We start from the raw sequence: 72089 nt of genomic DNA, 5'->3' as shown, positions 1-72089 counted from the left end.
TGACTTATTTTCAGGTTTCTCTACCGATTTTATTTTTTTATTCTAATTATTGGTTTTATAACAGATGTCTTGAATCCAATTGGCAAGTAATACTTTCTATAGTTGATGGTAGAAATTTTCATTAGTTTTTAAGCATTGGTTTTCTGCTGATTTGCAATACAGGGACAGGAACACTGGTATCTGGGATGAAGTTTCAATTTCTGTTACTGGAGTGAGTCCTTATTTTTGGTTTTCTTCATATATTAATCTTCGATATATCACCAGTGTTAAATAGAAACAAGAAAGTGTGCTTTGAATGATTTTCATGGTTCTGTTTTTTATGTTGTATTTAGTTTTATTTTTGCATAAAAGCAGGTGAAGTTATTTCCTTTATGAATAAGCCCAGTGTTGATTGCGTTATGTGGATGCATGGACATTTAGGTTCACTTGATTTATTTTTTCTTCATGAAGTTGATATAATCTATTTCGCTCCTATAATTAAGTGATCTAGGATTTATAAAGTATTCTGGAATGTGGTACATATGAACTCTCTGAAATTGTGTTTTCTACTCTTGTTTGGTCTGCAGCCAGTTAAAATAAGTGATCCACACTTAGTCTCGTCATTTTTCGATGACTACAGAAGAGTGTACCTGCATTCTACTGTTGAGTTGGAAAACAAAAGTTCATGGACCGCAGAGTGCACATTGACACTCCAAGTGACAACTGAGCTAGAGAAAGATGTCTTATTGGTTGAAAATGTCCAAACTGAGGAGCTTTCAATTCCTCCTGGTACAACTAAACAGCATACACTTTTGCCGGTGAGTGTGCCTACCTTAGGGCCTTCATTTTCTAATCCTTGAATTCTTTCTTTCTGGAAACAGGAAGTTATGTGACACACACAAGCACACAATGATTGCTGCTACTATCTTGGTTCTTTTGTTAAAATGTTCTCAGACTAATTAATTTCATGGAATGCTATGCCACAGGCCTTCTTTTACAAACCAAATTTATGGTGGCCAAATGGAATGGGCAAGCAGTCCCTATACAATGTTGTTATAACAGTTGATGTTAAGGGCTTTGGAGAGTCTGATTCCTGGAGTCATCATTTTGGATTTCGCAAGATTGAGAGCGTAATAGACAATGCCACTGGTGGGAGGTAAATGACCTTTTTCAAAATTTGCATTCTCATCCATCAAATGAAATACAAAACTTAGATGTTCTCACTTCCCAGACTGTTCAAGGTAAATGGGCAGCCCATTTTTATACGTGGTGGCAACTGGATTTTGTCAGATGGGCTATTGCGACTTTCAAAGGAACGATATATGGCAGACATCAAGTTTCATGCTGATATGAACTTTAACATGATGCGCTGTTGGGGTGGTGGCTTAGCGGAGAGGCCAGAATTCTATCACTACTGCGACATCTATGGCCTGTTGGTAAGCAGATAAATTTGTTCATTGTGTGTTTTCATGAAAAAGAATAAAACACTAGACTAGTTTAGGGGGAAAAAGCTAATAAAATGTTTTCTTGTAAATTCTAGAAATTGTATGGAGTGCATGTCTGAGAAGTTCCATTTTCATATTGTCAAGTATGTTGCACATAAGTGGATATCTTTAAAATAAAATTCTAAGATATATACTCAAAAGTATTCAGCAAACACAATTTCCGTAAAATCATAATCTATAGTCAGAGGGGTCCACATGATCCTAAACTAACAATCGGTCATGTTTCAGAATTTTCATCACTGGAAGTTGATTCAGTATTAAATTGAAGCATCAAATAGTTATGATTTGTAGCTATTAATAACTTTTAACTTCGAACATAGATAGAAAAATGAAGCTTATATGCAATAAGACATTAAATCATATTCCAGGTTGCTATTTCAGAAATTACATTTAAATTCTATTAATTTCTAAAGGGAACCAAGGATGCTATTGAGTGGAACTTTGTTCTTTAACTGAAATAATAAATAATTGAAGCTATGGTTGTATGTCTGGTTGTACAAATTAATGAATTTTGAGCTAAGCTCTTAACTATATTGAACAAAATGAAGTTGGAGCTGATTTGATTTCAGTAGTTTGTTGAAAGGGACTGAATATACAAGCAAGTTCAAACCAAAGAAAAAAAAGAATTCAATCTATAGGATTTATCAACTTGCCAAATTGAATTAAATCAGATTTGTTTGAGTTTTTTACCAGAAAATGTGTTGGATCATAGATGACAAGCAAGCAGAAAAACTGTGAACAATGGCAGATAAATACTTGTAATTATTAGGGGAGAACAAAGGCCACTTTGCAGATCATGAAAGTCTCCTCATGAAGATTATGAATCATATTACAGCTTCTTACATTACATTTAAACTTCTGCAACTTTTAAGCTGTCTTTACTTTCTGTAATTATAAAAGGAAATACATTATTCATTTCATATAAAGGTGAGCTGTTTGGGAAACCCCAGCTCAATCAGAACTAAGGTCTGGTGCTTCCATTGGTTCAATTTGGCTCTATTTTGTCAGGTTGGTTTATGACATACACAAGTGGTTGGCCAGTCCCTGTATCATCAGTCAATTTGATTTAGCTGCTGTTAGATGCAAACCAAACAATTATTGGGGCCTGATATAACCCAAAAGTCTAAGTCAATAGAATGAGAGACCTAGACTTATAAATTCTAGTCCATATTTACCAAATTAACTTAAGTGGGACTATTAATTAGTCTAATAGTTGTCACAGGATTGAAATAAAATTCTGCTGGAAATTGTTTCAAGTATCAAAATATTTGCAGAGAAGACAATCTCTGGCAACTTTGCTTAGGCCTTTGTGGTGCCTAAGCTCACTTGCCAAACTTTCTCCAAAATAGTGTTTAAATTCCTCGGAAGATCAGATATGAGCATTAGGTTTCATAAAGGTCCAAAGATCAAGTGATGAGATTGCCTTGAGTTTCCATTGTTGAATTAAAGCTTTAAGATTTAATCCAAGTCGAATAAAATTTGATTTGAAAGAAACATTCTTGTCGTAGGGATTGTTCTCATGAAGATGATAAAGTGAAAATTTTATTGAAGGATTTGAATGTTGATCATGCGAGTTAGGGAGATGAACATCACCTCAATCAAGGACAAAGTAAAAAATTGTTAATCACGGCATCCAAAAAACTATGTTTATATTAAACAAAACAGCGGTGCTATGTGTTTGTCATCTGTGATTGAGAATCCTGGACTGAAAATCAAACCTTCATTCACTATGCTCCAAATACATATATATACTTTAGCCCTCTCAAAGCATCTGGCAATTGCACTACGATCATTTAAAAAATTCCAAATTCATTGTGCATGTATAATAAGAACTGTGAGAATAGGAGAAATAATTTTGATATCAATTAAGAAAAGAGGACAAGAGTATATATAGAGAAATATTAGGGTTTGTGTATGGGCCCAATATGGCCCATTAACCAATCTAAGCTCTAACACTCCTCCTCAAGCTGGAGCATATATATCGAACATGCCTAGCTTGTTACATAGATTACTAAAAACTTTAACACTTAAACCCTTGGTGAAGATATCCATCAGTTGCTCAGATGACTGGGTATATGGCGTAGAGATGACTCCCTTTAATACCATATCACGAACGTAGTGACAATCAACCTCTACATACTTGGTATGCTCATGGAATGTTGGATTGTTTGCAATGAAGATGGCAGCTTGATGATCACATAACATCTGCATAGATATCGTGATGGAGAATCCTAACTCAGATAGAAGAGACTGCACCCAAACCATCTCATAAGCTGTCTGTGCCATTGATCTATACTCTGCTTCGGCACTCGATCTTGAAACCACATTCTGCTTCTTACTTCGCCAAGTAACCAAGTTTCCACCAACATATGTACAAAAACCTGACGTAGACTTTCTGTCACCTCTATCTCCAGCATAACCTGAGTCAGAATAGGCTGCAATGTCTAGGTGACTATGATTCTTGTAGAGAAGACCTTTACCGGAAGCTCCTTTAACATATGCAAGCACCCTCAGAGCACCCTGCCCGTGAACTTCTCGTGGCTCATGCATAAACAGACTCAAGAGTCCAACTGCGTAAGATATATCAGGACGAGTAACTGTTAGATAAATGAGCTTGCCAATCAAACGTCTGTATTAACCTGAATCTTTGAGAGTTGGGGATGATGCATCCCAGAAGGGTGGTGACTGTTCAATAGGTGTACTCTCTGGTTTACAACCCAATAAACCAGTCTCCTCAAGTAAGTCCAATATATAATTCCGCTGTGAAAGCATCATCTTTCCTTTGGCATATGCAAACTCAATACCAAGGAAGTATCTGGGTTATCCCATGTCTCGTGTAACGAAATGCTTCATTAAATGCTCTTTAGTTCTCTGAATGCCCTAATAATCGCTACCCATCAACAAGATGTCATCGACATATATCGCAAGTACAACACATCCAGATGAAGTGTTCTTATAGAACAAGGAGTGATCCACATTGCACCTACGAAAACCATCTGCAACTGCAATTACGCTAAACTTTTCAAACCATGCACGAGGACTCTGTTTCAGACCATAGATCGCTTTCTTGAGCTGGCAAACTACATTCTCCCCCTGAGCAACATACCCTGGAGGTTGCTCCATAAACACTGTCTCAACTAAGTCTCCATAGAGAAAGGCATTCTTTACATCGAGTTGACAGAGTGCCCATGATTGATTCATAGCGACTGACAGTAGAATGCGAATGGAATTCAGACGAGCAAACGGTGAAAAAGTCTCAGCATAATCAACACCATTAGTCTGAGTAAAACCACGGGCCACCAACCGTGCTTTGTTGCGATTAACTGTACCATCAACTTTGTGCTTAATAAAGAAGACCCATCGGCAAGTGATGACGCTGGTATTAGCAGGGCGAAGCACGAGCTCCCATGTACCACGAGATCTCAAGGCTTCCATTTCCTCATCCATTGCCTTCTGCCATTGTGGAAGCAGACATGCATCCTGGTAGTTCCTGGGGATCGACTTAGCAGACAAGGAAAGAGTAAATGTGCGGAAGGACGGGTGAAGATTATCATAAGAAACAAAAAGTGAGATGGGATGTTTGGTACAAGAACGAATACCTTTGCGAAAGACAATGGGAAGATCAAGAGACGGGTCTGCATCATCCGGGGAGACAATCGGAGGAGGCGAATCTGGCGGTGGTACATGTTGGCGGCGATGATAAACTTGTTCAAAACAGCCATCATTTGGATCTACTAGAGGAGGCGTCACACTAGGCACAGGACAGGTGGAGTAACCGAAACAGGAATAGGGAGAACAATATCAGACGACGTAGTCAACAAATCGTGAGAACCCGAGTCAACAAAAAAAGATTGAGACTCAAAAAACGTGATATCCATAGACACATAGTACTTCCGACTAGTCGGGTGGTACAAACGATATCCATGTTGGGTGCGGGAAAATCCGACAAAGACACATTTAAGCGCACGCGGGCACAACTTATCCAAACCAGGAGTTAAATCCTGAACAAAACCAACACAACCAAAAGCACAAGGAGACAGGCGAAACAACTCAGTATCAGGTAGAGGACGACGTAGAGGGACCTCTCCCCCTAGGGGTGCAGAAGGCATACGATTAATAAGATATACTGCAGTTAAGATAGCATCAGACCACAAATACCTAGGGACATTACGCTCCACTAAGAGAGTGCGTGTAACATCTAAGATGCGACGATGCTTTCATTCAGCAACCTCATTTTGCTGAGAAGTGTGTGGACAGGTGGTTTGATGAATAATCCCAAAGGACGCACATAAAGAATTTACAGCAGAAGATACAAATTCTAAAGCATTATCAGTACGAAGACATTTGATAACAGTGAAAAACTGATTTTGTACTTCCAAAATAAATGTTTTAAGGACATCAACAATAGATCGACGGTCTTTTAACAAATATACCCATGACACTCGGGAAAAATCATCAACAAACACAACATAGTAATGATGACTGGAAATAGACGCGACTCTAGAAGGTCCCCAAACATCACAATGAACTAGATCAAATGACGACTGGCTAGACACTAGAGTAGAACGTTTAAAGGTAGCGCGATGATGCTTACCCAACTGACACAACTCACATTGAAATGACTTGACCCGAATCCAAGGCAAAGCCTGCTGAAGACGACTAAGAGAAGGATGACCCAATCTACTGTGCCATATGAGTGATGACTCAATGTCCGAAATAGAAGCCGCCAAACCACAAGGAATATCATCACGCATCAACGTATACACACCGTCACCACGATTACGCTCTAAACCAATCTTCTTCCCTGTCCGCAGATCCTGAAAAGTGCAGTGAAAAAAGAAAAAAGTAACACTACAATTCAACTATTTAGTGATCGCAGAAACATATAGCAAATTGACAGGAAAATCAGGTACAAAAAGAACATCAGTTAGTTTAAGTTGAGACGAAGTCTGCACAACTCCTTCTCCGGACACTAAGCAAGATCGTCCATCGGTAATTACCACAGAACGAAAAACAGATGGAGAAAGATTTTGAAAAAAAAGATTTTGTACCTGTCATGTGAGAGGAGGCCCCGGAGTCAATAATCCAGGAACTGTCCCTGGAAGCAAGAAAGGCATTACCTAAGGAAATAGGTAAAAAGACTATGGCATGAGAAATTGTGCCTTGTAGCTGCTGGAATCGTGCAAAATCAGCCCGAGAGATAGTGATGAACTGTTCAGCACCAGAAGTAGGTGACGGATCTGCCAACTCTGTACTAGTATTGACCATTACCGGACGACCATGTTTATCCCAACAACGATTCTCAGTGTGGCCCGTCCGTCGACAAAAGGTGCACACATACCTACCCCGAGAATCACCACAACCGGCTCCTCGACCACCACGAGAGGAGCCGTTACCATACCCACGAGACGAAGACATGACGACGAAGAGACAAATCTTTCAGCAACAAGACAAGGGCATCACTGGTGAGGGCTGACGACGAGAGATGAGCGGTGGCTAGTGGTAGAGGTGGCGGCGGAGAGTTGAAGGCTAGGGTTTAGAGTGGCGGTGGCGACGGCGGCAACTGAGGCGACGGCGGCTAGGGTTTTGGGTGGCCACTAGGGTCTAACCCAGTGCTCTGGTACCATGTGAGAATAGGAGAAATAATTTTGATATCAATTAAGAAAAGAGTACAAGAGTATATATAAAGAAATATTAGGGTTTGTGTATGAGCCCAATGTGGCCCAATAACCAATCTAAGCTCTAACACTAGGATTATTTTCAGATAAATGAATTTTCTAGTGCAAGACGAATGTGTTTAAAATTTCTTCTGTATTATAATGTTATAATTTGTAATCCATTTTTTCATTGTGTATTTGCAAACTCGACCTTCTGATATATTTTTCTAAATAATTTTGTTTACACTTCTTCCTTGCATTCTCTCTGAAGTTACCTTCTAAATTGTTTTGCTATTTCTGTCAGTATATATTTAAAATCATTATACTGTGACCAACTTTGTAGCATCTTTTGCTATCCATCTCTGAAGATATTTGAATCCTTCATATATAAATATTTCGTATCATATAGGTGTGGCAAGAGTTTTGGATTACAGGAGACTGTGATGGCCGAGGTATACCAGTTTCAAATCCTAATGGGCCTTTGGATCATGATCTCTTCTTGCTCTGCGCAAGAGACACTGTTAAGCTTCTTCGGAACCATGCAAGTCTTGCCCTTTGGGTGGGTGGCAATGAGCAAGTCCCACCCAAGGACATTAACACTGCTCTAAAGAATGACTTACAGCTCCATCCTCTTTTCAGGACTGAAATACCCGAGTCAGAAGAAGATTTACTCTTGAAATCAGATCAAGACCCGAGTCAATATCTTGATGGGACTCGTGTGTATGTCCAGGGGTCTATGTGGGATGGATTTGCTAATGGAAAAGGTGACTTTACCGATGGTCCATATGAAATCCAAAATCCCGAAGATTTCTTCAAAGATGATTACTACAAATATGGATTCAACCCTGAGGTTGGATCTGTAGGGATGCCTGTTGCGGCAACCATTCATGCTACCATGCCACCTGAAGGATGGGCTATACCACTGTTCAAGAAACTTGCTAGTGGATTCATAGAAGAGGTTCCTAACCCAATTTGGGATTATCATAAATACATACCTTACTCGAAGCCAGGGAAGGTCCATGATCAAATAGAAATGTATGGACACCCAAAGAATCTTGATGACTTTTGCGAGAAGGTCAACTCAATGTGGCACTATTTACTCGTCAACCTTTTTTCTTGATGAGCTTATGGCAATTTCTTTACACTTTCTGTTATGTTTTCAGGCTCAACTTGTTAATTATTTCCAATACAGAGCTCTCCTGGAGGGTTGGACCTCTCGGATGTGGACTAAATATACAGGTGTATTAATCTGGAAGACGCAGAACCCATGGACTGGCCTTCGAGGTCAATTTTATGATCACCTTCATGACCAAACTGCCGGTTTCTATGGTTGTCGCAGTGCTGCAGAACCTGTTCATGTCCAGCTCAATCTGATCTCGTACTTTGTTGAGGTAAATCTAATGATTATCAACAGCCAATTCATTTTTTTCTCGTAGTGCATAAATTAAAAAAGAAAACAATATATTAACAGGTTGTAAACACTACATCAGACGAGCTCACAGATGTAGCAGTAGAAATGTCGGTGTGGGATCTGGATGGATCATGTCCATACTACAAGGTTACCGACAAAATCTCGGTACCCCAGAAGAAAGTACTTCCGATCATTGAAATGAAATATCCAAAATCCAAGGATGCAAAGCCAGTCTATTTTCTTCTCCTTAAGCTTTTCAAATTGTCGGACAATACTGTTCTGTCCAGGAACTTCTACTGGCTGTATCTATCTGGCAATGATTACCAGCTGCTGGAGCCATATAGAAAGAAGAAGATTCCACTCAAGATTACTTCTCAAGCTCTCGTATCAGGTTCTTCCTACAAGATAGAAATGCATGTTCAGAACACCTCGAAGAGCTCACATTCCACTAATAATGGTTTCAAGAGAATGGAGTCCGAGAAATACATTGTTGATTATGACATAAATTTATCCAATTCTAATGAGAAAGCTAATCCAGAAACTGATCAAACCAGTGGGTTGAATAAAATTTGCAGATGTCTATTCTCCAGATCAAGTAATTCTCCAAAAGTGCTTTTGACGGAGGGAGCTGACTCCGGCGTTGCTTTCTTCCTTCATTTTTCAGTTCACGCTGTGAAAAAAGCTGCAGAAAATGAGGTTGACGATAGAATCTTGCCTGTGCATTACTCTGATAATTATTTCTCACTTGTACCAGGTGAAACATTACCTATCACCATCTTTTTCAAGGCACCGGAGGGTGTCACACCGCGTGTTGTTCTCAATGGATGGAATTACGATGAGGAACATTCGGTTTTATGAGGCCTAAGAACAACATTGTGCATTTCTGAGATGACAACATATGTATGGCTTATGAATACTGGTTATCTTCATTGTGCGTAATGTTGAAGAGATTCTTCGGCTTAGAGTATTGAGTTATTCTTGTTTGTATGATGAAAATGTTTTCTGTTTATATTTTCTTATATTTTTAATAGCATTGTAAAAGTCGGATCATAATAAGGCTGGAAACTCGCCCAGGTTTCGCGTATTATCAATAATTTATATTGTTTAATTGTCAACTATTATGTATATTGCCATGTTTTACCCATTTGACACACTTACTAACTTTTGGCTACAATCTTAGTAATTTATTAATATCAGTCAGGTTTTTACTTGCGACCTCTCTTAGGATTTTATTTTACTTGTTATATGTTTTAATGTTTTAATTTGTTTAATATAACATCTTTTTTTGTAATGCATACTACCATAAAAGTGAGAATTCCTTAGATTTTCAACTAATAAATTTATAATTTTTTCATTGGAGTCAGTTATTTAATTTTCAAGATAAATTCATGATTTATTTATGAGAATTAATTAATTAAATATATATATAAATGACTAGATATATAAAATACAAGATAAAAGTCAACAAAATAAATACTTAATAATATTTTTTGTTTTCTCTATCAAGCTAATAAGTGGAAGCCAGCAACGCTTCAACCTATTGGGACTTGAGTCTTTTATGCGTTTTTTTTTCGAGGGAAAGGAGCTCTTAGAGCTATTTTATTGATAAAAAAAAAAGGAAAGAAGTACAAAGAGTTCAAGTTATAGACCAATGGCCAAGAAAGAAAAAAAAACAATACATAAGACACAAAACAGAAAACAAAAACAAAACAAAACAAAACAAAACAAAACAAAACTAAGAGTACAAACTCCAATATGTCTAAGGCCTTTCGTTATCCACTTGGGCAAGTCCTTGCCTTGGTGGAATAAAGAGATTTCATGATGATTTAAACCATGCAAAGTAAGGGAAGAAGCTGCACGGTTCCAACCTTTGGGAATTGCAATCAGTCGTGGGCCTCCTATGTTGACAATGAGTTCTGTGATGACATTAACCTACATGTTCAGTCGCCAGACATCCAAGAAGAAACCTTGCTTGACAGCCTTGACTATCGCCTCATTTGTTGTTAATAGTGTCTTGACAATTGTCCCCCAGTTTAAGCAGCTTTGTAATGCATAACATATGGCCATCGCATCTACTTCCTAAATAGAGACAGCATGGCACCTGCAACTCCCGGCACTGATTAGTGTTGAATGATAATCAATTACTATAAACCCACAACCTGCCAAAGAAACCTCATCGTTGAAAATAGCAGCTGTAATCAAAATCGGGCTATCAGCAAAAGAAAGATTATTGCTAATAAAATTCTTGTCAATATAAACAAAGGAAGAGTTAAGATACTCCCTGGCATGCCTAATTGCTTGCGCCGAAACTAACTCAGTGTTCAATTGGATGCTGCTAAAATTTTTTTTGCATCTTGCTTTCCATAGGAACCATACCATTGCAGCAATAACCGACTGAGTAAAGAGATCATTACTAGAGTATTCTTGATGGAGCTAGTTACTTGAAAAGATTCCGTTAGGAAGATGGATTGGTTTCCTAAGTGTTGTGCTAATCAGGTTCCAAATCTCTTAGACCTTCACACAATTTTGAAATAAGTGCTCTGCAGATTCGGCATGAAGATTGCAGAGGCAATAAAGAGCTTGAGGCCCCAAATTCAATCTGTACAGATACTCCTGTGTGTTTAACTGCATTGTGAAACATTAGCCACAATAAGTATTTAGCCCTAGGTGCTACTTTGACCTCCATATATTGGACCAACCCTGGCAATGATCTTGCACAGATCTAAGCTAATTAAAATGAGAATAGATCATAGTAGATAATTTGGTTCCCTTAGACTTAGGGAACCAAACCCAATTGGTACCTTGCTCATACTGAAATTTACGATGACAGAAGATATTATTGTTCAGATAGGGGCCAAACATCAAATGAAGACTATTGATGTTCAAGCTGTTGTCACAAATCAACTTTTCAAATTTAAAATTATCATGTGCAACGTCCATGTTTAAATAAGTTGGTTTGTGAGAGAGAGGAATCTCAAAATACCATGGATCATTCCAGAACAAGATTAAAGCAGGGTTAATAGTGTTGATCCAAAGAAAAGGTCTAATATGCTTGCCATTTCGATGTAAACCCCTATAAAACCAGGAGCAAATAGCAAGAACACAGTCTGCCCAAACATTAAAGTTACCATATTTGAATTCATTATTGGAACCCACCACACACTAGAATTGTTAAGCATTCGAAAAATATTCTTGGCCATCAGAGAAATTTTAGAGAAACCAAGGTCACGAATTGATAAACCCCCCTCAAATCAATTAAGAGTTATCTCATTCCAGCCCACAGAGTAGATGCCCTTTCTATTACAACCCTTAGAAAAAAAGAAAGCCTTGGCAGCTTTATTTAACCGATCAAGAATTGAATCAGGAACAGGATAGGCAGACAAGTAATATAAAGGGGTAGACATAATAGATGAGTTGATGAGAATAGTTTTCTCGGCTGGGGAAATTCTGGATTTCTTCCAAAAAGAGACTGACTTCTCAATCTTATTTACCAAAGGTGAGAAATAAGAGAGTGCCAATTTTTTTGGAGAGATCAGAATTCCCAGATAATTAAAAGGGAAAGAGCCAACCTTATACCCCTAGAATACTGGAGATGCTATTCCTAAGTCTAGAGTTGAAACAAGTAGGGAAGATGATTTCAGATTTTGAATTATTCACTTTTTGACCAGTTAACCTACCATAAATTGAAAGACACAGCTTAATATTCCTAGATATTTTCCTAGAGGCCTGAGTAATGAGAATAAGGTCGTCAGCATACATCAAATGGTTAAAGTTTATGCTAAGACCAGAATTGAAACCTGGAATCATTTTTAGCAAAATTGAGCATAGATGTTAGGTTCTAAGAAACTAGGATGAAGAGATATGGGGAAATTGGATCACCCTGTTTAAGGCCCCTATTTGTGGAGAACCAATTGGTAGGTGATTTATTAATCATAAGAGAAAACGACACAGTGTTGATGCAAACTTTGATTCAGTTAATCCATCGGCCTAGGAAATTCATTTTGGTCAGGGTTACAAGAATTGCAGTCCAGCATAAGGAATTATATGCTTCCTCGATATCTAACTTAATCAACATCCTAGGGGGGATTTATTATCACCATCAATTGAATGAGCCACTTCCTGAAGAGTTATGATATTATCAAAAGGGGTCTGGCCACTAACAAACCCACATTGTTCCTTTCCAATCAGATTAGGAAGAATACTTTTCAACCTATTAGCAAGTATTTTCGATATGATTTTGTAGCACACATTGCAAAGAGATATGGGCCGAAAATTTGAGGCACATTTAGGGTTGGGTTTTTTAGGAATCAAAGTGATAAATGTACTACCCCAAGCATTAGGCATAAGAGAGTGATCGAAGAAGTATTGAATGGCAGTAAAAAGAATATCTCCAATTTCATTCTAGTAGAAATGATAAAATTTTACGTTGAAACCATCAGGGCCAGGACTCTTACTAGTTGGGAGAGAGAACATAGCATTGTGGACTTCTTTTATGGAGATATCGCTTGTTAATTGTTCACCTTCACTAAAAGAGACTTGAGGAAGATCATCAGGAAGAGCATGAACTATCTCCTGAAAGTTATCGTTAGTCTGTTCTTTCCAAAGATCAGAAAAATAGTTTATGAAAACCTGGCTAATGCTATCATGATTAGTGAACACATTACCATTAGAGTCCATAATGTGAGTAATAGAATTGTAGTGATTACGGAACCGAACCGAATTATGAAAAAAGAGGAGTTATTATCACCAATGTGCACCCAGATGAGTCTAGCCCATTGCGCCCATTTAGTACTATTTTGCCTCTGCAAAGCTGAGAGTTTGTTATACAAAAGAGAAAGCGATTGTGGAGAAAAATCATTCACATCACTCGATCCATCCTTGGTTTCAGCATCTAGAATGGAAATCTCCAGCTTATCGATGACGGATTCTAAAAGGTATAAGCCTTTGGATTTCCATTCTATCAGCTTGGACCTAGTACGAGCAATAATATGGGAGCCCTATGCATAGGGTTAGAGTGAGGTTTAAAGGACCAAGCTTCCCTAACCACCGAATGGCAGTCCAAGTATTCCAACCAAAAGTTTTCAACCCGAAAAATTTTCTTTTTATTTAAATCATGAGGGGAAATCATAAGAAGCAAAGGTGAATGATCAGAGAGAAAGCACGGGAGATGCTTAACCAAACAAGTATCAAAACTATTCAACCAAATCGAATTAGCAATACAACGGTCCAGACGAGCCCACCATCTAGCTAAACCGCTCTGGTTATTGTACCAGGTGAACTGAGGACCTATATAGTTAATATCAAACAAATTATTAGAAGAGATAAAATCCGAAAAAATTCTGGCCTTACAGCTGTAATAATAGTGAGAACCACCTCTGTGTTCATCCTAAGAAATAACAACATTAAAATCTCCCATAATAATCCATGGTAAATTGAGATAGTTCAAACCTGAGAGCTCTCTCCAAAGGATGCATTTCCCTTGCAGGTGATTAGAATTATAAACCGTGGAAATAATCCAAGTTTTAGCAGTACTTGTAGTAATTACAAGGTGGAAGACATGTTTAGATTTCACCAATGGAGTAACATACCCAATGCTAGGGCTCCAGATAGTGATTATTCCTCCTAAGTAACCCTCCGCTACGATCGCCGCCCAGTTCCATTTGGACTTTAATTTAGAACAGAACCTCTCCAGTCTATCATCATTTGTTTTGGTTTCAACTAGACAAAAGATCATTGGTTTAAACTTCTTTATTAAATAAAAACTCTGGAAATAGTATCTATGCTAGAAACTCCCCTGCAATTCCAACAAATGATTTTAGTAATTTCTTTGAACATCATGGCAACCAAACTCAAATAAAGGACGCACTCCAAAACTAAAAGCGACAAGGCAGCAAAGAACTGAATCAAAACTATTAACAGGCAAAAGATAGAGGGAAACAAAACTCAAGGGTTAATCCCCTCCACTTCCACTCTCCCTTTCTTATGAAGGGTCGGCTACGACTGAATGCTTTTTCTGGATAAAGCCTTTTTCCTAAAGTTACTCTGATACTGATCAAGTATCATTAGATCATCCGTTCGGCGGAGTGAGTTATACTTTAAACAAACTCACAAGAGCCCTAACATATGGCTTGCCCACTTTGTAATGAAATTATTTAGAAAAAAAAAACTAATAAGTAGAAGTGTTGTTTTTACATTGAAGTATTTTCTCACTTATTTTCTCCTACCATAACTTTTTTTCAAAACTATAAGCGTCCATTTGGTTAGAGGGAATGGGAATATGGGGATGGGGATGGGGATGGGGATGAGGATGAGGATGAGGATGGGGATAGGAATAGGGAAAGAGGATTGGGGATGGGAATAAAAGTAAAGTTTGGTTGTAGGGAATGGGGATAGAAATATGAGAGGGTATAGGGGAAAATTTTAGTAAAATTACTTTTGTACCCTTGAATATTTTAATTAAATAATGTATCTTAATTGTAAAAGAAACAATTATTAAATGATTCCAATTTCTATAAATAATATTTAAATGAGTTATTGATGTATTTATTTTTTTTATAAAATTTTAAATTTATACATTTTAATTGACAAATACAATTTAATTACTTTTAATTAAAATAAACAAATGTCCAAATTTAATTATTTTTAAATCACCAAAATTTTAAGAAATCTAATATTTCATAAATAAATACAAACCATAACGAGATTTTTAATTTCCATCCAAAATATTATTCAAAAATTAAAAAAATCAACATAACAAGATTTTAAATTTCCATCCAAAACATTATTCATAAAATTTTTTAAAAAAATTAACATGCTTCTCCTCATTTTAAAAATCACAAGAACATTCCTAACAAATTTTGAGACATTATGCACCAATAAAAAAAAACACATTATAGGATTGCTCCCAATTAAGAAAAACATAAAATCCACATGAAAGTAGACATATTACATGAAAGTTCAAAGTTTGAGTTTGACATAATATGATGGATCCATTACATAGCCAAGCATTAAAACAAGAAACATAACACCATTACATATAATTTATACAGCATTAAAACAAGGAACATAACACCATTAATATGCATAGTTCATAAAATAGGCGGTATATATCCCAATCTTGCTAGAAGTACATGACAAACTGATAGTTTCATGCTGCCTGGTAGCTCAATAAATGTTTTGAGTTCATCTTCATGTTTTGGCAAAACCTGCAAGATTAACATCACTTCATGAATAGAGAGACCTTCAACCAATGGAAGTATTTGAGGTAGCAATTTCCTCCTTTCTTCATGTTCTTCACGATTAGCATCTTTTTAGCAGCTGCTTCGGCCTAAACCAAGTAACCAAAAAAACAATCAAACTTAATGGCATTCAAATTCCTTCCTTCAACTAATGAATGCTTGCTTTTTTAAAGTGTTCAGGTATGAAGCTCTTTCTGAACATCAATGAGAAGCAACTGGCCTCCTACTGGCAAGAAATATCTCATTGTTTTAGGCTTTTACACAGAATAAATGGGAGGAAATCATAGAGTTGTTCAACTTTGCATGATTGATGTTTGGTTCTGTGGTTATTTCTTGTTCTTTGTACCTCATATATATTGGTCATTTTACCTAAAGTTTGCATTATTCTTCTATGGGGATAACATTGGGTAAGTTTGAGGTGTCCCAAATTGTTCTAAATTATCCAACTTTCACTGGTATTACTGGAAACTTTTAAATATGAATATTTTTAAATGTCATATAATTTTTATAATTTTTTTAAAAGTATTAACAATAAATTAATTGGACTATTTCCTAGACCTAATATAAGTATATAACTCGAATGAAGAATGTGTGTGTGTGTGTGTGTGTGTTTGAATTACTATTAATCAAGAGAATCTTCATAATAATTTAAATTAAATTAAACAATAATTTTTATTTGTTAACTGAGAATCTTCATTTTTAAGCATGGGTAAAGTTTGTCATTCATCCTTGAGCATAATGCCCATTTTATTAAACATAATTATAATACATTCTTTTAATCATCCCGTGATATTAAAAAAAAAAGTGTATTAAAATTCACACAAGTCATATAACAGAATGGATTAAAATGGGATGCAGCAGGTCAACAAAATAACTTAAAATACACTATATTTTGATAACCGAGATTTAGAATAGTAACTGCATCACTAAAAACATAAAAAGATAAAACACAACAAACTTTAAGAAAATCACATCCATACGTCACAAAGTAAAGTCAAACAAAAATGCAAAGCATCTCTGTAGCACATTTATAAGTGTTTCCTCTTATCTTACACTGCTACAGAATTAAAATTGTCCAAACATAAACATGTAAAAACATCATCAGAGAGTGAGGCATGCCCACATGAACTCAGAATAATAATATTAATTGCATAAAAAATGAGAACAACAAGCTTGATATAAATAATTAAACCATACTAATTAAAAAAAATACCACAAGTAAATACTTTCAGAAAGAGTTGCAGATATATGAAGCTACACATAATGTATGGGTCTACTCAAGTAGTTATAATCATCTATATAAAAATTTTAAAATTTGATTTAAGTGCTCATAATAAAAATAGAAATATGTAAAAATAAAAAAATAAAAAAAGCTTCACTAGGGGATCTTTAAAGAGTTTCACAAAAAATTATATACTAAGTCTACAACAATGATAAACACAATTCATAATTATACAAAATAAGAAATTAAAAAGAAGGCATATATAATAGTAAAAAAAAATCAGAGCTTCAAAGAATTTCACCAAATTTTATCTTAAGAAAATAAACATAATTCATAATTATCCAAAATAAGAAATAAAACTAAATCCAATCTTATTGAGAAAAATCCTCTTGACCAAAGATCCAGCCTTTTTAGTGATTATCCCTTTCAATCTCGCTTTCTCTCTAAATTATTCTTAAAAACATAATTAAAAAAAAAACTATTAGCCAGAATCCTAACTAACCAGGAAGACTTGATCCTCAATGGTGGCGACTATGGCGGCAACGGTAGTGATGGTAGCGACAATGGTAGCCGCAGGTGGCGACAGCGGCAGCAATAAGGTGGAGACGATTATAGTGGAGGTAGGGTTCAGAAGCAAGGTCAATGGGAGAGAGGAATTCATAAATATATAGCATGTCATTTTGCAATTTGGAGAGAATACAAATGTCATTAGCATATCCAAGCATGCTTAATCCCCCCAAAATGAGGGGGATGAGCATGAAGGGGTTGAGGGGTATACAATCCCCCCTCGATCCCTTCCCATGTCCCTTGGTGCATGCCCAAACATGGGCATGCGCATGCCACAAGGATTGATCCCCAATCCTTGGGGATCAATTCTTGTATCCAAACGGGCCCTAAATATTATGTCAATGGAGCTTTAGTCTATTGGTATTGGATCCCCTACATGTAGATAGAAACCAATAGTCAACTCCCATGTCATGCAAGGTGAAGACACATAAAGCTTGCATACATCCCTAATGTCCACTTTGTCAAATATATATATATATATATATATATATGAGGCCATGTTTCTTGGGATATCCCCAAAAAATGTTTTCTTGAGAAGTCCCGAGCTCTATTGAATCAATACCCAACGTGCATCCAACACACAATTTCGGATGCCTCCTAGGGATTCCCCTCATCCAACACCACAGCCCTCTTAGAACACTCATAGATGACTTATCTGTCGGGGTTGCCTGCGCTGAAACAGTGAAGAAATTTGCGGAAGTATCACTGTAGTAATTTAGTGTAGTAGTTACTATTTATGTATACGGCTCGATGCGACCTCATGACTTAGTGAAAACTTTCTGGAAAATTCATACCAACCCCCATATGGCCGTATGGTGTATGGCTTAGTTCAACCTCTCCGGAATTTGTATACTAACCTCTATACGGACCGTATGGTATGACTCCAAAACAACTCCGAATGGTTTTCATACATGCTCAAGACCCTCCTAAGTCAAATGCAACCCTCAAGGATGCGATTACACCCCTTTTTTGTGATCTAGAAATAGGTAAAGATGACAAAGATGATGAAAAATGCAAACATACAATACAAGACACTAATTTTAGCGTGAAAATCCTTCAAATCGAGGAAAAACCACGAGACTCCTTAGAGTCTCTTATAATGCTTCCACTATGTCAATTAATGGAGTTTACAAGGATCTCTCTAGCTAACTAGAGGTATACAAGCTCAAAGACATGAGAGTTCAACAAGAGAGTATACCAACATACACATTCATCTTCATCTTCACACAAGATGGAAACAAAGACTCCAAGAAGAGATAAAATGGGAATCAACCCAAAAGATTAGGTGTCTTACTAGCAAGGATGCCCTTCTCACAAATGTGATGAAGTCCGGCGCCGATCGTTGGGGATCTTCTTGCCTTGTATGCCCTAATCACCTTCTCCTTCTCCTTGAGCCCTATCTTTTCACTCTCTCTCTCTCTCTCTCTTCTTCTTCTTCTTCTTCTTCTTCTTCTTCTTCTTTTTCCAATTTCTTTCTCACTGTCTTACCCTAGCCTCCTTCCTCCCATCTCTCTTCTCATCCCAAGAATAAGAGTTTTACTCAAAAAGGGCATTCATATAAAATGACACTTTTGCCCTTGGCATTCCATTAATTGACATAGCTTCATTTTTTTTCTTTTTTTTTTCAACATCATGGGCTCCAAGCCCATCTAATCCATCCAACCCACAAATGGGCTGGACTCAACATTATCTTATATATAGACACACACATATATTGTAAGGAACCCCATTTATAATGTAGTATTTTTGTCACCAAAAATAAAAAGGAAGTATAATTTCATTTTTCACTTCTCATAGGAAACTGAAGACGTAAAGGAGACAAGCCGAGCCTGGCCATATTTAAGCTTGCCTCACCATTATTTTAACTGAGCCACTTCATTAATTAAGCTTAGACTTGGCTAGTCACCATTTTAATCAAGCCCAAGACGAGCTCAAACATACTTTGAGCTTTGTTTGTCAAACATAGACTCAGCTCGTTAAGAAATTCTAAGGTTTTGGTTCGACTAGTTAGCTCGATAAAGCTTAGTTATTATTATTGTTGTTATTGTTGTTGTTGTTGTTGATGATGATGTTGATTCAATAAAGTGTTGTTTAATGAATCATTATAATGCCGAGCTCAATTTGATTCAAACTCAATAATCATTTAAGGTAAAAAAATTTATAATTCAAGCCAAGCATTTAAACATATATTAAAAGGTTATGTAATATTTTTGTGACACATTATTATTAATAATTCCATAAATGAACATGTTAGCAATACTATAAATGATTCTATTAATAATTCTTATAAATGATTTTTGTAAATGAGTTTATTGATAATGTTATTAATGAGCCTCTTAATGATTCTCATAAATTAGCATTTAATGATACTATAAACAAGTTGGCCACGAGGCTCAATGAGTCAAGTTTGGTAGCATTCAAGATTGACTCGTTTATCTTATGAGCTTAGCAATCGACTCATTACTTTAATAAACAAGCCAATCCAAGCTTTTAAGCTTTTAACAACCACATTTGTTCATTTACAGACTTTAGTAAACCGGGCTTCCCACGTCCACACTTCTTGAGCTTGGAAAACATTCAAGCTTGACTCGTTTATCTTATGAGCTTAGCAATTGACTCATTTATTTTAATAAATAAGCCAATCCAAGCTTTCGAGCTTTTAACGACCGCATTAGTTCATTTACAGACTTTAGTAAATCGGGCTTCCCATGTCCACACTTCTTGAGCTTCGAAAACAAGACTCCCTCATGTCCACGCTTCTTGAGCTTGGGAAGTGATCATACCTTAACACCTTGCTTGGATGGAGTGTAATGAAGGTTCATAAGGTAAGGTAAGATAAGGGAAGGTAAAGGTTGAACAAGAAGGTTATGCAACTTTTTTTAAGGTTTGTGCTAATATTATCAAAATATCTTTTAAATCTTAAATATTATATAATGAAGTTTATGCTTGATGTCACTTGTGCTTCAATGTTGGGTATCCTAAATTAAGAAACATAAAATAATATTACCAAAATAAAATGCTTACCCTTTGGAAAAAAGTATTACTTGCTTAATTCAAAAAAGTAATAAATTAAAACAAAAAACAAAAAACACTGGTCATTGTTGTCCATAATAAATCAAAATACACATACACTATGTTTTATCAAAATAAAACAAAATTCACATTGTTTCATCAAAATATTCAGAGTACACATTATTTCATCAAGTTAAAACAAAATACACTTAAAGCAAAGTACATATTGCTTCATCAAATTGAAGCAAAAAATGCTTAGCATTTGGGGATGAACCATTGTTTTGTCAATATGCATCCATCAACTACTACAAAAACTACAAAAATGATGTTATGATTTAAATAAATATGTCTCAAAATTATTCAATGTTGGCAAGGAAGAAGATGTTAACCTTCCACTTTAAATTTGTGGCTCTTGATCATGGCCCATCAACCTTAGTAATATAGACTTATGATGCTCATTCGGGCATCTAATGAAACCTTCCAACACCTTGGGATTCTAAAATTGTCTTTTATGCTATTGTTAGGAAATTGATTAATCAGCATTGACCACACGTATGGCTGAACCTAATTGTCAAAAATATCCATATGAAGTTTTGTTTAGGAGTTTGTAGAAGCTTTTGAAGGATACTGCCACTTTTTGTGTAATGATGCATTTTATTTGTGCTCCAGATATCATTTTTGTGATGATTTATTTGGAGAGAATCTATATTTTATGAAATCTTTGCAGGTAACTAGCATTCATTTATTTCTAAGATCTCCATTGGGTTCCATGCAACCAAATTGATTGCTTATTACCTTATAATTTATGGGGTTTTCCAAAAAAAAAAAAATGTATTTACTTATGGGATGATTCTGATTGAGTGAATTACATATAGATATCAACAATAATTAGGTTTGTTCACATGCCAGATGTCAAAATTGATATAATACAGATCTGATAAAACTTCAAAATTTTTGTGCACAACTGGTCATGTTCAAGTGGTGAATTCCATGTTTGGATTTATACCTCGACATGGTGTGTTACATTGGACTTATGAAGACCTTAACCTTTAATTGATCTTGAAACCTTCCTTTACAAAAATGATCTCCAGCCATCAGAAATCACTGTACAAGCAAGACAAGGATTCAACACAAGAGCAAACTATTATCCAAATAAAACATTAAACAAACTATTCTCCTAAATGATTCAGCACAAGATGCTATAATTCTTAACAGTACAAATGAGATTAGCTAAGTTACAAACAAGACAAACTACTAATTCAAGAACAAATTGCAGAAATTATTACCTAAATCTGAAAACCAAGTTGATTTGCAACCCTAAAAGCTGAAATTATCACCTTCAAAAGCTTGATATACTACTCCAAAACCAAATTGAAAACCAAACAAAAAATCAAGAAAGAAATAGAGATTCATCAAAGAAGAGAAAAACCAAAACATGAACAATAAAACAAGGAAAAATTTACTCATTGGAGGTTTAACGAATCTCAAATGAGACATTCCGACAGATCACTGGAGAAGGGAGGAAGAGAGAAAGCTCTCAAGGTAAGGGTTTGGTTTTTCTATCATTCATTTCCATCATGTAATAAAAGAGTATGTTAGGTTATTACAATATTACAATAAAGGCATTTTTATCTAAAAAATATTAACTTTTCTCAATTCTCCAATTTAGAGAGCTGAGAAGTGGGGATAAAATGGGGTGTTTTTAACCCTCCATTTACCTCTCAACCCCTTACCCCTCTCTATCAATGACCAAAAAATCTATTAGTAGCAGGATCCTGATTAGAACCCTTCGCAAGTGATGAGAGTTATAATAATCATAGGTGATGGCACATTTCTGGAATTATAAGTAGTGATTGTGTACGAGTGGTTTCACCATATGTGTGATGACCCCACCTCACTTATTTCACTAAGACTTGTCTATATCATTGCCTTTCTTAACAGCCCCTCCCTCTACCCCTCAGCCTAAACTAGAGTTCAAAGAACCCTCACCTCCTTTCCCCCCTCTCAACCCTTCTCCCCAAGCAAAGCTTTTAGGCATCTCCTTGGGACCTTGAATAGAAACTCATTCATCCTTAAACCCTAGAGCTTTGCTTCTGAGATTCGATCATCGCATAGCTATGGCATCGGCGTTGATGAGAACGAGGGCATTGAGGTCGGCCCTCAGCCGAGCATACGCGTCCCTCGCCATTGGCTCCGACCTCGTCTCCGCCGCCCCTGGAGTTGCCCTCCAGAAGGCTCGGTCCTGGGATGAAGGCGTCTCTTCCAAGTTCTCCACCACTCCTCTCAAGGACATCTTCAAGGTTTCACCTTTTCACCTTCTAGACATTGCTTCCTGTTTCGTAACTATTGGTTGTTGTTGGAGTTCATGTCCTTGCTTTCTTTTGCAGGGGAAGAAGGTTGTTATCTTTGGATTGCCTGTGAGTTCCTCTTTCTTGATTTCCTATTTGTATGTATTTTTTTTAATGTTGTTTGTTGATTCATTTGATTTCACTGGTGAAGCAGTGTTTTTGGTTCTTCTTTAATTAGCGTTTTATTCTTTTAATTTGTTGTGATTGGTGTTTTCTGGTTTCTTGGATCATTTGATTGATGAAACCCTTGTTCAGAATAAGATGTATCTTGGTTAGGATCAAACGAGGTGATTTTGTTTTAAATTTGAGAACTTTTTAGGGAGTTTGTGTATCCGCAATGCAACTAAGATATTCAGGGTTGGTTGATAACTGGCTTGGTCATGGGAAGGTTTAAGTCTGGCATAGTTGTTTAACAGTTGTAAAGGCATACAAAAGAATATCACTTGTTTTGTTTCTTCTTTAATTTTTGTTTTATGATTTTTTTTATCCATTTTGTCAGATGCTTTGCTGGTTTCTTGGACACTTGACAAATGTAACCCTTGTCTAGAACAAGGTGTAGTTTGGTTAGGATCAAATGAGGCGATTTTTGTTTTAAATTTGAGATATTTTTATGAAATTTTTGGATGTGGAATGTGACTTGAGTTATTTGGCTTCGTCATCAGAAAGCTTAGGATCGTTTTGAGTTTTTCAAGCTGGCTTTATCATGGTATAGGCTTTTAACAGATTTTCAGGCATACAAAAGAATGTAACTTATGATGAATTCAACACTGATGTCATGGGATATCGTATTTCACAATCAATTTCGAACACTCCTTATGTATCATTTTATGGTTATTGACTGTGTGTAGCTATAAATGGAAAGATTTCTTCTTTGCTTATTGCATTTTCTTTATTTTTTTATTATGGTTTTTTGTTTTCTTTTAATCTTTTGAATTTTTCATGTTATAAATTTTGTGAATTAAAATATGGACATCAAATTGAGGCTCGCACTAGAATGTCTAAGCATGGAAACACAGAGAGGCAAATGTTGGTGAAGGATTGAAACCAAAATTAACCTTGGACTTTATGGAATCAAAAGTTTGTTGCTCTTCTATTCACTGAAATAGATACTAGTATATAAGGCTTCCGAATACACTGCCTCATTATACGCGAGCTATTTTGCTCAACTTCAAAGACCTATCTTGATTGAATGGTTTTAAAATAAGACCATTTATCATCTTGTTTTTTAAAGAATGAAGGTTTTTTTTATAAGAAAATTACTTTTCACACTTTAAGTGGCCAAATGTAAATTATAATAGGCCAACTTCAGATGGCTTTATCTAGAACGTTGCTGATATAAGTAAGTAATCTGAAATGATGTGGCTGAGAAATTATACTGATGTTTGAGAAAGTTCTTAAGTTTTCCTTTATTTTCTAATGGTTCCCTGTGAGGGTTTCAAAACCATTCCATAATTCATTCCATACTCTTATCAGTTGTTATTTTACACTTTATTTGAGATCCACTGTGATTTTTGGTTTGTATGCAGAGATTCCTATGGTATTGCAGACTTTCTTTTCTGCAGTAGACTTCTATATTTCTTTTAGTTTTGAGTCTGCCTTGATTGTTATTTATTGTACTCTTGTCTTCATTATGTTATTTTAGTGATGCATGAGTTAATGCTTTAAGCTCTATTTACAGGGAGCATTCACAGGTGTTTGCTCAACACAGCACATTCCAAGCTACAAGAACAACATCGACAAGTTTAAAGCTAAAGGGATTGATTCTGTGATTTGTGTTGCTGTTAATGATCCTTATGCTTTGAACGGTTGGGCAGAGAAACTCCAAGCCAAGGAAGCAGTAAGTATTTTGTTTTCTCCTTTTGTCTTTGTTCTACAGTCCCTTGCAAGTTGAATTTCTATATTTACTGGAGTGATTTATACCGACCTGCTTACAATTTTTCAAAAATCAAAAAGCATGATTGAGATTTTTTTTTTCTTTTACCGTCCTTTTTGATTTATAAGTTCTTTTGGGTCAGTACAAAACCTTTAGGCATAGAGTAACAAGTTCCTATAAGTGATTTGGTGAAATTTTGCTGTATGTACATGTGTGTTACATGTTTGTGCTTCTATGAACATCCAAGTTTTGACCTTATCAGTTTATCAATGGGCTAAGAATCTTATCCGATCTGCCCAAAAAGCAAGTTGACCCAACCAGTTAACGTGTTTATAAACTTTATTATCACCCATCTTGACCCGTTTAACTCATGTAGCTCATCTCACTTGATTTAATTAGTAAGAAGTAAAAAGTTATAAAACCTTTAACAAGTCAATTTTTCACAATGACGTCATCTTAAAATATAAATATTTGAAATTTATAAAATATTTCACTAACTATTTTTTTATAAATTAAAAATAGTAAAATCAATACAATTATTTATCATATAGGGGTCCCAAGGGGGTTGGGGGTTACGCTTGTGGCCTGATACAATGCCAAGAGATAAGTCAACTTGTTTAGGCCCAAAACCAGTTAACAAGCGTCAGGTCATAAATTGACATCTACATAATCTATGTATGTTATGCACTATATATATGTATATATGTATATATTCTATTTATAGAAGCAGTACTATTTTCTGCCAATAAAAAATCATTTTATTCACTTGTCTTTTTGCCCTCTTTGCATAATTTTAGGGTTGTGCATTCAGCTATTTGAGTTATAATTGCAGTGAATGACCAAATAAGTAACAGCCCAATTATTTTAATAATCAACCATTAGCCAAAATTATAAAGTACTCAATGAATTGCACTAAGAAAGCTTTGATTATTTGATAATGAAATGCGTGAAAATAAAAAAAATAAAAAAAACATATTTTCATTCTATATTTTTATATCTATCCAACTAAAAATATGAGACCAAATAAATAAATAAATGGCATCAAGACTACCAAGATTTAAAAAAAAAAAAAACAAATAGTAGTTTGTTTTTTAGTTGATTGAGGTTTTGACTGTTTGAGTGTGTCCAAGGGCCTGAGGCGCTGATTCTGGTTGTGGAAATTTTTTCATAAAAAAAGAAAAAAAGGGAACAAAAATAAATAATTGAAAAAACCAGTTTGGTTTGTTTGCTTATTTAGTTAACTGAACTGTTTGCAGACCCACACATTATATGAGTGCAACTATTCAATGAGATAGGTCAAGTTTTTGCTTCTTTAATTCACTAATAAATACTCCCTTCTTGGAAGCTCAACTTTTTTTTAGAATTAAGAGTTGATTTTAAGCTCGTGTATTTCACTTCCGCCGATGTTACTTGTTAGATACAATTGAACATATCAGAGATGCATGAGCTGAGGAACTTTTTGAAGTTGAACTTTCTTTTTCTGCTTGACTGTAGAAAATGATTTCTAAATTCTCCTTTTTTTTTTCTTGATAATAGAAAATGGGTTCTAACTTCTTAAGCAAAAGTTTTTATTTTTTCAATACTCCCGAATACACTCCCCTTGTATAAGTAATCAAAAAAGTATCTTCCACTCCCTTTTAGCATTTTATCTACCAATTCTTGCTGTTGCTATCACCTCTTCTGATCCTTTTTTTTTCTTGAACCCTCACTTTGGGAGCTCTAACTACCCAGCCTTTTGTTGACTATTACTCTTGACACTGTTAAAATTATCATGTTAATTTTCTCTTTTGCTTATCAAGCTATTCTTTTGCACTTTGTTCAATCTACTGTGTGTTCTAGCTTCATGTGCCATATTTAAATCATAATCATCATATTCATCTTTCATAAAAGGTTTTGAGTAAGTGGAATTAAGAGAAAAAACTTTTGCTTATTCTTTCAAAAACAAGCAATCCTAAAGCTTGCTCTTGGAGCAACTAATGCCCTTAATAATCTTAACTTTTCTTTAATTGTTAATGGTTGAACTTTTGTTTTCTCTTTTGTTTTTCTATGTCATGAAACTTAAAAAGCAACTTGTGCTTCCAAAATAATGAATTGCCATAACTTGGTTTAAGTACTTAAAATAGAAGGTTTATTTTTGCAACAGTGATGGATTTAATTTAGCAAATATTTAAAGATCAAGTGATATATATATATATATGTATATATATATATATATATTTATTTGCATCAACTAATTGGGCATAAGGGTGAAAGTACATACTGCTAGGCTGCTTATTGGCAATTTCGTTTGTTGGTTTTGAGGTGAGAAAATGGCCTTTTGGCATCATGGGTGTCTTATAATGGACTGCTCACTTGTTTTTTCAGGATTTTTTGTAGTGTTATCTCCATGCAAGTTTGTTGATGGGGAACTTTTGGAGGAATCCAAAATAAATAACCCACCAACAGAATTATGTTGAAAAGATGATGGGATAAATATTACTTTTCTGAAGTAGATATGGTCTCCATGACTGAGCTATATATTAATATGTCTGCAAACTGGTCTTCAAGGGATGTATTGGCTGCTTAGAAGTGTTTTAATTGGTTGCCTTCTCTCATGGATGCATAGATTTTTGTTTGGAGCAGGTTTAGGCTCTTACTTCCAAAATTGTTGCTATGAAGCTGATGATGTTGGTTTTCACAGATTGAATTTTACGGTGACTTTGATGGAAGCTTCCACAAAAGCTTGGATTTAGATTTAGATCTCTCAGGCGCATTGCTCGGCCACCGTTCTCAAAGGTGTGTCCTACTGTTGCCGATATGTTATTTGAAGTGTACTTTATATGTTTTCTAGTTAGTAAAGCATCTTTATTTTGCCAAATCAAAACTTTTCCCCATATCAGTGCATTTTGCTTGTTTTACCTGATGAAAATGTAATATTTGTCCTCTTTGGAGTATGGGAAATTAAGAGAAATATAGGTGCATTAGTTCCCTTTCGATTGTCTAGCGCATCACCCCAAAAGTTGCCTCTTGAACATTGTACTCTTGATGGTGTGTATGTTTTCCATGAGCAGTCTTCTTTTCTGTTGTGAACTCACCAGAACAATGTCGAACATTGTTTACATGGTCTGCAAGTCACTTCTTTAACTTTTATCCTCAGCCTTATCAACATTCTAAATCAAAGAATTTCAAACGTAAAATCCGTGTTATTAAAAGCTCATCAAGTGCTCACTTGAGCGCCCAAGCAAGGTGAGGCAAGCGCCTCATAACCTGCTGGGCAAAGAGCCATCAAAGAAGCACTGTCTAAGCAAGCGCAGGGCAAAAAAAAAAAATTCAAGAAAAGCCTTGCTTGTGTTAGTTTTCTCTTCTTTTTTTTACAGTTTTTTAAATGCTTTTTAGGAAACTATATTATAGAGTAATAAATGTTGTTTAGGAAATGTTAACAGTTATACTTGGAAAATGTAGTTTTCTATTTTTTGAAATAAATTAAGATAACGTTTTGGAATATAGAGACTTTTTAGGAGAGAACAAAACAAAGAATTTTTTTTTAAAAAAAAAGAAACTTTGTAAGAAAACTAAAGTAAAAACTAACAAAGTTAGATGATGATTAGATTAGAATTAAGATTCTAAATTAAGTTTTACGTACTAAAATTGAAAGTTTAGATTGTCTTTTATGGTTTTATGCTAATGATTTTATTTTGGATCTTTAATATTTTAATAGATGATTATTATATTAATTTAAGTTCAATCTTATGCAATTTAATATTATTTTCTATATTTATTTTGTTTTTTTATTTTTTAAATAGCACTTAATATTGCTCAGGCGAGCATCTCATGTAATTTACATTCTCATTGTCTCAATGGCGTTTAGTGCTTTTAATTACGCTGATGTAAATACATCCTTTTCTTGTACAGTTTTATTTACTATGAATCCAATTTTTTGTTTTAATAGATGGTCGGCTTATGTTGTCGATGGAAATGTTAAAGCTCTCAATGTTGAGAAAGTGCCGTCAGAATTCAAAGTTTCCGGTGGAGATGTGATTTTGGACCAGATTTGATTTGATTTGATCTCAACGTAAACTTCAAAATTTTCTACACTCCCAAATAAATATTTTCATGAGAATGATCCCCGCTAAATAAACGAACTTTATATTCGAAGTTGTTTGTTGAAGTGCATCTCTAAACACTGTTTGCCGGCTAATGTGGTGGATTTTCTATGTATTAAAACTTAGTTGTTTTTCTATGAGGAGAATACATGACTACTTTTTATGGAATGAAATCAAGGGCTTACTGCTTAGATGTTGATGATGATGATGATGATGTCATGCAGCTTCTTGCAGATTGATTACAATTTCAGAATGCATTTCACTATCTAGTAAGATCTCTATCCCTTTCTCTGTCTCACTAGATCTTGATCCAAATTTTTGTTCTCCTTTGCTTGTATTTGCCTCAAATCCTGAGGATCAAGCATTGAAGAAATGTATAGAGATAGTATGAGAACAATTGAATGAGAATGAGGTGTGTAAAATTGCTTGAAGTGTGTCCTGCATTCAAAGTGCTTCCCTTGTTTAATCCCCAACAAGAAGTAATGGAGAAAAAGGCAAGTCAATGGCTTCAAGGTCAATTGGTATTCATTTTAGTAATTAAAAGTGGTTATAGGATGGAGGAGAGGCCATGGATGAAGATGGCGAAGGGAAATAGGTAGAGGTGATGGACGGAGTTAGGCCCCACCCCACAAATATGTTTTACAAAATCCCTATATAATAAAAAAATTATATAATAGTATTATTAATTAAAAAAATCGTTATTACGAACCCCATTTTACAAAATTCCTTTATATAATATAAAAATTATACAATAGTTTTATTAATTTATTTTTATTTTTCTCTAAAATTTTTTTTTTTTTTTGCCCACAAACTTTTTTGGGTCCACCCCTAGTAGAGGTCGAAGAGAAATTTCGGATGGAGATGGAGAAAAAACATGTGAAATATGAAGATGAAGGTAGAGAAGGTAAAGAACGACAAACATGGAAGAAACCATGGATGGAGATGGAGGTGGAGATGGAGAAGGTGATGAAGACAGAAAAGAAGAGAAATTAAATACTTTTTATACTGCCACTACCAAGGATAGAGATGATGACACAATCAAAAGAGAAGAAAAAAACCAATAATTTTTTAGTCTATTAATATCAAATCTTTTGCTCATTCAAACTGAGAGCACAAATGAGTTGAGCCATTAATTTCTCATTTACGCACACTTCCAACCTGACTTGTCCATTTGTAAAAAAATAATATATATATATATATATATATATTTTTATGCCGACACGATAAATCATACCACATCAACACAGAATTAATGAAAAAAATCTCACAAATTCATTTTAAAGAAATTATTTTCCAATTGACAACCTTAGTCACATTGATTAGACATGTCAACATCCACATAAACTTTGAATATTTATCTCATCATTAATAAATTTTAACAAAATACAATTACATGGAGTTTTGCAATGCGGGTGCCATGTAAATAACATGGGCCACAGTGAACTTGAAATGCATGGCGCAAGAAAGGATAGCAAATATCCCTAAACTTAACCGATACTTGAGTTTGACTAGAGAAATCTGTTTTGACCAAGTTTCATGTTAGATTTGAGTAAAACCCAATAACCATGAAATGAGGGTGGAACGAGTATGGGGAATTTGATATCCGACTTAAACCCAAACTCGACCCAAAAAATAAAATATTATAAATACCCTTATTATATATATATATATATACATATGCACTAGGATGACAAATATCCCACAACTTTATTGTTTTATATTTATATTTTCAATTTTTATTTTTTATATTATAAGTGTTTTGTCAAAAAATTATATTTATCATAGTTTTATAATATATTTTTTTTATTAAATATTTTAAAATAGAGGCAGGGCTGATATCCCCATGAGTACCCTAATCTATTGGTTCAGGTGGGACAGGTTTTAAAAACACATTTGAATCATAGGTTATAACTTCAACTCTTTTTTTTTAATTCAAAATGGATTTTAAAAATGCAAGAATTTTTGGGTATTTGAAAATCTACAGGGAACATGAGCCCAGGCCCTTTTAATTAGAACTATAAACTCTAAATATAAAGATATTTTTAGCAAAACATATGTATTTCCTTTCTCACAAGATCTCATTAGACCTAAATATAAGATCAATAAAAATTTACAATCACTACATAACAATACATAACAAACATTCCAAGGTATGCAGACAAGTCTGAACATTGTAAAATTCAACAAAACAAGTACATGCACAAAACCACCAGATCCTAAACTTTCCAAAGTTTGCACTGGTGAGACAAACAGAGAATGAAAACTATCACTTCCTGGTTTGAATTCAATCAACAGCACATAGTGATTTATCAATAATGTTATATCAATGGGCAATGGACAAAGACCGAGTTCGTTATCAAGAATTTTGTCAAGAAAACATACAAATTGCATTAGGTTTTCAATCTCGTAAACCAAACACGCAAGAATTTTGCTGATGTCGTATTGATGGCTTAGCGCAAACTAAACCATCATGATTTACCTCGCAATAAGATCGTAAACCTCCAAAAATAATTATGCCAAGCAAAGACTGGCACAAGGGCTGTGCTTCAAATGGCGAATAACCAGATCAACCTAAAAAATTCAAAGAATTGTCAGTGGTAAATACGGTATTTTTATTTTTATTTTTATTTGATTGAACATAAGAAGGGTCACGGAGTGTCAATACTTAAAAATTTGGCCAATTCACTTGCTTTCTCGTCGTTGAAACCAAGAGCGGCAAGTATCTTATGACCAGCAGATTCTTTCTCAGACCATATACCAAGTAGCATATGTGTTGTCGTTATTTCTCCATCTTTACCTGTATTTAGAAATGGTACATATATAAAGGAAATCATTAATAAGGCAGTAAAGTCATAGATATCTCTCAGGTGTAGATTTAATATTAAAAATTAAAAAAGAATTAAAAAATAACTACACTACCCTCAACTTTTCAAGACTGATTTTTCTTAAAATTCTCAATCACTTACGAGAATGATAAAGTACAAAGCCACAGAAGTAAATGAAGAACCATGACATTGGGGAATAGATGCCTTCTATGATTTAACTCTAAATAAGAATGCCACTCAATGATCATAATAACGATAAACCAGGAAGTGGCAAACAAGTTCTCATTTCAGTACCAAAGTTAACTGGGAGAAACCTAACTCTGATATGGATATCAGCTAAGCAGCTTGCAAGCAGAATTTAGTGAAAAGAAACTTCCCAAACCATATATTCAGAGGAAAATTATATTGTTAGATATTGTGGCCAATGTAAGTCATTTTTACCTGATTTGATCTTCTCATCAACAGCCCAATCTAATGCCCTCTGAGCTGGTTCGGTCAAGGGTGGATGTTCTGGACTAAAAAAGTATAGGTCTGATTTTCCAAGCAAATTCACAGTTTCCTCTCGTACTTTGAAAAGTGTGATTCCATTTGCTCTGAGAAACTTTGCTGCTTCACTAGTACCTATAACAAAGGCAATGGAGAACCCCTCAATAAGAATATTACTGAAATGGCAGCAATGAAATTGTAACAGAAACAATAATCATTTTGAAAAATCAAATGGGAACTTTGGCTGCAGAACATTTAATATAGCATGTCTTCATTTAAAACAAAAAAAAAGCCAACACCACCACCACTTTCTAAGGCTGAAAATTTATTCACTTAACATTGGTGATTGGTCAATCTATAAAGAGAGGCCAAACTATGTGCTTATAACTTCCTCATTATTTCTGAAATTGTTAAAAATCCTAATGAGTTTGACATGATAATACAAGATCTAGTCAGCTTTGAAAAAAATGAAAGTGACAAGAAAAATTACATTTTTTTTTTCAATCAAAATTTAGAAGTTTGTGGATGACAACAAGCAACTTCCAAGTGAAACTAGGCTCTAAGAAAACCTAAATAATATCAGAGCTGACAAAATCTTTAAGAGATGGTGTTGCATGAACTTCAGTTTTCAGCATAAAATGGGCATACTACAATGACTAGATGCTAGTTGGTATGCAGAAAGACCTGCCTATTTTACCTGAAATAAATTAACTTTTAACTATGTCCAGCCTTCAAATTTTTACTCAATTAATTTGAAGTAAAAACAAAGATGGCATGTAGGATCAATTAATATTATAAATTCATCCCACAAGTTCATGACGCACACAAAAGATGCCAAAGATCTTTTTCCACCCTTGTCCTCCATACAAAATCAGCAGAACTTTTGATGTTCAAGCAGTTGCAATGCATATTAGGTGAATTATTCTCGCACGACACTTAAACAGCAAACTAACACACACACAGGTATTTAATAAATCTCAATATTATAAAGAATCATATCCATCCCACAAGCTCATGATGCACTAAAAGATGCTAAAGATCTTTTCCATCTGTTCTCCGTACAAAATCAGCACAATGCTTGATGTACGAGCAGTTGGAACACATTTAGGGTGGAATTATTCCCACGAATGCTTAAACAGCACACTAAGACTCATACAGGCATTCAATAAAAACCTCTTAAGTAGACGCATCTATATATCACAAAATAGTTTCCAGATACATGTACTCAGACATACACACTCACAGAAAATTTTTTAATTGAATTCATGAACTTCTAATGCATACTTTACTGACTGTTACAATTATATAACTTGAAAATTTTGCAATTGAAACCATTTTAATACTTTTTGACATTGTGACTTGTTATATTTTATATTTTATACTAGTGGGCCCTATTTGGATGCTATATAAGTTTAAGGGCCTTACACAAAAAAATCTCAAGACTTAGTGACTCAACCCCTATACTTATATATAAACTCATTACACTTTTATCACACAACCAATGTGGGACTATATTTCCAACACCCTCCCTCAAATTCAACTAGGTCATTTTTTTTTCCAATTTGAACTTGCTTAGATTTGTACACCAAAAGTCTGTTTTTACCATAACTTGTACACTACGTTGTGTCTCAGAGGTCCTACACACATGGACTTGTACACTACTTGTGTCTCAGAAGTCCTACTCATATGGACTTGTACACTACTTGTATCTCAAAGGTCCTTTTTTTTAATATATATATATATATATATATTAGGCTCCACTATATTGCTCTGATACCATATTAGATTTTATATTTGTACTAGTAGGCCTTATATGGGTGCTATATAAGTTTAGGGGTCTTACACTAAAAAGTCTCAAGACTTAATGGCTCAACCCCTATACGTATATATAAACTCATTACACTTCTATCACACTACCAATGTGAGACTACATTTCCAACATGACTCGAGTCACAGACCTAACAACAATTCTTGGCTCATCATTTGCACAACTAAAATGGGTGAACTTAAATGTGAACCCTCAATGGTCCAAAGACTCCAAACATAATGGGACAAAAAGAAAAGAACAGTGCTTAATAAATTGATTTGTTGTTGAATAAGATCACAAGAGTGTATGGCGAAACTTGGCAGTCTTAGATTATTGGGTGAATAATAAAAAATAAAACCAAATGATGAAAGAAAAAATTATAAGGTAACAGATGATGAAGGACTTCTTACAGAGAATATATGAAAAAAGTAAAAAGGTAATAAGGTCACCCACAATATCACACACAAATAGCATCATTCTTTCTAGATTGAGTCTCCTCATAGCAATGACTACACTAAGCTAGTTCTTCGGCCACATTAAGGTAGCAAAATCTTTCCTTTTCTCTGTATTTATATGTCCAAACACAGCAATCAACAGCTTCAGCAAATAAAGAAAAGGAGGAGGAAAATTTATCTAAAAACATTAATATGACAAAGAACAACGTCGCCATAGAAACCAAAGGCGTATTCAAGAATGAGACACAAATATGCAAACCCTCAAGTAAAAAATTTTAATAAGATCACCACACTATCACACAAAATTCATCTCATCCTTTCTAGATTCAGTCTCCTTCGTGCAATGCCACACTAAGCTAGTTTCTTCTGGTAAGTTAAGAAAAAAAAAAATCTTCTCTTTTCTGCATATTTATTTACTGAAACTTTATCTAAAAACAAAGATATGAAAAAAAACGAAGCAAAACTAAAAACTAAAGAAGCATTCAACAATGAGACATAAATAAAATAACATCCAACTAAGAATCACACACTAGCACACATCTCATCACTTCTAGATACAAAACTCATCCTTGCAATGTCTACAGGCAAGTTAAGCCAGGAAATACTTCCCTTTCCTGTGTATTTCTGTATCCAAACACAAAAATCAACAAAAATATCAAAAGAAAAAGGAAAACTTTTATCACAAAACAAGAACAACAGAAACATAGATACAACAAAGAACAACATGCTACCCTAAAAATCAAACAAGCATTCAACAACGAGACAAAAATATACTAACCCTCAACTAAGATCCCCATAAGAAGAGCCTCAGTTCCAGTGTTAGGGTATTTAAGCTTCCTAGCTTCAAGCTCAGCCATGCCAAACGACTTAATCGCCCTCGCAGACCACCTAATTCCCAAATCAAAACCCCAAAATTGAATCCCTAAACAAAGAATCCCAAAAATATCCATCCATCCAGATGAAAATTGCAAAATATACATATATATAGTTTCCTACTTGGGGATCTTCTCTGCGGAGGCGGCTCTCTCCGGCTTTCTGCGAAAAAGATCAAAGCTTTCAACAAGGAAACAGAGAAAGGAAGCAAGAAAAGAGTATAGATTTAAGGATTGAAGCTTACGCAGTGGGGAGCATAGAGAGGACCATGGTGGTGATGGTTCGGCGGGGAGTTAGGGAGAGCGGGCGACGCAGGGTTCTGAGGCGGAGGCGAAGAGGATGGGAGAGAGAGGAGGGGAAGTAGGGCTTGGAGGACGAAGGGGAGAATGAGGTTGGGATTGGGAGAGCAGAGAGAGCTCGAGAAGCCATGGCTTTCTCTTTCTTCTTCTTCTTGGCTTTGGTTTTTTCAGTGCTTCATCTGGTTTGCTATATCCAGTGAATTATTATTGAGTTTTATTATTGTACAAAAAACAATATTTGGATGCTTGGTACAAAAGTTGAGATGGCCGAGTTGGTCTAAGGCGCCAGATTAAGGTTCTGGTCCGAAAGGGCGTGGGTTCAAATCCCACTCTCAACAATTTGATTTTTTTATTAATATAAATAAATAATTTCTTTTTAGTATTAATAATTGCAAAATTTAAATATTGATATTATATTATTATTTATAAATATACAATTTAAAACATTATTCCAATTAAACCCCTCAACACTTTTAAATTCATTAGATAAATTTTCTTACCAAGCATGATTTTTAACACTATGATTATAAAAAGTCTAATCAATATACATTGTGCAAACAAACATGTATTAATGTATATATCATTTAAAAGGCATTATTAGAGTAAGCGAAGGAAATCTTTGTAATGGGTGAAATGGGGCATAGTTTGTTACTATGTAAGGCTTTTAGACAAGTTAAACTGGATTTCTATATCATTTGCTTAGTGGTGTCAAACGCGCCGGCTCGGGCACACACGGCTCATGCACTATGCGTGCTCGGGCCGGCATGGCCCGTCTAGAAATCGTAACGGGCCGGCCGGGCCTACACGGCCCATGCACTATGCGTGCTTGAGCCGGCACAGCCCGTCTAGAAATCGTGCCGGGGCGGCACGGCCCGCCAACCACCAAGGTCGCCCCAGCACGTGGCCCGGCCCAGTTATATTATATTTATATTTTATATTTTAAACCCCAAAAATATAAAAAAAATACCCTAAATTGCTAAAAAAATATAAAAAAATATACTAAAATTCAAAAACATAGAACTAAAAGCCTTATTGACTAAAAAACAAAAAAATATACCAAAAAAAAAATTTTAAAAAGAAAAAACTTACATTTGGCGTGCCGGGTCATGTTGGCCCGAAGCGGGCGGCGGGCCGCAAACCCCTAGCCCAGCATGGCCCGGGGTATGGGCCGTGCCTGGCCGGAGCACGGTACTGTAGCACCGTGCTTGAGCCAAGCACGGAACAACTCGTGCCGGGCCCGGGCCGGCACGGCTCGTTTGACACTACTACATTTGCTATATCTTTAGTGTATGTGTGTGTTTTTTTTAATAAAATAGTTACTTAGTAGATTTTTTTATCATAAAATAAAATAATAAAAAAATATTATTTTTCTAGTTAGCTCTTTTTTTATTTTTATTTTTTCTAAATGGCCCTCGAGCCATTTGACAAAATTTTATTTATCAAATGGCCAGAGGACTATCAAATCATGGTTATATGCGTATTGACTAGATTGTTGACGGTCATTTTTAATTTGTCAAAATATCAAAATAGTCCCTCTATTTTGTGTTTTTTACCATTTTAGTCCTTCTAATATAATATCCGCCTTTTTGGTCATTGTCTTTTCATATTTTTGTCTTTTTGGTCCCTCTAACTGACAAATCTACCCTTTTAGTCCTTCTAGTTGATGAATTATAGGGACCAAAAAGGATGAAAATGTGTAAATACGAGTACCAAAAAGGCAGATTTTACAACTAAAGGATGAAAATGTACAAATACAAGGACCAAAAGGGCGGATTTTATATTATAGGGACTAAAAGGACGGAAAACGAAAAAATAGAGAGATCATTTAGATATTTACACCTTTTTAATTTAACATGATGATTTTTGCGTTTTTGACTCCATTCTTTTATAATTATTAAAATGGCTTATTTAGAGTTTCAAATACTACTAAACAAACATTAAATAACTCTTTACGATGGAAACTGTTTGTTTATCTTGATTATAAAAAGTCTTATGATCTATTATGCAAACAAATAAGTGTGACTAATTTTTTTTTAATTATTAACACTATTTAATATAAACAAAAATTGGTTAACAATTTCCTCTTTTTCCCTTCAAATTATTTATAAAACTAATAAATGATAATGAATATTGTTAAGTCTGATGACGTAGGATTGGTATTATATGACAAGCCAGGTGGTGACATGGCAAGAGGATGATGACGTGGCATGTGGTGACTCATCAAAGGAAAAGATGACTAGGATGATGATGTGGCAAAAGATGTTATCATGACATTTAATGGAGATCAAAGTGGAGATTTGATTAAGATCTATATTGAAGATATTTCTCTCAATATAATCATGTGATGATAAACTATTTTTGGAAAGTGCATTAAGACTATAGGGTCTTTTCTAGAAAGGCAAGTTTTATTTTTGATGTGATTATCTATCCTTGGTAAGATCCGGGATGATTATTCATATCTTTGATAGAGCTCCTTTTTAGAAAGATCTATTTGAAGAGAGAGGAATATTCTATTATTGGCAAGAGTTCAAGATCATAAAGATTATGTGAAACTATTAGAAGACACAAGTTAAACTTGGTATGAAGCTATTTGAAGACACAAAGATTTAGTTTGGTGTGAAGCTATTTGAAGACACAAACTAAATAAGGTAAAGACATATCAAGGAGATCATCAAGACCATATTTAGCATTACTATATTAAAGGAAGATCCAAGAGCTATCTATGGGCGGAACTATTCATGGAGACTAGTCATATGAGGAGATTGATTGAAGATTGCATAAGATATGATTAGAGATTTGAAGATCCAAGCATGGATGATTAAAGATCATGCTTAAAGATATTAAAGGCTAAACTTGGATGAAGACAAGATCAAGTTTAGTAACAATATTTCCATGAGTCAAACGAAGATCATTTGGAAGACCAAACTTGGGCCAAGTTTGTAAAAGAAGATCGGGAGATCTTCGGTGGCTATCTTTGGTGAGATGGTCACGTGTGCCTTGGTGGGCACATCTCTCGGGAGAGGGAGACCTTCTGAAGTGATGTGAGGAAGGAAGCAGCTGCAAACAGGAGGAGCTCGGGTCGAGTCAACTGCTACGAGGCGGACTGAAGGAACCGGGAGGTTGAAGGTCGCAGATTCGGGTGCATCTGGCTAGAACTCAATCATGTTCAATAAGGTGGGCCATGTTGCAACTGGGTGTTGCAACATCTAACTTTGGAAGGTGTCCAAGTTAGGAAGCCGCGGAGAATTCTAAAAGAGGTAACTTTGTAGACGTCGGTGCGTCTATATAAGGCATCCTGCTCGAAGATTTAGGATGGAGCCAAACAGTGAGAGACTCTTCAGTGAGAGTTGAGTGTGTGGCCGTCGGGCAATCTTGAGAGGATATTCTTTGTATTGAGTGAGTAAGTGAGTGTTGTACTCCTTGTTCTTATACCTCTTTTAGTGGATTGTTTCTCCGGGCCTGGACCCCAGATGTAGGCAAGGTTGTGCCGAACTGGGTCACCAATTTGCTTGTCTCTTTTATCTTGCTTTGATTGTGTGTGAGTGTTTATGCTTTGAGTGAGTTTTTGAGTGAACTTAACACTTCACACCCCCACCGGAACCATCAAATACTATATTATGTATTATATATCATATAATTAAAAAATAGTTTTATAATCCTAAAATAATATTTAAAATATTTTTACTAACCGAGCATTTACCTGAATGACCCGAACCATTTAACCCGGAGTTTGATGTTTGAGCTGATTTTACTATAACTATACTCTAAACAATACACAAACTATTAGAATACCTTTTCTTAAAATAAAATTATTTTTTAAATAATTATAATTGATTTGAAATATATAATACAATATTTAATAATTAAATATTTTTCATTACTAATATCACATTTAATATAAACTTTAATACAATATAAAAATTTAAAAAGAAAAATTTAAACTTTTTCCTTGAAAAACCTCTCGAAGTAGATTATACAACCACTTCAAAATATATATATATATATATATATATAAACATCTGAAGTCTATAAAAAGTATATATCATCATTTATAAAAACTTTAAAGGGGCTTCCCCCACAATTACATATAAAATTATAATAAGAACAAAATCATTTAATCTTCGTGAGCAACATGATCTTAGAATTCATCACTTAATTCTTATTTGCTTGACTTACCAACGTTTCCAAAGCTTCTTCAACTTAGCTGCGCCTATACTTTTATATAATTATATAAAGTATTATTATTTTGAAAAATTAGATTTACTAGATAAACAAAAACAATTGTTTTTTAATTCCAAAGATATGATATGCAAAATCAAATAACATCTTATTCAAATTAAACTAAGTTAATCTATTCATTAGGTTGTATTTTATTATTGGTTGTTTTAAATTATTAATGTCTGTTTAATTTTGTTAATAATTATATAGAATAATTTTTAAAATATTTTATAATTTGAAAAAGATCATAGTGTTAGTTCCTCCAGTGTGATTTGTGGCTTTTAAAGAACACTCAAACACTCATAGAAATCTCACACAAACCAATAAAAAAAGAGACACATGACGTTGGTAACCCAGTTCGGCGTCCACTAGCCTACGTCTGGGGCCAAGCCAGGAGATAAACAATCTACTAATAGAGGTAAAAATACATGAGTACAAACACTAGTCACTCACTCTCTTAACAATAAAGATCACTACCCTCTCTAGATTGTCTAGTGCTCACACACTCTCCTCCACGAGTCACACTTACAACCTACGAGCAAGGTAACTTATATAAACGCCTCAATGTCCCAAATATAGCGCATACCTCTTTTACAATCTCCGCGGCTACTAATTTAAAAAACTTCCGAAATTAGCTGTTGCAACTCCTGTTGTAACATAAGTTACAGCATGGCCCTGACTGCTGACTTGACTGAGTTCTGGTTACGTTGCGGACGACCTCAAGACCCATCAATCCTCTTAGTCATGCTTAATCCGAGTCGATGTAGCCAAATCTCCCGATCTCGACTGCCGGCAACTAGCCTACCTCCTCAATTCCTCATCACGCAGTCCCCTCGCAAGGGGCTCATGTCCTTGTGCGTCTTCATAGAACTCACCAAACTTAGTCTTTAACCTTCCAAGTTTGGTCTTCAAAGATTCTCCAAACTTGATCTTTAATTCACCCAAGTTTGATCCTCAAATCTTGCCGTTAATGATCCTCAATCATTCTCATCAAGGATTCCTCAAATCATACCATTGATAGGCATTTCTTCAATTAAGCTCTACCATATTTAGTCTTCAATCAAATCTCCTAAATATGGTCTTGATATGATCTTGTCTTCAAATTGTAACATGTTTCCAAGAATAATTCCACCAAGATCTTCAAGATATTTTCCTCCATGTTATAGACTTATTAAAAATAGCTCCACCAAGATCTTCAAGATGTTTTGCCTTGCAAGCCAAGTCTTCTTGCCATGTCACCATGCTTTCCTTATCATCAATTATGCCTTGTCACCATGGTTGCCACGTCATCTTGCCTTGGTGTCAAATCATGCCAATTAAATAGTGCGGTTGCACTAACAATCTCCCCCTTTGGCATAATTTGACACAACTGCTACTGCACTCAGACTGACACTGTTACAACTTCTGATTACAACATCAATTGGAGAACAGAAACCAGGACTGACACAAAATATCATCTAGTTGCTTACAAAGTACTGAGAAAATATTGTAAACTGCAACTAGTGAGACAAATTACAATTAAACATAACGAACTTGATAAACATAACAGTGTTCAACACAATAAGACCAAAAGTTCAAATGTCCACAAAATGAAAAACAAATAACTAGTCAGTCTGGTGCTAGCCTACTTCTCCCCCTTTGTGACATAATTGATGCCGAAGTATTTATGAATTGTTGCAAGTCTTGTTACACATTCTCTAGTAGCTCCCCCTATCTTCAGGTTTCCTGGTCTCCATCTCACTTTGATTCTGGGCCATCAGTTTCTCTCTTCTTCTTCTTCTCAAGGATTTCAAGACGAGAAAGAATCTTCTGCTTCTGTCTGGTAATGATGAACAGTTCTGCAGATAATGATCGTTGCCTATTCTCCGCATCTTCTAGTTACTCTTTCAACATCTTCTCATATTCTTCTTCAACTAATAGATTTGCCTCTTCTTCATCTTCATGCATTGGTGGTGGAGACACCCTTCCTACAGGTAAATCAATCTTCTTACCTGGGTTGAACATCTTCTGGGAAATCTTCAGTTTCTTCGCTGCCGTGACTGCTTCTCCCTTCCTGAGTTGTATTCCATGTTGTAACAAATACTGCGATAGCAGTGCAGGATATGCAAGTGATGTTGAGGAGCTTGTACAGTCAGCTTCTTTTACAATGTTCTGGAATATCAGCCTTCCCAGATTGAACTTCTTGACAGTTCAAATAGCAAACAATAACATTGCGAGCTCTTTTACTATACTAGAGTTGTGTGGGACTAGTAACCAATTCTGAATGCCAAGTCTAAACAAAACATTGTACTTGGCTATAAGGATGGAGGCTGGAAGTCTTGACTCTTCTCCTCATGACTCCGTTCTTCCTCCAGTAATCTCTTTCAGAACCTCCTCATTTAGCTCTAGCCCATCTTCATAGTTGCCTTTCACTTCAGGTTTAAACTCCAAAAATCTGTTCAGATGAGTTGGGGTAAGAGGAATCCACTTTCCCCGAATGTAAACTTTGGAGATGCCCTTGTCAGATGGCGACAAATTGCTGTAAAACTCTTGGACCAATGACAAACTGTAGCTTTCGACAAATGTTGCAAACTTGTATATACTTCTCAAAAGCTCCTTCATCTATCACCCTTTCAACAACAAGCCCTCTTTTAACAACGGTCTTGAATTTCTTCTTTGAAACTTTGTCTAGAAACTTGTCTTCATCGCTGTCTTTGGCCTGTTGGGTTTCCTTTTTCTTCTTTCTTTCTTAGAGCTTGCTGATGGTTTCTCCTCTTGTTTTGCAGCTTCAGTGCATTTTCTCTTGGGCCTAGGAGAGGCTTCTACTTCGGGGTCTGAGAAAGACTTTCTCTTGGATTTGCTAACCTTCTCCTTCTTTTTCTGGGATTTCTTCCTTGACAGGGCCTTCTTCTCAGACACTGCTTTCTTTCCTTTAGCAATCTGGGTGACACGATTTTTGAGTGTGATCTCATCAGAACTATGTGAACTTTCTGATGTTACAGGGGATGTTGTAACTTGTGCAGCAACATGTTCTGTATCTCCAGGTACATCGATATTCTGGTGAATATTTCCAAGAACCTCACTAAGTATAGCAACAGCCTCTTCTTCAGCACTCGTGGGAGCATATGTACTTCTTTCATTGGCATCTTCTTCTGCTTATTCTGGGTTTGCTTCTTCTTCTGTAGCATCTTCACCCCCAACCTGTTAATTTGCCGAACCTTCTACATCTGGAACAGTATTGGAGTCCTCCTGTTCATCTTCTTCTGTTCTCTGAACGTAAGCTCCTGGAAAAGACTCACACACCCATCTCAAAAGATCATTTCTGTCTTGAACACCTATAGGCATATCCTGTGATGATACTCTTGGTTCTACTACTTTAGCATCCTGAGAAGAAACATAAGGGCCAATCGCTTTCATCAAATCTTCGGGTTCTTCTTCTCTTGATGGACTCCCTCCAGAATTGGTCCCTCTCATCCTTACTTCCTCATTTTAGACAGCAATTTCTTGTGGGGTCGCAGGAGCAAGGCGGGCCATCCTCTTCGTCCTCATCTTTTCTCATTGTCTTCGTCTTCTTCTTCTCTTTCTCCTGATTTCAAAAACAATCTTTGGAAACAATTTGGGATATTAGGGTTTTTATGCCCCCATTAATTAGTTATAACTTCCAAGGCACCCTTTCATATTTTTTTAAAAAAAATCTCTTTTCAAAAAAAAATAATTCCTCCTTTTTTTTAATATATATCTTTTATTCTCCCCTTTTTTATTTCCCCTTTTTTTTGTTTTTGATTTTGTTTTTCAATTTTTTTTTACACTCATCACAGAGATCATGATTTTTTTCACCCATAAGGGTGTCTTACCTGTTGACCTTTGGGGTCCTCGGTCAATGAGCCTTTAGTTGTAACCTGGTGGTGCAAAATTCATCATCACTTTTGTCATCTTCTGATTTGAACTGGAGCACTCTACATCTTTTCTTGGCACATCATCTTTTCGAATCCATAGCTTCTTAATCACAACAGTTTTTCCTCTGACTTTCCTTTTGATGATTGCTTGTACATGTCCAACTACTCTTCCACTTTTCAAGTCTTCTTTTAATTTGATGCACTTGAGTCTTATGTGCCTAATCTCTCCATAATGAAAACATACATGCATTTCACATTTCGGTTCTTCCCTTACTTCAACTTGCTTCTCATCATTATTTTGTTGAGTAGTTGATTTGACAAATATAACTCCTGAGCTTTTTATCTTGACTTTTGAAGTTTTCCCAACATACCCAATACCATGTCAGGTTTTGCTTGTTCTTCCAACAGATAGAATCTCATCAAGTTTGGCTTTGCCTTTGTTTATGGAGTTCAAGGTCTTCTCAGCATGTTGTAATTTTTCTTTGTAATCATTAAACTCCTCCTCTAATCGTTGATTTTGCTTCACCATCTCATTGAATCTGTTCATCATGATTTTATAACTTGTGAGAAGATCATTTTCTGTTGTCTCATTGTACTCACCGTCAGTTTCAGTAGATGTTGTAGCTGATGTTGCAATATATTCTGCAACAAGCGTGGATCCATTCATCACAGCAGGAAAAGATGTATGATGGTTACTTAGACTTCCTTCATCTTCTTCCCTCAAGCTGCCGTCTGAATCATCACTCCATCTAGCATTCAGTGACTTTCCTTTCTTCCTGAGAGTGTTAGCACATTCGGATTGATAGTGCCCAAAGCCACCACATTATCTACATTTGATCTTCATGTGATGATCTTCGACTTCTTCATTTTTGTGATGATCTTCGACTTTTTTACTTTTCTTTATTTAGACCATCTTTTCTTTGGAATTTTTTGCCTTGTGTCTTGTATTTTCTAATCATGTTATGCATCTTTCTTGACAGGAAAACAAATTATCTATCTTCTTCATCTTCATCTTCTGTTACAACAGCCTATTGTAACTCCTTCTGCTTTATTGCTTGAACCTTCAAGGCTATATCTTCTATTCTTCTTTCAGGATTGAGATTCATCTCGTATGCTTGCAAGGACCCCATCTGCTCGTCCAGTTTCATAGTTGAAATGTCTCTCGCTTCTCCTATTGCCGAGATTTTTGCATCAAATCTTCTTGGAAGTGATCTAAGAGTCTTCCTGACTAGCTATTTATCCGAGTACTCATTGCCGAGCTGGTAGGCTTGATTTGCGATGTCCATCAATTTGTCATTGAACATGTCTATGGTCTTATCTTCTCCCATCTTGAGATTTTTAAACATTGTTGTCAACATTTGAAGTTTAGATTCTCTTACTAAGTTGGTGCCTTTATGAATGGTTTGAAGAATCTCCCAAGCCTTTTTGGCGCACTTGCATGTTACAATATACTTGAATTGGTCCTCATCTACTCCTCCAAAAATTGCATTGAGAGCCTTCCAATTAGCATTAGCTTTACACATGTCTTCGATACTCTAGTTACTTTTTTTTTAAGATCTTGTTCTTGTCTTCATCAACTAAAGTAGGAGGAGACAATCCTTCTTCTACAGTAATCCATGCACTCTCATCAATGGATTTGATAAAAGCTTTCATGCGTGCCTTCCAATATGGATAATTGGATCCATTAAGCAACGATGGTCGTGTGACTAAAGCTCCTTCTTTTCCGGCCATCAATGGAACTTGTTAGGACCTCGCCGACTTTGAAACCAAAGCGAAAACGGCGACCAAGTCTCTGATACCACTTGTTAGTTCATCCGGTGTGGTTTATGGGTTTTAAGGAACACTCAAGCACTCATAGAAATCTCACACAAACCAACAAAGAAAGAAACACACGACATTGGTAACCCAGTTCAATGTCCACTCGCCTACGTCTTGAGGGCCAAGCCCGGAGATAAATAATCCACTAATAGAAGTGAAAGTACATGAGTACAAACACTTGTCACTCACTCTCTTAACAATAAAGATCACTACCCTCTCTAGATTGTCTAGTACTCACACACTCTCCTTCACGAGTCACGCTTACAACCTACGATCAAGGTAGCTTATATAGACGCCTCAACATCCCAAATATAGCGCATACCTTTTTTAGAATCTCTGCGGCTACTAATTTAAAAAACTTCCTAAATTAGCTGTTGCAACTCTTGTTGTAACATAAGTTGCAGCATGGCCCTGACTGCTGACTTGACTGAGTTCTGGTTACGTTGCGGATGACCTCAAGACCCATCAACCTCCTAGTCATGCTTAATCCGAGTCGATGTAGCCAAATCTCCCGATCCCGACTGCCGGCAACTAGCCTACCTCCTCAATTCCTCATCACGCAGTCCCCTCGCAAGGGGCTCATGTCCTTGTGCGTCTTCATAGAACTCGCCAAACTTAGTCTTTAACCTTCCAAGTTTGGTCTTCAAAGATTCTCCAAACTTGATCTTCAATTCACCCAAGTTTGATCCTCAAATCTTGCCGTTAATGATCCTCAATCATTCTCATCAAGGATTCTTCAAATCATACCATTGATAGGTATTTCTTCAATTAAGCTCCACCATATTTAGTCTTTAATCAAATCACCTAAATATGGTCTTGATATGATCTTGTCTTCAAATTGTAACATGTTTCCAAGAATAATTCCACCAAGATCTTCAAGATATTTTCCTCCATGTTATAGACTTATTAAAAATAGCTCCACCAAGATCTTCAAGATGTTTTGCCTTGCAAGCCAAGTCTTCTTGCCATGTCACCATGCTTTCCTTATCATCAATTATGCCTTGTCACCATGGTTGCCACGCCATCTTGCCTTGGTGTCAAATCATGCCAATTAAATAGTGCGGTTGCACTAACACATAGAAATCGATTTAAAATTTGAAGAAATGTAAAATGTCTGTTTCACTAGATCTTGGTGGAAATAAGTCTTGACAGACCTGAAAAATGTTTGAACACAAATGAGAACCTGAAAATAATTTATTACTTGAAAAACCATGAAATTCTGACTTAGGTAGCGTTTGGTTGGATGTAATTCTAAATGCAGTGGATTTTTAGTTACAATGTAACTGGAAATACTTGGCTTTCAAAATACAGTGCAGTCAAATCTTGTGTTTGGTTGGATGTAACTGGAATTACTGTATTATAAGATTGTATATTTATTTGGAAGAATTTGTAAATCTGGAATTGGAAAACATGTGTATAAGTGTATGGATATGTCTGCGTATATGCATATATACATATATATATATATATACATATATGTATATGTATATGTATATGTATATATTTGTGTATATATATACATATATATTTATATATATACATATATATGTGTATTTATATATGTAAACATACTATATATAGGTATATCTAGTGAATGTATATACATACATGATATATGTATGTATATGTATGTGCATACATATATGTGTATATATGTATATGTGTATGTGTATATGTATAGATTTATGTATATATATATGTATGTATATTATGTGTATACATATACGTATATGTGTATATGTATATGTGTATATATGTATATGTGTATATGTATATGTGTATATGTATATATGTATGTATATGTATGTGTATATATATATATGTATAGATTTCTGTATATATATATGTATATATATGTATGCATATATACTGATTTTGAACTCCCGAGATTTGGTTTTACGGTCATTTTGACCGTAAACCAAAATCCCTCAATGATGGGATTTCAAAAGCACATGAAAAATGAAATACATCAAAACAAACACCGGATTTTAAAAAGGTAAAATCCCTTGAAACAAACACTACCTTAAAGTTTTTGGGCAGGACGGAATTGAATGTACTACCATTAGTGGTTTGTTGGGTGTTTTGTTCTGTCATTTCTCCACTATGCGTTAGTGGATTATTGTTGTGGCTTTGTTTTTAATTAAAGTGATTTATCCACTCTTTCAAAAAAAAAAAAAGTGCTTCCATTAAAAAAGTGGTTGCTTATTGAGGTCCTTCAGTTAATTATCTTTATTAATTTTTGGTACCTTCAGACGTCCAATGTCAATAAATGAGTTGTTAGTTGTTACTCATTTAAAATTTTATTTGTAAAAACTAATTTGTATAATAATATTACCATATGCTTTAGTGACCACCTTATAATATAAGAGGAGCATTTTTTCCCCCTTTTAAATAAGGCCTAATGTTAAAATTGGAGATGACAATCTATACCCTACCCAACGGGTATAACTGTACCCGTACCTGGCCAAAAAGGGTATAACACTAGGGGGTTGGCGTGCCTTTGAACTTACTTTGTACTCCGATGATGAACTCCGGTGATAGATTTACATGCTAGAGAACAAATTGAAGTAAAAATTAGGGTCGGAAGTGTAGAGATGGAAGAGTTATAAAACTGGATGATTTATTGATTGCAAAGCTTTGGATCTCAATCCGAATTGGTGATGAGTCCTTATAAACACAAGTCCCCTTGTATAAACAAGAAGGGGACTTGGATAAGGCTCAAAGTTGCTTCGGAGAGAAGCAACCAAGTGGCAGACACCGACTTGATTGACATGATAGGGAGGACATATACTCCCATGTCAAAAAAGATTTATAGCTTTCATCTGAATGCCTTTGATTTCTTGATCTGTCCATTGAGAGATATCTAATGAGCATTTTAATACTGTAAATCCTTTTTCACAATGGCACCCTGCATCTTTGTGTGCTAGTTCTCTGAATACATTTTCTGCTATTACAAATCCTGTAGGAAAGGCTTCTTCTTTTGCCAATTGTCTCAGTACTTCTTGTTCAAAGATGAATTGCAGATATTGGGAAGTCATTAATTTTTTATATATTATTTGTTTGACTTCTTCAATAGGTTCTAGAAATAATTCCAATTTTTCATCATTTGTTTTCTTTCTTCTACCATTACTTGCTTTATTTCTTCTGCTTCTTTAATAATTTTCTTCACCTAAGCTTTAATCTTTATCACTTCTTTAGTTTTTAGAACAATTTCAATTTCCAGGGTTTTTATTCTTCTTTCTTGATCAACCATGTAATCTAGGGTTTGGGGTTTTAAGGAAAAATTAATAATAGGTTTGTCCAATGATGGTGGCAATGGGGAATGTTGGAGTTTTTCATTGGTTTGGTGGAATAATTTGGCTAAAGTGTGTAGTAAAGAGATGAGATTTTTTTATTCATGTTGATTGGCCCAAAGGTTGTCTATTATGACATGTTGTTGCAAGTTTAAATTTGCTTGAGTTCTAATCTCATGGTTGAATTTAGTGGAAATATAGGGAGATTTAATTATGGTTCAAAAGGGTATTCAGTGTTGTAAAAACATTTTCCTGCCATTTCTGCATAAGAGAATAAACTTGTTAGTTATATCTAATTTGCATATATTTGGTCACGAGGATAATCAGGTTTTCACCATAACAAGATATGCATATAAACCTACTGGTTTTGTAGCCACATCTCTTATTATTTGAAAGAACAACCTTTGTCTTTTATTACTATTTGGGAGTTGTTTACATAGCTCCCACAGTTAAAGAAAACGCATATGAACCTACTGGTTTTGTAATTACAGTTTTCTCTAATGCGTATAGACAAACTATGGGGCAAGGTTCAGGTTACATGACTCCCATAATGATACAAATACACAAGATTCTGTTGGTTGTCCAATCTCCATTCCAATCATCATAGATGGACAAGTCATGGGTTCTTGTTACTTTAAATAATCACCTACTTCTAATTGTCTTAATGTAGCTTGTATTTGCTCTATGTCTATTTAAATTTTTGCTATTTTCTAGGATATTGTTAATTCCTTCTCTTTATTTTCACTAACTTCTCTATTCATTCTTGTTTTTATTTTTGTAATAAGATCTATTCTTATAAAATCAAGTATTCTATTTTTGGAATATGAAAGAGAACATTTTAATATTATGTTATCTTTAAATCATTTTAGATCTTTAATCATTTTTTCTAATTCTATTGGATCTTCTTCATCTGTTTCTTATGTGTTATGATCGTATTAGCACCTGTCCATATAGGTGATGATAGGTTTTGACATCTGTCCATATAGAAAATTATAAGGTGTCAAGGTATCATGTCCATATAGGTAACATTGCAGCTTTGAAATTGATGAGATTGAGATCGTGCCCATATAAACGATGATAGTGTATGCTCCAGGAAAAATATGACCATTGGATCGTATATTTAGCTAGGATAAATAGGATCCAAATAAATTAAAAAAAAAGAATAATTAATGATGGTAGAAATCAAGCAATGATTTGAGAATTTAAATTGGTATGATTAATTGTGTATTATTTGATTGTTAATATTCTTCATTATGAAAATTTAATTGATATGATTAGTTGTATGTTATTAACTATATCTCATTGTATGACTACTTACATAATTGTATAAGAAGCAACAACTCACCCTTTGCAATCCATTTTTTAGGGAGAAATGATTGAGATTATTTCTGGCTAATATTAGCAGTTTGAAATAATTATTTAAGTTGGTCAGCACATTGAAGCTCGTTCCACTCTCTGTTATTATGATAGCTTTTTGTTTTATTGATAGTTTTTGATTTATTGAGTTATGTTTATTGCATTTGGTTAGATGTTAGAATTTACCAGACATAGAATTGTTGATACTACAAATATTCAATATATTGAATACATTTATTATGAAGGGCATTTATTATTAGGATGTCATGAGTTTGGTGAGATATTATAATAATATTTATTTATTTATTTATTTTATCAAAAAGGGGTGTTACAAATATATATATATATATATATATAATCACAAAAATAACACTAGAAAGCATAGTAAATTAAATTAATCTATTTATTGAGCTCTGCATACTACTAGATCCAGAAAATAAATATCAACATTATACTAAGACCAGCAGTCAAAACCTTAACTGTTAAAAAAGAAAGAAAGAAAGAAAAATTATTAAAACCTAATTAACGGCTGTTTTCCAACCAGTTACCTAGGTGAGGGGCTTGATGCTAAACCCATGTTATCTCCAGTAGAAGTAACGAGTCTCTGAACAAACGCTTCAATGCGTTGTCCGTTTGTCTCCGTCAGTAACCGTTTCCCGCCAAACGGCAACGTTTCCAATCCCCTCTCGTTAAGCATTCTTTCACCAGCCATTTTTACATCATCTTTCTCCGTCAACGGCCTGTTTGCCTAAAATTAACGCCGTCAGAATTTATTTTATTCAGATTTGTCCTTGTAAAATAGGTTAATTGTATAAATAATGTTTCAGATTTTATAGCAGATTTTTACATAAACAAAGCTTATAATTATGCATATACTAATTAAAATCATTTTTCCCCGATATATATATTTAAAATTATTTTGCTCACTATCTCATTTAAATTACATAAGAGATTTTTTTTTAAAAAAAATTTTAAGTTACATATTTGTAAAAAAAATCTGTTTATTAAAATTATTATTAAGGGTATAAGTGAAAAACGAAGACTTTATAATTACATCTATACCCTTATGAAAGTGGATAATTGTTTATATGCCCTAATTAAAATTTATATTTACTTATATACACTAACAAAAGATACCATTTACTTGCATAAGTGTCATTTTAAAATCCATTTAATCCACTTAAAACCCTCAAAAACTAATTTGAACAGGGGTATAATAGCAATTATTCACTTTAGTCTAGTTATTTAACATATTATTTAACAGATTATTTCAAAACAAATTTACTATAATTTTGTAATAGTAATCCTAAAATGAATATGTTTATAAAATTTAAAAATTACAATAAACATATTTGCATATGTAAGACCGAAATAAATATTTAATATATATATATATATATTTAAAAATAAAAATAAAAATAAAAAAGGAGTTACCTGAATACGAACGTAATCGGATGGGTTCCAGCAAAAGGCATTACCAAGCATCTGATCGACTGTTCCCGAAACCCCATCAAGCACGATCCCAATCACGCCGGCGCCGGAGCAACGGCGATACCCTCTCGGCGGCGACGCTGGCAGTCCATTCCCAATTGATAGCACAACAAGATCCTCCACGCCGGCGACGAAAGGGAACTCCCTCTTGTTATGCAACACATGGGTCACCGCCGCCGCCGCCGGGTTATTCATCACAACTCCGCCATCAATGGCGGCGCATGATGTCTTCCCGTCGACGGAGACGAGCTCGCATGGCTTGAATAGCCCCGGCGTAGCCGCCGTCGCCCGGCAAACGCGCCAGAGCTCGAAATCGAAGCTCAAGGATTCGGAGGCGTCGGCGCGGGAGAAGACGAAGGGGGCGGAGGTGTTGAGATCGTAGCAAGGGATCAGCAAGGGTTTGCAGGCGTTGCGGAGGGTGAGGCTGGGGAGGGCACGGCGGAGCACGCGATCGAAGCTTCGGGAGGAGAATCGGCGCCGGAGGAGCCCGGAAGGGCGGAAGAGGCGGTGGTGGTTGGTGTGGAGGAAATCTAGGGCTTCTTTGGCGGAGAAGAGGGGGCGGGTGGAGTTAGGGTTGGAGACGGTGAGGAGAGCGGCGAGGACCCCACCCATGCCTGTGCCGGCGATGAGGTCAAAGAGATCGGGAATGCGAGCATCCGGGTTGGAGGTTTTGGACTGGATTTGGGATTCGAGGTGGAGGAGGGCTTGGCCGGCGAGGAGGCCGCCGCCGTCAATAGTGAGGATGCGAGCTTTGTGGTGGTTCTTGAGCCAGTTGAGCTCCAATTGGGAGAAGATTTGGAGGGAGAGCTTGGTGAAATCCATGGATGGATGGATGGATGCTTGGAGGAGAAGGGGAAGAGGGAGTAGGGTTTTTATGGGGGGATGGAAGCCATGAAATAGCGTGCACGAGGACGGAGAGAAGAAGAGTACTGGTAGTTTTATTTAGTAGGGCGAAGAGATGAGGGGTTTGTTCGGGGGCAAAATGGTCAATATTTGGCACGTGTATGAATTTTTTTTGGTTGTTTTATTTGGATATATTTATGATAATAAAAATTTGATTTATAATTTATTTTTTGTTTTATTTAAATTTTGGAAATAAAACGGTAAAACATGTCAATATTTGTTAAAAATATTTATTTTATAAAATAATATTAAAAGAAATCAGAAATTTGGTTGGTTTGACCGAAACTTCTGGAAGGTTTTTTTATAAAAAAACCACAATTATCCTATCAAAAAAATTGTATAGTAGTGTTTTAGTTATAGTAGTTTAATAATCTCTTAAAAATTTATCATGTAAAGCTAACTAACATATAAGGGTAATGATAATCTGATACATATACGACAACATTAATATATTCGGGACTATAATCTCAAAATTGTTAATATCCCCTACGCTCTTACAAAAGATTCAATAAGTAGTAGGTGACAGTATTTTTATAGTATTTCTATACTATGCAATGCTGCTATATAGTTAATGGGACACAATGCTGCTAAATGGTGATGGGATCCGATCCTCTGTCTTCTTACTCACACCCACTATGCTATGTAGTATTTGACCTAGAAATATTCATTTTATAAAATAATATTTTTAAAAAATCAGAAAATTGGTGATTTTGAGCGGAACTTCCGGAATTGTTAAAATTTTGAGATTTATTTTGATAATTTTTTTAATAAAATAAAAAAAATTAGAATTACGTATTACGAAAGCACTTGATAGGCATCTTTATATGCACGGGCTTTTGTCCTTTGTATCTTCTTTCCATTAAAATCTTTGGTTTGCTTGTTGGCTTTTCTTTAAGTTATTATTTATTTACTTATTTATTAAATTGGGCCACGTGGCTCTGAATGGGTGATTATACAACGTGGCAGAGAGGAAGGTGCGTGACATGAGCCACCGGCTCGTCACACGGCGTGGTTGGCGCTGAGCCGGTTCTGGCTCGTTTGTTGGATGTTAGCAAATTTTGTGAAAGATGGGTCGTACAATTTGCTCCTCCGACCAAGCGTAAATGTGCGGCAGCTGTACACGTGTACCAGTAACTGTTTGTAGTCCTGAATTTTACTTTCCAACCCCTCACTTTTTTGAAATTACTTGACACCTTTTCTTCATTTTATTTTACTTTGCTACCTACCATACAAGAACATTTGCTATTTTAAATTGAGGTAAAATAATTTTTTTGTCTCCATATTTTTAAAATATTTTTTTTATAAAACCAATTATATATCTATTACATAATGATATGTACTGCGTTACCAAAAGGAGCTAACTAAATAGTTAGGCTGTTTTTCTTTCTATCTGTTTTTTTAGATTTGTTCTTTTTTTTTTAATCTTTTTTTACTTCACTTTTTAGTGATTGTTTTCTATTGTTTTTGCTTGTGCTTGTTTTTGTATGTTTCTTTTTTTCTCAATAAAATATAGGTTATTTTTAAAAATAAAAAATAAAAATAATGACATGTACGATACTTTTGGTGGCTAATTTAAAATTAAAACTAACATTATACATATTAAATTATTTTAGTTAATTTTTTTTATCTAATTACAAACAATGAATCACAAGACACAATGACAGCCATTATAACACCTGCTTCAATTTTTTTTTCACTATAATTAGACAAATAATAATTTATATATATATATATGTGTGTGTGTGTGTGTGTGTGTGTGTGTGTGTGTGTGTGATTCTCCAAGTGGAGATAAATGTGGGATCTAAAAGAACAGGACAAAATCTCTGCATGCCTGGACATTTTGTCTTGAGTAATTAAAAATTTATTTATTTATTTATTTAAAAAAAAAGAAAGGGGAAGTCACCAGGAAGCTCTTTGACTGTTTCCTCCTGGTAATGTACAGCTACTAATTCAGTGCATTATAATAACACCTTGAGATGCTTAGATCTCCAATTGCTGCTCAAATCATAAAATATTTGGTTATATAAATAAATGAATTTGGCCATAGCAAGATTCTTAGGAAAATAAATTAATTTATCATTGATTGATTCTTATAAATAATTAATAATATTTTATTTACAATATCTCAATATTTATAAATGTATGAAAGAAAATAATGAATGATAATAAGAAAATAATAATAATAATAATAATAATAATAATAATAATAAACAATCAAATTTGTGTGAAAGCTCCAAAATTGTAAAAAAAAATTAAAAAACACTAATGCTAAAGGAGGAGAAGATAATTTCACTGGGTTGAAAATTTAGTATAATATAGTAGTAGCTCTAGTTGTCAAAGTAATTTTATCATAATAAAATCCTAAAATATATTTATATAGGCCCTAAATCGATTACCACTTGGTTTTGTGGCTGCATCCCAATAAAATCAACAATAGGCTACAAGATCTATCTTATAGATTTGATCATTCCATCATCATCATAGAAATCTTAAAAAATTTCTAATAATTTGCAAAAGTATATAATTACAAGTAGGCGCCATGATTTCCGGACCTCATTTTTTAAAAAAAATTAAAATTTATATTTAAAGTTTTCATTTATTATTTTATCCACAAAACTATATTGTTAAAAACCTTGCCCTTTTTTTTAAAATATAAAACTTAATTTATTTAATTGATTCATAAAAATAATATTAATAAATTACATAATTTTTATCTTATCATCATTAAGACATGCCCCATAATTTTTTGCGCCACCACAATTCATGTATTTTTTTTAAAAATTTATATTTAAAATTTTAAATTAATATCATCTTATGCACATTATCATATTGATAAAATTTTAATAATTTTTTCTAAAATATAAAACTTATTTTATTTAATTAATTTATAATAATATTAAATTACATAAATTTTATCTAATAATCCTGCCAACCCATAATTTTTTATTATGTAATATATTATTTAGACCCAATTTTCACTCACACTGGCCCTATTCCTGATGCAAGCTTTCAATAGTCATGCCAACCAAAATTTGGTTAAGAACCCTAAAAGTAATTTACTATTTTTTTTTTCCGAAGGAGACCGACGTTGATCTATAAGAAGGTGTCAGAAAGACAAATAAATATAATGGTGTATCAGTTACAGTAGTTTAATGATATCCTAAGAATTTATTTTGTGGGACTAACTAATATGTGAGGTAATTAGAGCCTGCTATATATGCCCAAAATGATATTTCAGTGACTACAACTCTACAATAATTAATCCCCCCTGTTTTATAACCTTAGAAAAGTGAAAAATATAGCTCCTCTCACAAGAGACCTTATACACAATCGACGAACAATACTTATATAATATTTTTATAGTATATTTATATAGTTCTGTGACACAAAGAATTTGACTTTACTATCACTCATCCATCATTTTTTGATAATTTTCACTAGGTTATCCTGTGGTTGTGAGTAATTTACTATTTTAATTATGCACAAACAATTTTTTTTTTTAATTATGCATACACATATAATTTTTTAAAAAAACCCTGTTGATAGGACAAGTACCAGAATAAAGCCATGGCGAGTGATAAAAGGTTGGCACTGTGGCAACGAAGAAGCCACTGGATGGTGTGAATTACCACGTGTTGCTCCTTTGGGGACCAACTCCAAGAACTTTGCAGTGTGTCTTTTTACACACACATATATATAGTAATAGATAAGCATCTATAATGAGCCAAAACTACCATTATTGAATCTCTTTTGGCGATGTTCTAGGACTTTTTTATTTCTCAATTTGGCTTTGTTGCTGCTGGATTTAATATATATATATATATATATATATATACATTTATGTATATATATAAGTTTGGGAATGGACAAACTTTCTTTGTTGGGAAAATTATATATATATATATATATATAATTAGATATAATACCCGAATTGGTCTCTCTACTTTTCTCTTTCTTCCCTTTTGGTCCCTCTACTCAGAAATGCTCCCATGTAGTCCCTCTATTTTTGAAAATGGTTCTATTTAGTCCCTTCTACTCTAAAATAGATTAATTATTTGGTAGTATTTTCAATAGTAGAAGGACTAGATCGGAAGAGATTAAGGGTAGAGGGACTAAATTGGATCATTTTCAAGAGTATAGGGATTAATGGAGCGCATTTTTGAGTAGAGGGACCAAAAGGGAAGAGAGAGAAAAGTAGAGAGACCAATTCAGGTATTATACCATAAATTTATACATGTTATGTTATGAATATTATAATAAATAATGGATGTCTACTGTAGCAAACGCAACACTGTAGCAGACGCCCATGTAGTATTGTAGCAGCCACCAGCACTGTTACTATTTCACCTACCAGGGTATTTTGGACAGTCAAATTAAGTCAATCATGACCGTTCATTCAACTCTTGTAAGCTTATAAATGTTGGGATCTTATCACTATAACAAGGGAATTATCATGTAAAAAATACATGCCAAAACGCAGCGGATAACAAAATTTTTAATAGCAAGCAAACATGATAAAACCCAGCTCATGCCAGAACTAGAATTAAATTCTAAATAAATAGATAATTAAAAGTTATACCTTTCTTTTGATAACGATTCTCAACGCACCCTTGTTTACTCGAAATCGAAAGGGACTACAAATCGCGATTCCCCTCTACTATCACGTACACACGAACGCCTCTGTGAATCAAGCAGGTATGCTAGTATCTCAAAAAACAACACTTGTTTCTTGGTTCGAATAGCAAGCACCCGAGATTCAAAAGAAAAGGTGTTTTAGGTGTGGCGGCGGCGGCCAAGGGAGAAGAGTGGGTGGCGGCTAGGGTTTCTTAAGAGGCAATCTCTCAATCACTCTATCTTTTTTCCTTTCTCACCTCTTCACATTAGGGTTATACCATCTATTTATATTGGAAACTCAAAACCCTAATTTAAGAAAAAATCCTTCACTCCTAATAAATTAGGAATCTCTTCTTTACTTGATTAATTAAACCATTTTAATTAACCAAATCGATTAGATTGGATCAACACTTAATAAGACCCAACCCGAATAAGCTATTTGCTCCACCTAATTTAGCTTTTTCACCAAAACTCTAAATAGGTAGTCCAATAAGTAACAAATACTGGACCTTGATCTCGGTATTCTTAGTGTAAGATCCTGTAGGTCCATTTAACATTGGCAATGAGCTTAAACAATTTTAACGCTCATAAATCATAATTATTCTCTAGCAAGATAATATGATTATCCAATATTAAATGAACGTCAATTTCGAGAATTAATGGAACCTATCACAACCTCATACAATCCTTTGCCACTGAATATCTGAATTATTATAAGGCATGGAGCGAGTCACCCTTATTTTAATGCTAATTAATTTTATGATCTCTTAGTGAACTGACAAGGTCAAGTAAGTGATAACTCTTATCATTTCCCTGCGTGGCCACACACTGCTCAGTCTCACTAATCAAGTGGCCGGTGATATTCGCTCTCCCTACAGAGAGGGACAATCCTTTCACTTCACTCATGTCTCTCAGCATGAACCGCGACATGCCCAAACATACCCGTACTTGCCACTTAATTAAGGATAACGTTAGGCGTAAGTTAAAGCATGTAAGGATTCATCCGAGATCCATAGTGATTTCAGGTCGAAGGATTCGAGTACAAGAATTGCTTGAGAAAAACACTTATGACCTTACAACCATGTAGTGTTCTCAAGAGCGGATCGATCCAGATAGACTATTCCCTAATATGTATCTATGTCCTTTGATTGATATCCCATATCCTATGACCCGTAAAACAACGCCGTTTCACGAAAGACATACTAGTCTTAATTTATTTTCATTCCCATGAAAATAATCGACTATAGACATTTCAAATATTGTTCTAGTTTATGCTTTAAGGTTTTCCTATCCAAATCACGCATTTGATAACTTGAGCAGAACCAATATTCAACGATATTTTATCTTATTAACTATGGACAGAAATAATAAAAGATAAAACCATGCCTCATAATAATTATCCAAATAATAAGAGTTCATACAATGTATTGGGGCTAAGGCTTATACTAACAATAAATACCCCCTAAATTTATGTATTTTGTGAGAGAGAAGAAGAAAGATAAGAAGTAAGTAAAGGAGGTTCGGTGTAATTTATGGTGATCGGTATATTTTCTTTTCTTTTCTCTTTATGTTTTCTTCTCTGTTGATTTTCTATTCATGAAAATTTACATACATATATATATATATATATATTTATATTGAAGATGACTTATTTCTTGCTTATACAATATGTTATCAACACGTATTTGCTCCTAATCTTATTTAATATTTCCATTTAACTTTAATGTAACTATATTTCAAGTATTCGTATTTTTCTCATTTCTTCTAATCATCTATTATATTTTATAGAGATTGATTTTTAATGGAAAATATCACAAAAAGAGAATTTGAGGGTCTTCACATTTCTGGGAGCAACTATATATCATGGAGCCTCGATATCAAGCTCCATTTGAAAGCGAGGAACCTGGGCAAAACTATTGAGACTAATAATAATGAACCTAATGATAATAAAGTAAAAGCCTTAATATTTATAAGGCATCATATTGATGATGGCCTGAAGAATGAATATTTGACCATTGAAGATCCATAGGAATTGTGGTTGTCTCTGAAAAAACGATTTGAACATCTCAAAATGGTCTACTTGCTCTAAACCACGTAATGACTAGTCAAGTCTCAGGTTCCAAGACTTTAAAAGCGTGGAAAAATATAATTCCGAGCTATTTAAAATTATTTCAATGCTACATCTTTATGGAGAAACAGTGACGGAAGGTATGATGCTCGAGAAAACATTTACAACATTTCACACACGAAATGTTATATTACAACAACAATATAAAGAAAATAATTTCACAAAATTTTCAGAATTAATTTCTTGTCTCCTTGTGGCAGAGCAAAACAATGAACTGTTGATGCAGAATCATCAATCTCGACCATCTGGATCAGCACCACTTCCAGAAATTAATTTTGGGTAAAGAAGATGGTGTGGTCACGGTGCCGGTTTTAAAAACCGCGGTAGACAAATATATTATAGTGGTCGAGGACGATGCGGTCGTGATGGGGGCCGAAATAATATCAGACCACGTGATAGCAAGATTGATATACATTAACAAAATAACCAAAGGCACAATATGGGCTTAGAGATAAAGAGGGATACCTGTTATCATTGTAGCCTGGAAGGTCATTGGTCCAGAATTTGCAGAACCCCTAAACATTTTGTCTATCTTTACCAAGATCAATCAAAAATAAGAAAGATAAAGATGTTGAGACAAACTTTACTGACAACCCCACAGTTGATCAAATTGAGAATAATTCTATAAATAATATAAATGTAACTGAAAATACATATTTAGATGAGTCAGATTTTTTTATAGACTAATTTGTAATATATCTTTATATTATGTTTTATTAAAATTATGTTTTTCTTCTGTTTTGTTAGAAATATGGCTGATGATGAATGCATTATTGATTGCGGGGCAATGCATACTATTTTGATAAAAAAAAATATTTTATATCCTTATCAATGAGAAATGCATGTATAGCTATAATAGCAGGGTCATCAGACCTGATTGAAGGTTCTGGAGAAGCAGCATTGATGTTGCCAAATGGGACATCCTTGCAGATGAAAAATGCTCTCTATTCTATTAAGTCTAGGAGGAACCTTCTCAATTTTAAAGATATACGTCTCAATGGATATCAATTAGAGACGGTTGATAAGGAAGGAAAAGAATATAGTCATATTACATGAATTATTTCATACAAAAAACGTGTACTTGAAAGTTTTCCCTGTATATCTTCAAGATTATATTTTACATGTATTAAAGTGATGGAATTACATACGGTATTAACCCGGAAGGTTAATGACCTAGAGATACTTAATATATGGCATGAAAGACTTGAACATCCGAGCACTATTATGTTGCCCAGGATTATTATTAGTTTTCATGGACACCCACTGAAGGATTATAAAATCCTAACAAAAAATGAATATGCATGTTCAGCATGTTCAATGAGAAAGCTAATAACTAGACCTTCGACAACTAAGGTGACTAGTGAATCTCCTAAATTTTTAGAGAGAATACAATGAGATATATGTGGACCAATACATCTATCATGCGGAATGTTTAGGTATTTTTTGGTTTTAATCGATGCATCGACTAGATGGTCCCACGTTTTACTTCTGTCTACAAGAAATGTAGCCTTTGCAAAGCTATTGGCACAAATTATCAGGCTTAAAGCACAATTTCCAGATTATCCCATAAAGACAATGCGTCTTAATAATGCTGGTGAATTTTCATCAAAATCATTTTATGATTATTGTATAGTAGTTGGAATACATGTTGAGCATCCAGTAGCTCATGTACACACCCAAAATGGGTTAGCAGAGTCATTAATTAAAAGACTCCAGATTATTGCTCGTCCAATGTTATTAAGGGCAAACTGCCTACAAGTGCGTGGGGTCATGCTATTTTGCATGCTACAGCTTTAATGCAGATCCGACCCACTACATGTAATTTATATTCACCACACAAGCTTGCTATGGGTAAAGAACCTGATATTTCACATATGAGAATATTTGGTTGGGCAGTATATGTGCCAATAGCACCACCAAATCGTACAAAAATGGATCCACAACGCAGACTTGGTATATATGTTGGTTACGATTCTCCTTCAATTATACGATATTTAGAGCCATTAACGGGAGATGTATTTACTGTAAGATTTGCATATTGCCATTTTGATGAATCGATGATCCCTTTATTAGGGGGAGAAATGATTACTCAAAACAAGCCAAAAGAAATTGATTGGAATGCATCTCGATTGCATACATATGATCCTCGCACTAATGAATGTGAACTTGAAGTTCAAAGGATCATTAAATTACAAAATATTGCAAATGAAATACCTGATGCATTCACTGATACTAAAATGGTAACCAAATCATATATACCAGCTGCCAATGCTACTGCAAGAATTGAGGTTCCTAAGACTCCATTGAAAGAAAATCAAGTAGAAAATAAACCACGACAAAAACATGGAAGACCAATTGGCGCTAAAGATTAAGCTCCTAAAAAAAGGAAGCAGAAAAATAAAGAGAGGGATCTCCATGTAAAAAGGGAGAGAAAATTATAAAACCCTCTGAACAAGTTAATGAAAAATCAATGGGGAATGATATTTCTGAAAATATTGAAAATTCAATTTGCTATGTAGATGATGGTCAAAGAATGAATCGGCATGAGACTGAAATGAATGACATATTCATCTACAATGTGGCTACATATATATAAATAAATACTGATAATGATCTAGAGCCACAATCTATTGATGAATGTCGACAAAGAAATGATTGGCCAAAATGGAAAAGCTATCCAGGCTGAGTTAAATTCTCTATCAAAACGTGAGGTGTTTGGGCCGATAGTGACAACACTAGAAGGGATAAAACCAGTCAAATATAAATGGGTGTTCGTGAGAAAAAGAAATAAAAATAATGAAATTACGAGATACAAAGCAAGACTGGTTGCTCAAGGTTTTTCTCAAATGCCTGCTATTGATTATGAAGAAATATATTCTCCTGTAATGGATGGAATTAATTTTTGATTTTTAATTACCATGGCAGCAAGTAATAAATTAGATATGCATTTGATGGATTTTGTCACAGCATATTTGTATGGATTACTTGATATGACATATATATGGAAATCCCTGAAGGATACACAATAACAGACATTACAAATCATCATCATTTATACTCTATTAAATTACAGAGATCTCTCTATGGATTAAAACAATCTAAACGGATGTGGTATAACCGTCTCAGTGGATATCTTATAAAAGATGTGTACCAAAATGATAGTATATGTCCATGTGTGTTTATTAAAAGTTATACTAACGGTTTTGTCGTGATAGCAGTATATGTGGATGATTTAAATGTTGTAAGCACTCCTTTTGAAATTGTAATTGCAGCATCATATCTGAGGAAGGAATTTGAAATAAAAGATTTGGGAAAGACCAAATTTTGTCTTGCCATACAAATCGAACACTTATCCTCGGGAAATATTTGTGTATCAATCAACCTATACAGAAAAGGTGCTGAAGAGATTCAATATGGAGAATGCTTATCCACTGAGTACGCCAATGGTCGTCCAGATACTTGATATACAGAAAGATCCACTTTGTCCACCTGAAGAAGAAGAATTCATTCTTGGTCCAGAAACTCCATATCTAAGTGCAATTGGTGCATTAATGTACCTTGCAGATAATAGAAGACCAGATATAGCTTTTGTAGTAAATCTTTTAGCAAGATACAGCTCTACACTGACACAAAGACACTAGAAAGGAGTAAAGGATGTACTACATTATTTACGAGGAACTACAGATCTTGGCTTATTTTATCCACAAAAATCTTCAACCAACCTCATTGCTTTGCTGATGCTGGGTATATGTCTGATCCTCACAGAGGGTGATCTCAGACTAGATACATATTTTCTTAGAATGGTACATCTATCTAATGGTGTTCCACAAAACAAACTCTTACAGCTACTTCATCAAATCATGCTGAAATTCTAGCTCTACATGAAGCAAGTCGAGAATGACAGCGGTTGTGATCTATGATTGGTCATATATAGTCATCATGCAAATTATCAACTGCTATAACAAATGCTACAGTAATTTATGAAGACAATAGTACTTGTATTTTTCAGGTACAAGGAGGTTATATTAAAGGTGATAGAACGAAGCATATAACACCAAAATTTTTCTACACTCATGATCTCTAGAAAAAAAGGCGTTATAGAAGTTCAAATGGTTCAATCTAATGAGAATCAAACAGATCTATTCACAAAATCACTTCGCAAGTGCATTCACCAAAGACTTATACATAAAATTAGGATTAGAAGACTCAAGGATGTAAGTACTCCCAAAATAAATTAAAGTTATTTATTTGAAGGGGGACTGTACTCTTTTTCCCTTTGCCATGGTTTTATCATAATAGATTTTTCTGAGGCAAGGTTTTTAACGAGGCAGTGACCCTGAAAACACAAAGGATATTGTACTCTATTCCCTTGTCTAGGTTTTTATCCCACTGGATTTTTTCTACCAAGGTTTTAATGAGGCATATCCTTTAGTCGTAGACATCCAAGGGGGAGTGTTATGAATATTATAATAAATAGTGGATGTCTACTGCAGCAGCCGCAACACTTTAGTAGCCGCTCATGTGGTACTGCAGCAACCGCCAGCACTGTTACTATTCCACCTACCAGGGTATTTTGGACCGTCGGATCGAATCAATCCTTACTGTTCATTCAACTCTTGTAAGCCTATAAATACCCCCTACATTTATGTATTTTGTGAGAGAGAAGAAGAAAGATAAGAAGTAAGTAAAGGAGGTTCGGTGTAATTGAAGGTGATCGGTGCATTTTCTTTTCTTTTCTCTTTATGTTTTCTTCTCTGCTTATTTTCTATTCATGGAAATCTACATATATATTTTATATTGAAGATGAATTACTTGTTGCTTATACAATAATACCCAGAATATTTAAGATTTTTTAACTTTAGTTTGATTATCAATATTTTGTTAGTGTAATTTTAAGAGGGCACATGTGTAATTTTATGGTTTTTTAAAGTATATGTGTAAAACTTCCAAATATTTTTCCAGAAGAATTTAATTTAAAAATAAATAATTATTAGAAAATTTGTTGTTTTTGGTGGGAGTACTTAAAAAACACTGAATAACTTTAAAGTCTATTTTTAAAAACAAGGGTTTTTTCTTTCAAATATCGGCTTTAACTTTGATAAAAATAAAAATAAAATTTCATATACACCTTATCAACGCATGAATAATAATAAAAATTAAAAATTAAAAAATATGAACAAGTCATATATGAGAGATGGACACATGATAATATATATAATTTTTTTAAAAAATTATAATCTCAAAATAGCCACCCATGTTACATGGCATGCTAACTCACCCCAAAAAAAACCCTCGGTTGACAAAAGTTCTTGTGAAGGGTAAAAATAGATAAAAAAAAAAAATAATTAAAAAAAATTTCAAGGAGCTGGCACTAAAATGAGATTAAACTATATAATTAACATAGAAATATGCTCCATTAGTAATAATAACAATACAGGACCAAAAGTGATTTCCAAAGTGCTTTACCTCTTAAATCAAACAAATGTTTTCGCTTTGACTTTAAATTGACATAACATCTGATAAGCATAAATGATGTTATATGTTTTGACCAATAAAGAATCTCACTATTGTATCTTGACAATAAAAAAGTTTGATGGGGTTGCCATAGAGTCTACCAAAAGAAGACGAAATCATCTATTGAGTAGGCAAGACTGGGATATTTTTATCGAGAAAGTTAAACGTTGTTTAACCAGCTGGAAAGCGAAGCAGTTTACTTTGGCAAGAAGGCTTACTTTGGTTAACTCTATTCTATCCGCTGTGCCTTCTTATTGGTTTCCATCTTTAAACTTCCTTGCTTGGTCATCAGAGCTATTGATCGAATAATACGTGATTTCCTCTAGACTAGGCCAGAAATTGATACCCTTAAGTGTAGATTGATCAGCTGGAAATCATTTATAGACCCAAGGAACCAGGTGGCTGGGGAATTCTGGATCTTGCCGCCTTCAATGCCACCCTACTTAGCAAGTGGTGGTGGAAGATTGAGTCTAATTCTCATTGGTGCGGTGCTGATGTCATACACTTCAATTATAGAACCACCAATGGGCAACTCCTTGGAAGGCGATGTGGCAGGCATTCTTTCTTCTGGAGCTGGATCTTAAGCTGTCATCCGGCATTCAGTAATTGCATCTCCCACTCTATCAAGAATGGGGTAAACACTCTCTTTTGGCCAGATAGATGGTTTTCTGGTCGTGCCCCCAAAATTTGTGGCCTGATGAGTTCAGGAGTTCTTCCTGACCCAATGGAAATGTGCAGGAGCTCTGTTTTCTTCTAGAGCGGCCACCATTCAATAGGGAGATGGAAGCAAGCGTTTTCTCCAGAGGATTACCTTTACTAGCGAAGAAACCAGGGACATTCGTTGTTGGTCCCTTACCTCTAATGGTGTAATCAAGGATCTATCCACAGCTAGTGGATGTTTTGTAACCTTTTCCCTGCGCTAATGAATGTGGTTTATCTATTTTTTCAAAAAAAAAAAAAAAAAAGTTTGATGAATACAGTATGTGAGAATAAAAATCTACTATAGAATTATAATAATATTTTATTACTCTTTAGCCTTTTTAAAGGAGTTTCATTATTATATTTGGATAAGCACATGATTTGATGAAGATAACATATAAAATTATGTACATAGTCTGGGATTAAACCAGTCTCACTATTACCTTTTGACACTTATGAGGATTGATCACGATAATTTTTTGAAGTTGAAAATCTACTGTGAAGTCAATAAAATGTTTGACTATTTTTTTCAAGATGGAGTCTTCTTATAGTCTTTTTACATTTACAAGGCTTGATGAAGACGAAGGTACGGGCTAATTATATATGGAGTCAAAACAGGGTTTGATTATTCTTTTTAGGAGTTTTAGCATTATCTCTTAACACTCACAAGGATTGATAAAGGCAAAATGTGAAACTAAAAAGGTTAATAACGACAACATATGAAGCTATAGACCAACTATTGGGTTAATGTAACGTTGAATTACTTTCTTTAATAGAGCCTCATCTTAGCATCTTGATATGTATATGGGTTTGTGAAGGTAATCCTTTGAAGTCAAAAATCTATTGTGATGTGAACATAATGGCTGACTACTCTTTTCTAAGAAGTCTCATTATTGCCTGTTGATGCTTAAAGAATTGAAGTAGAAAGCATATAAAATTAATACCCTACTTTGAGGTCAATATAATTAATGTTCCATTACTCTTTTCAAGAAAATCTCACTATTACCTCTTGGTACTCATATTATTGGACGACAACAAGATATGGATCTAAAGACATTCTATGAGGCCAACTTAGAGCTTGATTACTTCTTTCAAAAAGCTCACTATTACTTTTTATTCACAAATTTTAAACCTTAAAGTCGTTGATGTGATCAGTGTAGTTCACTACTAACTTGACATCTATAGTGTTTAAAGGCAAAAATAACATAAAAAGATAATTAATGTAGTGTATAGTCTCCCATTACTAACACATGGTATCTATTCTAAAAAAAATGATTAGAATAGTGTATGGTTTCTCACTGCTAATACTTAATACTAGCTCTATGCTCGAGAAAATAGTGCTAAGATCTCTCAAGTGATAAGAACCTTCGAACAATGAAGAGGAGCCATCCTTGTCGAACAATAAAGAATAGGAAAACTTCTAAGAAGATGAAAAAGGAAACACTATAATGATTATCAAAAATACCTCTCATGTAAAGAAGAAGAGAGAAGCTCCTTATGCAATATTGAAGAAAATAAACTCATGTGATAATTTATGAATCCATATATTGAAAATAAGAGTTCCCATGTGAAAGCAAAGGTCTCTTATAAGTTAATGGTTGTCATGTTTCAAGCTTGTGAAGGAAAGAAACTCGGACGCTAAATATATCTCTATATACACTAATAGAATAATAAATATAACTCAAAAGTTCCAAAGTACAAAAAATCAAAGATTTAAAGGGTTCTACAAGTGAAAAATTGAAATACTTGACAAACATGGAAGTTTGAATTATTGAAATATCAAAGTTAAAGGAGATTAAATTTGTCGCTTATAACCACACACGAAAATCACAACTTAAATTTTAAAAATATTTCAAGATAAAAATCCAAAAACTAAAAAGAAAAAAAACCTAAGGTCAACACGTCATAAAAGATATACTTAAGTCCATTTTTAACAAGAGAGTCGAGAGAAATGGGAAACCGGAGTGTTGTGGTCCCTTTCTTACAAAGTTGAAGGGACAGATGATGTGAAGATGGATAAAAAAAATTAAAGAAAAAGGTTTCTAATATTAATAACTCTAGTCAAGTCCATATATATTGTTACTTTATAAGATTAACAAACCTAATTGATTATTTTCTTTTATTTTTCATTCAAGCTTATTTATAATAGAAAATTTCATGATAAAATTTGTAATAAGTAATAACAGACTTCGAAGTCATGAACTTATAATTATTTAAAAATATAAATAATTAAAAAACAATGATTTATTACTTATTAATTTTAACCATGCAGTTCTAATAAAAACCGAGTAATTACAGTGATTGTTTGGTCTATTTATATCAGGCCTCTTGTATAAGGTGCTCAGTTCGCTAAAAAAAAAAGTTCAAATTTCAGCTTATACAGGTGAATGACACATGTGTTGTAGAACTTAGTGTTTTGTTTGTGTCTTTTTGACACGTGATTTATTCATATTTATTAAAAAAAAAAAATTCGCACCCAAAAATTAAAAAACCTGTTTTAGTTTGGAGACTGAATCTTAGACAATCTATTTACAAACCAAACCTACCAACCAATAATAGCCATTGTCTTGAGATGCAGAACCACCACATTTCGAGATCACAACAGTAGATTCTCTTCAACATAAATTTCAGTGAATTTGACTCTCTTTTTTTTTCCTGTCCCAAATAGACAAACATTAAAAAGAAGTCAATCAAACCTTGAAAAGAATCAAACCATGAATTAATTTCACTAAAATTCATGCAGTGTTAAGCCAAAGTACTGAAGCTTCCTCTCTCCCACATGCATAGACTTCACTTCACTGTTCCCTCATTGTGCGCGCACAGCGCTGCTTTCCAGATCCGATGCTCGAGCGGTCGAGCCAGCGCGCACGGCGCGCGCATGAGCAGCGCAGGGTGTTCCACAGTGTTTGTACACTTGTAGCTTAGTTGGAAATCACATGATTAAGTATTATTTAATTATGGATGCTAATTTATGTAAACATTTAATTAATGTTTTCATATCAATTCAAATCAAGATTTTGGTACTAGATTCTTTCTCATTACCATTCAAAGTTTTTTTTTCCTTCTTCCTCATTTATATATCATTGTCAAAAGTTGAAGAGGATTCTATGATATTGAAAATTTAGTATAACGGTGACGGTTAGTTTTTGTCAAAACTATTTATATCATAATAAAAGTCTAAAGAATGTTTAAATATGTTCAATATTGACTATATAAGTCAAGTTGGTTTGGATTCAATTTAGGCTGTGATCTAAATTTGTTACTTGGCAAGTGTAGTTTGATTGTCTAAATTTTTTGAACATGTCCATAAATTCTATACTATATGGGATGTGCCATACTACTCACAAATCACATAAGTCACATCTGTTCATACAAAATCACTGATTACACTATGAGCTTTTTAGATTGAGTCAAATACAATTTGGGTTACAAACTCTTAACAATATGTAAGAGAAAAATGATATAATATATATATGTGTATATATATATATATTCCCTCCGTTCTTTTTTATCTATTTTTGGTTAACCGAATCTCACATACCAAAATACTTAGTTATTTTATAAAATTTTATAAAAAATTAATTATTTTTCTAAAATTATCTTAATTTATATTTTTACATTTATCACATATTTAATTTTAAAAAAAATTGAATAGAATATTAGGAGCAATTTTAAAAAAATAATAAATATTTTTTGAAATTAAAAAATGACAAATAAAAAAGAATTTGGATTTCTGATAGATAAAAAGCATGAGAGGGAGTATATAATAAAGGGATTGATTACATTGTTAGACTTTAGACTTAGGGGCCGTTTGGTTGCAAGGAGTGGAATGGAAAGGAGTGAAAGAGTAATGAGAATGAGAGAGATTGGAAAAGGAATGGGAATCGAAAAACTATGTTTTGGTTGGAAGGATTAAAGAGGTAGTTTATTGGGAATGAGAAAAGTAAAAAAAGGGAAATATGATAAAATGACTATTATGCCCTTTATACAAATGAGTTGTGAGGATTATGTTTTTAAAAGATATTTAAATATTAAAAGTAAATTAATTATTATAAATAAATATTTAATTTTTAATAAGTCACCAAATCTCAAAAATTTTTTTGTTAACATCAATAATTAGCAAATAATTAACTATAATAATTAATTAATTACCAATTTTTAATATACTTTTTAAATAAATATATTATGAATAATAATTATTATTTTTTTAGCCGTTAATATTGATTAATTTCCACATTTATTATTAATATTATAATAAATAATTAATTAGCTAATCTATATAACCAATTATAAATTGGAGATATGTATTTACACAAGGACAATATAGTCATTTCATGAGTAAGGAATGAAGAATCCCCCATTTTTTTCTCATGATTGTGAATCACCCCTCCACAACCCCTTCACTCCTTCCCTCAATCATCTCCCACTCCCATTACTCCACATCCAAACAAATGTTTACCCAATGTAAAGAATCATTCCCACTCCACTACTCCAAACCAAACACCCCCTTAGTGATGACTATGGTCAAAAGCCAAGAGTTATAAATGTGTGTGTATATATATCTTTATGAAAACAAGATCTCAATTAATGCTTTTGGTTAAGATATTTGCACAGATTGCACGTGACTGTACTTAATTTGATTTTTTTTTCATAATTGTACGAAATATTATATTTTTATTTCTTTATCAGAGTTGTTGTCACATGAGCAAGCTTGCCTCTATTGTAAGTGGTATAAATTTCCCTTTAAATAGGTTGGCCAAGAGCATGATATTTGCAAAATAAATTAATTAATGAATACAAATGGAAAACTGTATTTCATGACTTGGTCACGTGAGTATTTATATTTTTTATACATATATATATTGTTGGTTTATAATTATTAATAGTATAGGCTTAGTTATAATTTTTTAATTAATGTAAATAAAGAATATGATCAAAATATTTTCTTGATAATAGCTTATTTCTAATAAAATGGATAACATAGCAAAATATGTGTTAAACTGCAGTAATACATAAGTTGTAGAACTATATGTGAAAACCCCTAATTTAAGACATTAAATATTTCTAGCAGCATATTCAATAGATATAGTGCTTATATATATATATATAAATAGCTAAAAAGAAGATGAACTTTAATTGGTAGAAATTTATTTCAATAAATTTGAAGGGCATTTTAAAGAAATTTTCAAAAATATAAAAAATTTACATTTTCAATAAATAAATGTATTTTGGAAACTTTATTAAATTTATAGCTAACATGAAATTGGAAAAAAAAAAACTCATGCAATTCACCTGGTTTTCTTATGAACCTTAAAATTTGATTTTTAAAATTTTAAAAATTTTAGATGATGCTTCTAAAAAACATACATAATATTTTCGATGTATCAGTAAACATAATAAAATACGGGATCAAAATTGAAAATAAATATGCTTACAAAAACATGTGAGCTTGATGGAAATTTTGTAAACTTTATTTAAAGATCATGTGGCATTTTGGAAAAAGAAATTCCTATTTTGTTTATAAATATTTTAAAAAAATTTATGACATTTTTATCCAAGTTCATAAAATTTACTTATAAACTTTTCCCGTGGTAATCATAATTTTGTGTGTGTGTAGAATTAGAATCAAACATTAAGAATAAAAGTATATGGAAAAACATGTGTAATATATTCAAATTTATATCTTATTTAAAAGTCATTATGAATTATATGAAATAAAAAAACACATTTAATTGGTTAATTTTAATTTATTTTGATAAAGAAAAGAAATAAAAGTCATTATGGGCCAGCCAAATGTAATAATGAGCCTGCCCATATATGGGCCTCTTTGTTAGTGGTTTTGCCTTTTTTTTTAAAAAAAAAAATATCAGATGAGAAAAAAATTCATACCATATATCACTTCATTAATGTCTTCTAATTTTTTTATTATATATGACGATATTTTAAAGTCAATAATAAAAAAATGAGATAGATATTTGCATATGTAAAAAAAAATTGCATACAATCCCAAAAACGATCTTTAATTAAGTGGAGAGTAATTACATCATTTTCATGGCAGTACAATTATTTAAGTTGTTTAGAAGGCATGTAATCAAATATCCATAAAAATTTATATATATATATATATATATATATTGAAATATCGGCTTTTCAAGGTGTTTATCAGAATATATTGTATATTAATTAAGTGTACAATTTGTGCTTTATGTATATATCTTGGAATTAATTTTTTATGATAATTTTTTGAAAATAAATGTGTTGAGATATTGGTGTTTCTAAAACTAGGACAGCACCCAACTTTATAATTAATATGTATATAAATAATGTTATAGTTTTATTTTTTTTAGTTTGTTTGAACATATATAATGCACATATATATATACACACACACATGACATAATAATTTTTAAACTGAATTTGTATAATCAAATTTTTTGTTTTTATTTTTAAAACTTGTTCATGAAGTATGCGAAACACAAAAGGTTTTTTTTTTTTAAAAAAAAACCTTAAGTTTTTTCCTCATTATTTATTATTATTATTA

At 34.0% G+C, this 72089-nt stretch overlaps 4 protein-coding genes and 1 non-coding gene across 6 annotated transcripts in view; 3 read left to right on the top strand and 2 right to left on the bottom strand.

Moving 5' to 3' along the window:
* The window catches only part of LOC120274128 (mannosylglycoprotein endo-beta-mannosidase), a 21264-nt gene extending 11597 nt beyond the window's left edge, over positions 1 to 9667 (top strand). The window contains exons 5-11 of the mRNA XM_039280888.1: positions 163 to 211; positions 567 to 797; positions 966 to 1135; positions 1211 to 1415; positions 7551 to 8216; positions 8305 to 8532; positions 8613 to 9667. Coding sequence (XP_039136822.1) covers positions 163 to 211; positions 567 to 797; positions 966 to 1135; positions 1211 to 1415; positions 7551 to 8216; positions 8305 to 8532; positions 8613 to 9410 — 2347 coding nt within the window. The 3' untranslated portion in view covers positions 9411 to 9667. The remainder of the gene's footprint in view (positions 1 to 162; positions 212 to 566; positions 798 to 965; positions 1136 to 1210; positions 1416 to 7550; positions 8217 to 8304; positions 8533 to 8612) is intronic.
* Positions 9668 to 22540: 12873 nt separating this feature from the next.
* Positions 22541 to 29099, top strand: LOC120273103 (peroxiredoxin-2F, mitochondrial). Its single transcript, XM_039279753.1, has 5 exons — positions 22541 to 22891; positions 22979 to 23008; positions 24618 to 24776; positions 27493 to 27587; positions 28741 to 29099. Exons 1-5 carry the CDS (start codon positions 22709 to 22711, stop codon positions 28844 to 28846), a joined length of 573 nt encoding a protein of 190 aa, XP_039135687.1. The 5' UTR covers positions 22541 to 22708; the 3' UTR covers positions 28847 to 29099.
* A 1929-nt stretch (positions 29100 to 31028) lies between these two features.
* LOC120273384 (ATP-dependent Clp protease ATP-binding subunit CLPT1, chloroplastic-like) lies at positions 31029 to 35808 on the bottom strand. The gene is made up of 6 exons (XM_039280009.1): positions 35585 to 35808; positions 35464 to 35502; positions 35246 to 35355; positions 32161 to 32340; positions 31560 to 31691; positions 31029 to 31465 (listed from the first exon to the last, which is right to left on the bottom strand). The coding sequence occupies exons 1-6, from the start codon at positions 35767 to 35769 to the stop codon at positions 31461 to 31463; spliced, it is 651 nt and encodes a 216-aa protein (XP_039135943.1). The 5' UTR covers positions 35770 to 35808; the 3' UTR covers positions 31029 to 31460.
* Positions 35809 to 35896: 88 nt separating this feature from the next.
* Positions 35897 to 35977, top strand: TRNAL-AAG. Its single transcript has one exon. It is a non-coding gene; the product is annotated as a tRNA-Leu (tRNA).
* Positions 35978 to 50578: 14601 nt separating this feature from the next.
* Positions 50579 to 52615, bottom strand: LOC120273433 (probable inactive patatin-like protein 9). Of its 2 annotated transcripts, none has more exons than XM_039280062.1 (2): positions 51634 to 52615; positions 50579 to 50947 (listed from the first exon to the last, which is right to left on the bottom strand). In XM_039280062.1, exons 1-2 carry the CDS (start codon positions 52510 to 52512, stop codon positions 50744 to 50746), a joined length of 1083 nt encoding a protein of 360 aa, XP_039135996.1. In that variant the 5' UTR covers positions 52513 to 52615; the 3' UTR covers positions 50579 to 50743. The 2 variants fall into 2 exon arrangements, with proteins under 2 accessions (XP_039135996.1, XP_039135997.1); XM_039280063.1 differs by having other exon boundaries at positions 50772 to 50939.
* Between the last annotated feature and the right edge of the window lie 19474 nt (positions 52616 to 72089).

This window comes from Dioscorea cayenensis, chromosome 12, assembly GCF_009730915.1.
Source record: "Dioscorea cayenensis subsp. rotundata cultivar TDr96_F1 chromosome 12, TDr96_F1_v2_PseudoChromosome.rev07_lg8_w22 25.fasta, whole genome shotgun sequence".
Classification (NCBI taxonomy): Eukaryota; Viridiplantae; Streptophyta; class Magnoliopsida; order Dioscoreales; family Dioscoreaceae; genus Dioscorea; species Dioscorea cayenensis.
Note: the sequence above shows the minus strand (reverse complement) of the source record. Positions and strands in the feature narration are given on the sequence as shown.

Bases quoted from the DNA above. Each gene is read 5' to 3' on its own strand.
- LOC120273103 (XM_039279753.1), top strand. From the start codon at position 22,709: ATGGCATCGGCGTTGATGAGAACGAGGGCATTGAGGTCGGCCCTCAGC. The intron at 23,009-24,617 runs GTGAGTTCCTCT...CTCTATTTACAG, and splicing joins TTGTTATCTTTGGATTGCCT to GGAGCATTCACAGGTGTTTG. The intron at 27,588-28,740 runs GTGTGTCCTACT...TTGTTTTAATAG, and splicing joins CTCGGCCACCGTTCTCAAAG to ATGGTCGGCTTATGTTGTCG.
- LOC120273384 (XM_039280009.1), bottom strand. From the start codon at position 35,769: ATGGCTTCTCGAGCTCTCTCTGCTCTCCCAATCCCAACCTCATTCTCC. The intron at 35,503-35,584 runs GTAAGCTTCAAT...TCTTTTTCGCAG, and splicing joins CTCTCTATGCTCCCCACTGC to AAAGCCGGAGAGAGCCGCCT. The intron at 32,341-35,245 runs GTTAGTATATTT...CCTTTGTTATAG, and splicing joins TATGGGGATCTTAGTTGAGG to GTACTAGTGAAGCAGCAAAG.
- LOC120273433 (XM_039280062.1), bottom strand. From the start codon at position 52,512: ATGGATTTCACCAAGCTCTCCCTCCAAATCTTCTCCCAATTGGAGCTC. The intron at 50,948-51,633 runs GTAACTCCTTTT...CGTTAATTTTAG, and splicing joins CCGATTACGTTCGTATTCAG to GCAAACAGGCCGTTGACGGA.